This window comes from Salvia miltiorrhiza, chromosome 8, assembly GCF_028751815.1.
Source record: "Salvia miltiorrhiza cultivar Shanhuang (shh) chromosome 8, IMPLAD_Smil_shh, whole genome shotgun sequence".
Classification (NCBI taxonomy): Eukaryota; Viridiplantae; Streptophyta; class Magnoliopsida; order Lamiales; family Lamiaceae; genus Salvia; species Salvia miltiorrhiza.
The window spans coordinates 28,899,702-28,971,790 of record NC_080394.1 but is presented as its reverse complement, the minus strand read 5'-3'; the positions used below and the strand labels follow the sequence as shown (position 1 = coordinate 28,971,790).

Here is a 72,089-nt window from a genome sequence, read left to right as displayed (position 1 = left end):
ATGTTGGGCCCAAAATCAATAGATGAACTATTTTGTTACTATACATAAGATCTATAATTAATAGGATATATTAAAAATTTTGGGCCCTCAAATTTTTGGGGCCCTGGGCCGTCGCCCATGCCCGCCCACCCTCAGGACCGGCCCTGGTGATTCGTGTATGGGATCTTTTCCTGAAAATTAGGAAACAAAAATATTGAAAACTAGATTATGCCGCCATTTTTTTTTTCCTTTTTCTTTTTCTCTCATATGCCGCCAATTCTGAATTATGATTAAGTTTTGTATGTCATCCTTCTCAAATCTTTTTTTATGTTTATATAATATTTTTAGAAAAAAAAACAAGGGTTAATTATTTATAAATATATAAATTATATTCAAATTTTAGTTTTTAATCAAATTTATTGTTTTAGTCAAAATATTCATCATTTTTTATTTTTGGAATCTAATATGCATCCAAAAGTTCCCTAATCAATAACTTAATTGTCTGAAATTCGATGGACAATTCGAAGTTATCATCAAAAATCTCTTGATGATAGCTCACTAATGATACTGATATTGTCGGGTTTTTATAATAGATATATTTATCGACAATTAAACCCCTCCCCCCCCCCCAAAAAAAAAAAAAAAACTATACTTTAAGATTTGTTAAGTCATAAGTGTGTGTTTGATGAAGTGGTGTGGCTTTTGTTGTTTTTTTAGATTAACATGGGTTCAAAGCTCATTGCCATTAGAGCCGTCAAAACTTGGCTTGATCGAATGAGCTAGCTCGACCCGCTCGAATTTAGGGTTGGTTGGGCTCGATAAAATTGAGGCTCGAAAAAAATTGGGCCTAAAACACTCACCCAGATGGTCCATCGGGCTGACCAGGCTTCGAGGCTAGAAAATCCGAGGTTTTTGGGCGTTTTGGACCGTCCATTTTTTTAATTTATAATATTTACTTATATAATTATATATTTTGAAATTTTAAAAAGAATAAGTATTTTCATTTATATTGAAATTTATATTTAATTCCACACCAATTTTCTCCCTTCTTTTTTCCTATTTCTATCCTAATTCTTTTAAAAAACATCGTTAACTCAATTCATAAAAAAAATATTCAATGTGTATGTTAAATTAAAAATTACCAAAAAACCCTCCAAAAAAAAGATTACCAAAAAAATCTTTAATTCGATATAAAAAATGAATTTGAAATTAATAAGTTATGATCATTTAAAGTGTCAAAAATAATTTTTGTTCCTCTCATTTATCTTTGATGTTAAATAACATTCTCGTTTTTCATTTGTTGGAGCTAGATGTCATTTTTTCATTAAAAACATTTACATAATTATTTAATTATAATTGTTAGTTTTTAATGTATTTAAGGAAAAGGAAATTTGTATTACATTTAATATGAATTTTTAAATAAAAAATTAGTTATGCATCTTAAAATTTGAATTTAAAGTATTATATAAATTTATTTAATTATTTATGTGGATTACTTATTTATTTATTGATATAATTAAACACATTTGATTTTATATTTCCCATTTTATATTATTCGTAATTTTTTTAATTTTTTAAATTAATTTTGGGTTATGAAATATGAACTTTGAATAAATAATTTAGTTTGAAATCTTAAGAGCCCAAAATTGCTGTTAATTTTTTTTCATATTGACGGTTTTAGTGTTATTTTCTCATAATGAGATTGACTTCAATGATTTGTTGTAACAACCCGCTCTTTTATTATATTTAAATCCAGTAATACGATAATTATTATTTCATCTTTCAGTAAATCAAGCCCAGTAATTATTTATTATTTAAATTCAGCTTATGACACTGGATTATATTCTAATTGAAGCAGAGTTATTATTTTATTACTAAGCCAGTTAGCTTCGCGTGAGTAAAACCGCGATGAGAATTATTGAGTAAGCCAACAATTATTCATTTCAGATTCAAAACTGATTTAGCTAAGTCATGTTATTTATTAATCACAATAGAATTATTTTTCTATTTTTATTATTATTTCTTGAGTCGTGAATTTATTCCGGTTTATGAAGAATTAAATCTACGGATTTAATTTAGAATTTATTCTAGCTAAGAAAGGAAGCAGATATCGAGTAGTTTCATAAACACGCGATATTAACAAAACCCGGTAGTTGGATTTTATTTAAAAAAAAAATGCAATACAATATTACAGATATAGAAATTCCAAGACAAGAATTATTGCTTCTGTTTATACTTCACTTTACAAACCCCTATTTTTTCTATCTATCTACCAACACTTAAAAAAAAGAATAGTGTATGTGTGTGCAAAAATCTACAGCTATTCCTTAAGCATGCTCAGCCATCTATTCTGGACATTTTTTTGACTCCAGCTCCACGCCTATGTAATACTCTTTTTGACTCCAGCTCCAGCAGCATATTTGCACAATTTTTGACTAGCACAAGTGTGCGTTTCACACCCGAACACCTTCATTTGGTTTCAGATTTCAAGCATATAACCTCCTCATTTCATTCCCATTCCACACTTGTACTACTCTTCATCCATCTCTGCCAAAGTATTCACAAGTTTCAGTTTAATTCAACTGCAATCCAACCAAGCACCATTCAAGGTATTTCATGCTATCTCAGTTCACTCTCTTCATATACATATATCACATCCCAGTAGAGCATGCTTCATATATTAGAAATGCAGTAGATAATGAGCATGATTAATTAGTTACATGGCACTCTGTAACATCTTTAAACTTCACAAGCGAATAGAGAAAGGAACACCAGAACTTATAGAACAAACACAGCCATCTACTTAGCACGCACAACACCTTTGATTCGAACAAATAGAAGAAATAAAAAAGTAGGACTTAGCTTCTGAAAAGGGAGGAAGCAGCTGACTGCTCTGCTCAACGTGGCTTCGAGTCAGCGGCAGCGAGCGAACGAGGCCAGTCGCCGGACAAACGGGCAGAATCCGGCTTCGATAACAGCCTACGGCCGCGGTGGGCGATGTCGGAACCAAGAGAGAGAGAGGTCGGGGGGCTGGGGTGACGAACAACGACTGTAAGTCGCCGGATTTACAGAACCACGGCGGCAGCAGTTTCAGGCGAGAAGCTCGCCTTGGTGCTCCACGATCTGTTAAGTCGAGAGTGAGAGAGACGACTAGAGATGGAGGAGAACGAACGGCGACCCACCGGAGTAGAGACAGCGGCGGATCGAGACCCAAATCGAGAGAGAAGAATTTGGGCTCCTCTTCGTTTCCGTCAGCAAATTCAGAACGAGGAAGAACTCTAGTGGACGACGGCTAGGCTCCTACCGAATTGCAGAACTACGCCGGCGTCAGAGGGACGCGAGGATGATGGTGCTGCTCGCCGGTCTCGCTGCGACGACGGCAGAATTGTGACAGCAGAAGGCCGCGACTCTGGCGAATAGCAGCAGTCGGCGACGATTCCAGGAGAAGCAGCAGCCGCTCCAGACGGCGGCGATGGCTCCCAGTCGACGGTGCTCGCCGAAATCCAGTTGCAGCGGCGGCGGACTCCTCGGCGACGGCTGGATCGAGTGAGAAGAGGGAGAGAGCACCGATTTTGTGATTGAAGGGAGGATGAGACATGTGGGGGGCTCCAGCGGCTCCCGTCGACCCAAGCGGCGGCGGCGATGTTGGACTTCGCCGGAGTCAGAGATAAGGGGGAGAAAACCGAGTTGTGTGAGACAGAGTTGTGAATGTAGAGAGAGAGAGAGAGAGATAGAGAGGCGTGAGAGATAATAGTGGAAGAGAGGAGTGGGCCTTCCTCAATTGGGCCGGGTTTGGGCCGATTTTTTGGGCTTGTTTTTATTTTAATCAGGCCTTGCTTATTTATTTGAGATGGGCTAAGTGTTAATAAATTAAAAAGCCCAGCTGCATTGATTAATTGGGTCCTTATTATCTTCTATTGGGCTAAGGATTATTAACGGATTGGGCCTTACTCATTCTAATTAATTGGACTATTGTATTATATTAGCTGGGCCTCGTTTGATTTATTTATTTGAGCCCAAACCAATCAATTATATATTCGTGGGGTCAAGATTTATTTAATTACTTAAGCCAATAAATTATTTTAATTGGGCCTTCCATATAAATTATTCAAGCCCACTTCTACTTAATTTATTTATTAGGCGGCCTTATGTCGAGCCTTTTTAATTATTTAAACTTACAACAGTGCTTTCTCCTATTTTTTTTAAGCCCAATTGAGAACTAGTGCTAGATTTATTAAGTGACCTATTGGACTTGATTATTCTAATTATGGATTAATTTTAATTAATTCAATTATTGATTAATTGGAGTTAGCTTTTCCCTTAAATAGATTAAACAAAGATGATTAATTTAACTAGCAAGCGGGCTAGTAAACGCTAAGATAAGAGGATTAATTAAGATTAATAATCTTGTTTCATAAGACGAGTTTTAATCCAATAGTTGGATTAATAATTAAAGGAATATGAGCCATGCATTTCCTTGAATTAAAATCTTATTTTATTTTCTCGTATTAAAGGTCAAGCACAAGAGTTTAAGGCTTAGTCGTGAGTCTCTACTACCAGGTGGGCTTTCTACGTATAAACTAAAATTATATATTAGAATTGTTAAGACTTTATGCTTATGAATTTAAATGATATTGTCAATGCCTAAATGCTTTATGTTTTATTATTAATTGCCTATCTGATGTTAATCGAATTCGGATTCTGGATGGGACCGCAAATCCCTTCGGAATTAGTGTACACCTTGTGATCGTGAGTCATCTAGCGGGTTGGCCGATCATAGTGTCCGTAGAGGGAGGCCTCCCTCTCGGCACGAGTTACTGATATGGTAATTAATGATATAAAATACCTGCGCGGGTTATTGATGAAAGAAATGATATTATGTTTGGTAAATACGAGTCTTTAAAGAAAAACCCTCGTATATTACTACTGTTGAAAGGCTTGATAATAAAATATTATGCATGTATGTAAATTTCGGCAAGTGTCCACTAAGTACTTTTGTACTTAGCCCTGCATGTATTTTTAAATGTGCAGGTTGAGCTGTGATCGAGGATGTAGTGTGCAAGCGGAGCTTTTGTCAATTTAGGATGAGAACCTCAGAGTGGAGTATATGTCTTCATACATATACTCAAGTTATTGTTATTCCGCTGCGAACACTGATTATGTGAAGATATTATGTCATTTGTCAAACAATATGTATTATTTAATAATGTACTAAAACCATTGAGTACCCCGTTTTGGGATAATATTATGTACGGTCCCCTTGTGGCCTTCATTGATATCTAGATATTTCGATTGATTTCTTTATACAAGTCGAGTCATCAAGAAACGAATATGCCCTTTCTAAATCCCGCTCCTAATTCCCTCCCTTAGTCGCGATTTTCCCGAATTTGCTATCCTTAGCAAGTGCGGTCGTGACAGAATGGTATCAGAGCATTTCTTTTGCTCTGAGTACTACTCATTCCTTCTAAGTTGAGTCTAGATTAAGTAAGTAAATACACTTTGAACTAGTTGACAAAAGCTTGGCACTACATCTCGTCACGCTCAACGGAGGTTATGGTAAGTACTTTCAAGTTTTAATTAAGTTAATTTCTTGAAATGTATGAAGCATGAATAAGTATGACTATGGTATGAATCACAAGAACTTAGAACTGTTAAGTTATATATGCTCACTCTCACGACGGAACATAGAAGAGAACTTAGGGAGATGCCTTAATTTTTTCTTCATGTTACGATGACATCGACAATGATGGTCGAAATAGAGAAAGAAGAATTACACGAAGGGTCGCATGATGAAACCACGAGCATGAAGATTGAGCAGCGTAACGAACGCCAATAGTACGTTGATGGCATGGGCATAACTTAAATATTCGAGTGTTTTTCTACGATGAGATCTCGAATTAGCTTGGCCTTTTGAACTTATTTTGTTGAAACTTTTAGTGCTCGTTGCTAGATTTAAGAAAATATCATCATCACATAACAAGCCCTAAGTTCGGAAAACAACGACACTAGAACTATATGATAGTCGAATTGGTAATCTGTGATTAAGTATTAAGAACCTGTATGGCTTGTGTAAATGCTAGATTTAGATGATGAGGTGTTTTTGCACGTTATGGTTATTGAACCGAACTTGTTTTCCGATTTTAGATATTTAGAACCTTATCGCCTTAAGTTACTTGTCGTGTGCTACTTTTGACGATAGAATTTCCTTTGTTAGATGGCGAGGACTGTTTTCACCCGACGACGACCACTGCCCCCATGGGCTAGTCCAGAGGAGGTCGAGCGGTCCTACCGCACCTATGCTCCATGTCACGGGGATAACCTAAGACAGTTCCTCGCAGGTTTTCACAGACACTGGGTCGAGGCGAGTGCACATGGAGTATCAGGGTATGACGGTATCCAGAGGTTGATCTTACTGTTACCTTCCGAGTGGCAGGGATGGGCTAGGCAGATCTCTGCCCACTACATCTTTCGCCGAGAAGATTACCACGACCTCATGGGAGACTTCCCTAGCTTTATTGCGGAGCTTCAGATCTGTTTCACTTTGTGGGGCCGCGCCCCTCTAGGGCCCTACATCCTTCCGGGAGACTACGTACAAGTGGGGACGCCTTTGCCAGCGGAGACACCCGCTACTGCCCCTGAGTCTCCGATGGCCTTGCCACGAGATTCTCCACCACGTGCCTCAGTTCTAGGGCGCCGTGGTAGGCACGATGACGAGACAGGCCCTTCTCGTCCACGGGCTCGTAGGGATTTCCCATCGCCTCCTGACTCAGCGATCCGAGCTACTGCTACTCCACCACCACTGATACCTACGATAGACGCAAGGTTTGAGGCTGCCATGGCAGATGTCGACAGGGTCATGGCCAACATGAGGGAGTTTCTAGATAGGGGCAAATACCCTATGCAGGAGGATGACGATACAGCACAGTATGGTACGATGAGAATTACTCGTCCCGAGCCCGTGCCAACTCCAGCTCCGATCAAGCCTCGTGCCACGGCCAGGATCAGCACCAGAGACGATCCGATCCGTGAGATTGTGGACGATATCTTCCGCTCAGCCCAGATCATGCAGGAGACAGGCGAGGGCCAGGGAGAGACTCCGTTGCCCAGCTGGGAGCCGGGCGAGGATGAGGAGAGGACCCGAGGATGAGGAGGACCCCGAGGAGGATCCAGAAGAGGACCCCCTGGCGTCACCGAGGAACAGTCGTACCGCGACTCAGAGTTCACAGATTTGATAGTTTTAGCTTGTGGATGTACTCCGGAAACGATGATTCGTTCCAATGACTATGATTTTATTTATGTTGTTTCTAGCTAGCATTAGTACGGAAATGTTGGTCTCTAGGACGTTCCGTGAATAAAAACCCTTTTGTGATTGCTTAACTAGTAAGCCGGTACATCATAGGGAGTACTGGATAGACTTTACTTACATTTTGGGTTGACAATGTAAAAGCCCTCGATGAGACAATTTTCCATGAGATATAAATGACCCTAGCATGGGTTTTCTACGACGATCTCGTGTATGTTTTATGTTTCTCTACGGGTTTTATTCTTCACGAGTCAGTTAAGAATGTAGTAACTTTGAATAATGTGACTTGTGCATGCAACGGTTCCTGTTATATTTTAGTTTTGGAGTTATGATAAGTTAAATTTGACAAACAGTTCTTTATTAATTGCCTTAGAGACTCCTGTATAGAATGCGTTAAAATGGGTGTTTGTATTGTACAGAATGCCGCCTAAACGAGGTCGCCCCGCTAGGAGGAACATTAACAACAATGGAAATCGTGATGAAATACCTGAGGGACGGCGAAACGACAGGGAACCTACCCCACCCCCTCCACCCCCTGCTAGAAGGACTGAAGAACTGTTTCTTCGACAGAATCCGCCCACATTCACTGGGACAGGCGACCCAGCCGAGGCCGAAGCTTGGATACGCGCCTTGGAGCGTATCTTCACCTTCCTACACTGCACAGAAGAGGAGCGACTCTCGTGTATGTCTTTCCAACTAGCCGGATCGGCTGACTTTTGGTGGGAAGCCCGCCGAAAGACTCTGACTCCCGAACAATGGGCAGCATACACTTGGGAAGACTTTAAGACGGGATTATATGATAAGTATATTCCCAAAAGCTACAGAAAGAAGAAGGAGGCTGAGTTCTATAGCCTGAAACAAGGGAAGAAGACGGTGACAGAATATGACAGAGAGTTCTGCGATCTATCGCGTTATGCTCCGCAACAGGTGGATACTGATGAGAAAATGGCGGAGAAATTTTGTGCTGGTCTGAGGCACGAGATTCGGATGACTCTAGCTAGTCATGGTGGACTCTCATACACTGAGTCTTTGAACAGGGCACTGGACATCGAAGCTGCGATGCCAGTAGAAAGGTTGGCTCCATCACAGACCTCAGCGCCAGCCAACCCACCTGCACGCCCTCAGAACTTTAAAGGGAAGCGCAACTGGAACGACCATAGAGGAAATGAAAACCAGACTAACAAGAGGCCATGGCAAGGAAATGCGCCGTTGGGACAATATCAGCAACAAGGACAAGGGAAGCAACAGGGTCCTGCCCCGGCTGGAGGCAGCCAAAGACAAAATGAAGTTCCCCTTTGTCCAAAATGCCACAAACCACATCGTGGTGTCTGTAAGGCTGGAACTGACAGTTGCTACACGTGTGGCCAGAAGGGCCACTACTCCTCACAATGCCCCAACAAACAGCAGGGCGCGGCAATCAGGGCCACTTATGCCCAGCCCCTGCAAGCAGTTCAAGGGCAACACCAGCCCCGCCAACAACAGCCATACCAGCAGCAATACCAATACCAGCCCCGCCAACAACAGCCATACCAGCAGCAATACCAACACAAGCACCAACAGCGCCAACAGCAACAGAGGCGGCAGCAACCATTGCCGCAGCAGGCGAGAGCCTTTGCTCTCACCCAAAACCAGCCCGAGAAAAACCAGGGAAACCTGGCAGGTATGGGCAAGCTTAAAGGTTTTTCCATAATGATTCTGTTCGATACTGGTGCCTCGCATTCTTTTATATCTGCCCCTTGCGTAGATACCTTAGAAATCGAATCAGAACGAGCTAAGTGTGCCTTAAGAATCACTACACCCTCAGGAGGAAGATCTACCACCACACATGTTTGCTCGAACGTAGAATTTGAAATAGGAGAACTTAAGATGGTAGCGAACAATCTTAATATTCTGCTCATGTGGGACGTAGATATGATCTTAGGAATGGACTGGCTAGCTGAGAATCACGCCACCATCCTTTGTAGTGAACGAAAAATTTCTCTTCGACCACCTGGAAAGGAACCGACGGAATTTCACGGCATAGGTATGAAGAAAAGAGTACCAGTGATATCCGCATTACAAGCCAGAAAAGAGATGATGAAGGAAGGAAGCACAGCTTATCTCGTCTACCTAAACGGGGAAGCTAGTGAAGACAAGAAGGTGGAAGATGTGGCAATAGTACGAGACTTTCCAGAAGTTTTTCCTGAAATATTGCCAGGACTACCTCCAGACAGGCAACTAGATTTCACCATTGATCTAGAACCTGGATCTGCCCCAGTATCAAAGGCACCGTACAGGATGGCCCCAAAGGAACTACAAGAATTAAAGGTGCAACTACAGGAACTCTTGGACTTGGGTTTCATCAGACCCAGTGTCTCGCCTTGGGGAGCGCCTGTACTCTTTGTCAAGAAGAAAGATGGAACCATGAGAATGTGCATTGATTATCGAGAGTTGAACAAACTGACGCTTAAAAACAAATACCCTCTTCCAAGGATAGATGATTTGTTCGATCAACTCAAAGGAGCCAGTGTATTCTCAAAAATAGATTTAAGGTCTGGTTATCATCAACTGAAGATCAGACCAGAGGATATATCTAAGACCGCTTTCCGCACAAGATATGGTCACTATGAATTCATTGTCATGCCATTTGGTCTAACCAATGCACCGGCAGTATTCATGGATCCTCATGAATCGAGTTTTCCATCCATACTTAGACAAATTTGTCTTAGTGTTTATAGATGATATCCTCATCTATTCTAAGAATGACCAAGAGCATGAAAATCATTTAAGAATCATCCTGGAGACATTAAAGACGGAGAAGTTGTTCGCCAAATTCAGCAAGTGCGAATTTTGGTTGAAAGAAGTAATGTTTCTAGGGCACATCGTATCAGCAGATGGAATCAAGGTGGACCCCGCCAAGGTGCAAGCCGTGCGCGAGTGGAAATCACCAACCACACCTAATGAAATCCGGAGTTTCTTAGGTTTGGCAGGATACTACCGGAGATTCATCGAAGGATTCTCTAAAATAGCGAGACCAATGACGCAATTACTTCGCAAAGGAATCAAGTATAAGTGGAACGAAGAGTGTGAAGCCAGCTTCCAAGAGCTGAAGAAGAAATTGACAACTGCACCAGTGCTAGCAGTTCCAGCAGCCGATAAAGAATACGTGATCTTCACGGACGCGTCCAAAAATGGGCTAGGTTGTGTGTTGATGCAAGAAGGAAAGGTCATTGCCTACGCCTCGCGACAACTAAGGCCACATGAATTGAACTACCCCACTCATGATCTGGAACTGGCAGCAATTGTGCATGCTTTGAAAATTTGGAGACACCATCTATACGGAGTTAGATGTGAAATCTTCACTGATCACAAAAGCCTTAAGTATTTTTTCGAAGCAGAAAGACTTGAATATGAGACAGAGGAGATGGCTCGAGCTCGTGAAGGATTACGACTGCGGTATCAACTACCACCCGGGAAAAGCTAATGTAGTAGCTGATGCTTTAAGTCGTAAAACTCAATCCGAGTTAGGACTTCTTCTCACTCAAGAAGACACGCTTGTAAGGGATTTTGACAAATTGAAGATAGAAGTGGTTCAGCCACCGGCAACGACAAGAAGCAATTATTGCAACTCTGGTAGCCGTCCCAGACCTCAGAGAAAGGATCGTCAGTGCCCAGAGAGCGGATGAGAGCTTGGAAAAAGTTCGTCTCAAGATCCGAACAGGCACGCCAGGAGGCTACCAAGAGGCAACGGATAACGCAGTTCTTTTTGAAGGAAGATTGTGTGTTCCCCATAACGAGGAACTCAGAAACGAGATCATGAGTGAAGCTCATGACACGCCCTATACCGCTCATCCCGGAAGTACCAAAATGTACCAAGATCTAAAACAGAAGTTTTGGTGGGACGGGATGAAACGAGATATAGCCTCGTTTGTAGAGCGTTGCCTTGCATGCCAGCAAGTGAAAGCTTTACATCAACGACCATATGGGAAATTACAGCCATTGGAAATCCCAGAATGGAAGTGGGAGCACATAGCGATGGATTTCGTGACGGGTTTACCCAAGACAAATAGGGGCAACACAGCTATTTGGGTAATAGTAGACCGTCTCACGAAAGAGCGCTCATTTTATACCGATTCCAATTACCCATGGATCAGGAGAAACTAGCCCAACTGTACATTCGTGAGATTGTACGGCTACATGGAATACCAATATCCATTACTTCAGATAGAGATTCAAAATTTACTTCTAGATTTTGGATCAGTTTACAGAAAGAGTTGGGAACGAGATTAAACTTTAGCACCGCCTTTCACCCTCAAACAGATGGACAATCAGAAAGGACAATTCAGACCCTTGAAGATATGTTGAGGACAGTGGTGCTAGACCGAGGAGGAAGTTGGGAATCAGTGCTGCCGTTAATCGAATTCGCCTACAACAATAGTTACCAGGCAACCATTGATATGGCACCTTATGAGGCGCTGTATGGAAGGAAGTGTAGATCACCACTTTACTGGGATGAAGTGGGTGAAAGAAAAATCCTTGGGCCAGATGCAGTAAGCGAGATGATTGAGACCATCCGCCAGATTAGAGCAAGAATTAAAGAGGCCCAGGACAGACAGAAGTCTTATGCTGATACCCGACGAACTGAACTACAATTTCAGATTGGAGACAAGGTTTTCCTTAAAATATCACCCTCGAAAGGGATCGTTAGATTCGGTGTTAAGGGTAAGTTGAGACCCCGTTTTGTAGGACCTTATGAGATCCTTGAAAGAATAGGTCCCGTAGCGTATAGGTTGGCACTGCCACCTAGCTTTGGAAACATCCACAATGTGTTCCACGTGTCACAGCTGAGACGGTACGTGTTTGACCCCAAACACGTGATTCACCAAGATGAAATGATTCTTAACCCAGACTTGACGTACGAGGAAAAACCTGAAGCCATTTTGGACCGAAAGGTGCAAGAGTTGAGGAATAAATCAATCGCGTCAGTCAAAATACTGTGGAGACACCATGGACCGGAAGAAGCAACGTGGGAACTTGAGGACCAGATGAAAGAAAAATACCCAGAACTTTTCACATAGGTATGCAAATTTCGGGACGAAATTTTTGTTAAGAGGGATAGTATGTAACAACCCGCTCTTTTATTATATTTAAATCCAGTAATATGATAATTATTATTTCATATTTCAGTAAATCAAGCCTAGTAATTATTTATGATTTAAATTCAGCTTATGACACTGGATTATATTCTAATTGAAGCAGAGTTATTATTTTATTACCTAAGTCAGTAGCTTCGCGTGAAGTAAAATCGCGATGAGAATTATTGAGTAAGCCAACAATTATTCATTTCAGATTCAAAACTGATTTAGCTAAGTCATGTTATTTATTAATCACAATAGAATTATTTTTCTATTTTTATTATTATTTCTTGAGTCGTGAATTTATTCCGGTTTATGAAGAATTAAATCTACGGATTTAATTTAGAATTTATTCTAGCTAAGAAAGGAAGCAGATATCGAGTAGTTTCATAAACACGCGATATTAACAAAACCCGGTAGTTGGATTTTATTTAAAAAAAAATGCAATACAATATTACAGATATAGAAATTCCAAGATAAGAATTATTGCTTCTGTTTATACTTCACTTTACAAACCCCTATTTTTCTATCTATCTACCAACACTTAAAAAAAAAGGAATAGTGTATGTGTGTGCAAAAATCTGCAGCTATTCCTTAAGCATGCTCAGCCATCTATTCTGGACATTTTTTTGACTCCAGCTCCACGCCTATGTAATACTCTTTTTGACTCCAGCTCCAGCAGCATATTTGCACAATTTTTTACTAGCACAAGTGTGCATTTCACACCCGAACACCTTCATTTGGTTTCAGATTTCAAGCATATAACCTCCTCATTTCATTCTCATTCCACACTTGTACTGCTCTTCATCCATCTCTGCCAAAGTATTCACAAGTTTCAGTTTAATTCAACTGCAATCCAACCAAGCACCATTCAAGGTATTTCATGCTATCTCAGTTCACTCTCTTCATATACATATATCACATCCCAGTAGAGCATGCTTCATATATTAGAAATGCAGTAGATAATGAGCATGATTAATTAGTTACATGGCACTCTGTAACATCTTTAAATTTCACAAGCGAATAGAGAAAGGAACACCAGAACTTATAGAACAAACACAGCCATCTACTTAGCACGCACAACACCTTTGATTCGAACAAATAGAAGAAATAAAAAAGTAGGACTTAGCTTCTGAAAAGGGAGGAAGCAGCTGACTGCTCTGCTCAACGTGGCTTCGAGTCAGCGGCAGCGAGCGAACGAGGCCAGTCGCCGGACAAACGGGCAGAATCCGGCTTCGATAACAGCCTACAGCCGCGGTGGGCGATGTCGGAACCAAAGAGAACCGCGACTCGAACCAAGAGAGAGAGAGAGGTCGGGGGGCTGGGGTGACGAACAACGACTGTAAGTCGCCGGATTTACAGAACCACGGCGGCAGCAGTTTCAGACGAGAAGCTCGCCTTGGTGCTCCACGATCTGTTAAGTCGAGAGTGAGAGAGACGACTAGAGATGGAGGAGAACGAACGGCGACCCACCGGAGTAGAGACAGCGGCGGATCGAGACCCAAATCGAGAGAGAAGAATTTGGGCTCCTCTTCGTTTCCGTCAGCAAATTCAGAACGAGGAAGAACTCTAGTGGACGACGGCTAGGCTCCTACCGAATTGCAGAACTACGCCGGCGTCAGAGGGACGCGAGGATGATGGTGCTGCTCGCCGGTCTCGCTGCGACGACGGCAGAATTGTGACAGCAGAAGGCCGCGACTCTGGCGAATAGCAGCAGTCGGCGGCGACTCCAGGAGAAGCAGCAGCCGCTCCAGACGGCGGCGATGGCTCCCAGTCGACGGTGCTCGCTGGAATCCAGTTGCAGCGGCGGCGGACTCCTCGGCGACGGCTGGATCGAGTGAGAAGAGGGAGAGAGCACCGATTTTGTGATTGAAGGGAGGAGGAGACATGTGGGGGCTCCAGCGGCTCCCGTCGACCCAAGCGGCGGCGGCGATGTTGGACTTCGCCGGAGTCGGAGATAAGGGGGAGAAAACCGAGCTGTGTGAGACAGAGTTGTGAATGTAGAGAGAGAGAGAGAGAGAGAGATAGAGAGGCGTGAGAGATAATAGTGGAAGAGAGGAGTGGGCCTTCCTCAATTGGGCCGGGTTTGGGCCGATTTTTTTTGGGCTTGTTTTTATTTTAATCGGGCCTTGCTTATTTATTTGAGATGGGCTAAGTGTTAATAAATTAAAAAGCCCAGCTGCATTGATTAATTGGGTCCTTATTATCTTCTATTGGGCTAAGGATTATTAACGGATTGGGCCTTACTCATTCTAATTAATTGGACTATTGTATTATATTAGCTGGGCCTCGTTTGATTTATTTATTTGAGCCCAAACCAATCAATTATATATTCGTGGGGTCAAGATTTATTTAATTACTTACGCCAATAAATTATTTTAATTGGGCCTTCCATATAAATTATTCAAGCCCACTTCTACTTAATTTATTTATTAGGCGGCTTTATGTCGAGCCTTTTTAATTATTTAAACTTACAACAGTGCTTTCTCCTATTTTTTTTTAAGCCCAATTGAGAACTAGTGCTAGATTTATTAAGTGACCTATTGGACTTGATTATTCTAATTATGGATTAATTTTAATTAATTCAATTATTGATTAATTGGAGTTAGCTTTTCCCTTAAATAGATTAAACAAAGATGATTAATTTAACTAGCAAGCGGGCTAGTAAACGCTAAGATAAGAGGATTAATTAAGATTAATAATCTTGTTTCATAAGACGAGTTTTAATCCAATAGTTGGATTAATAATTAAAGGAATATGAGCCATGCATAATTACATTACGCATCCTCATTTATTTGAGAATTTCCTTGAATTAAAATCTTATTTTATTTTCTCGTATTAAAGGTCAAGCACAAGAGTTTAAGGCTTAGTCGTGAGTCTCTACTACCAGGTGGGCTTTCTACGTATAAACTAAAATTATATATTAGAATTGTTAAGACTTTATGCTTATGAATTTAAATGATATTGTCAATGCCTAAATGCTTTATGTTTTATTATTAATTGTCTATCTGATGTTAATCGAATTCGGATTCTGGATGGGACCGCAAATCCCTTCGGAATTAGTGTACACCTTGTGATCGTGAGTCATCTAGCGGGTTGGCCGATCATAGTGTCCGTAGAGGGAGGCCTCCCTCTCGGCACGAGTTACTGATATGGTAATTAATTATATAAAATACCTGCGCGGGTTATTGATGAAAGAAATGATATTATGTTTGGTAAATACGAGTCTTTAAAGGAAAACCCTCGTATCTTACTACTGTTGAAAGGCTTGACAATAAAATATTATGCATGTATGTAAATTTCGGCAAGTGTCCACTAAGTACTTTTGTACTTAGCCCTGCATGTATTTTTAAATGTGCAGGTTGAGCTGTGATCGAGGATGTAGTGTGCAAGCGGAGCTTTTGTCGATCTAGGATGATTACCTCAGAGTAGAGTATATGTCTTCATACATATACTCAAATTGTTATTCCGCTGCGAACACTGATTATGTTAAGATATTATGTCATTTGTCAAACAATATGTATTATTTAATAATGTACTAAAACCATTGAGTACCCCGTTTTGGGATAATATTATGTACGGTCCCCTTGTGGCCTTCGTTGATATCTAGATATTTCGATTGATTTCTTTATACAAGTCGAGTCATCAAGAAGCTAAACATGCCCCTTTTCTAATCCCGCTCCTAATTCCCCTCCCCTAGTCGCGGTTTTCCCGAATTTGCTATCCTTAGCAAGTGCGGTCGTGACATATGCCCTAGGAAAGAATCGTGTCTTTCCTGCAAGGTACTATTGTAGATTTACGAAATTTACTTTTGATATTTGCAATCAAAATTATTAGAAAATAATGTTCCGATTGCTTCAATTTCTTATCAAATTTATGACATATTACATTGCTATTCGATTGATTCCAGTTTTTGTGCAAACACTTCAAATACGTTAATAAATGACGCCGTATATATATATATATATATATATATATATATATATATATATATATATATATAAATGGTAATGCAATGCATTTAATCAAAGTATTCAATTGAATTCTCTGTTTTTAATTAATCTATTGATGGCCACTGTATATGTTTAATTGCTTTCTCCCCAATTAAAGTTGTATTCTTGAATTGTGTTAAATATTAAAATCTCAGACCGTTGATTTATTGGATAAAATTTTCGATCAAATTAACTTGTTAAATGTTTATCTTAAAGCACCAATAATCTTTTATTTCGATAAGGCTCGGTGCAACCAATATTTTTTTTACTTATTTAAGATAATCACTTGTAGAAACATATATGCATTTTGTCTTTAGTTTGGTCACAGATGACATGCCTTAGCAGTCGGCACATATGTATATTGAGTGTACGGTGTTTAAACAAATCCCTAGTGCCTGAATGTTTTAAGAACTACGCCGTAATAATTCAAGTGCGTGTTTGTATGTGTGATTTCAGGTTAACAAGAGGTCGTGTTTGTGTGTGTCTATTTTGATTATGGCTTTTATAGAATATCACGTTTTATTAATTTTTGCGACTCGAATATACTCCTTTGTTACTCATGAGTAATTACTAGTGATGCTATATTTGAGGTATGCGTATTAGCAATGATTAAAGATCATAAATTGTGTTGTAATACTAGTTACGCATAATCTGATTATTTTTTTGTGGAATTTGCAAGGTTTTGCTGAATTTAATTGGTCACTTTGCTAATAAAATTACGATTTTAGATTGTTTTCCATAAAATTACTAAGAAATATCCATTTCGACCAATTGAAGAGGGTGAAACAATACTTGGTCCAGAAGTACCATATCTAAGTGCAATTGAAGCGTTGACTTGTTTGACTAATAATACTAGACCAGATATAGCTTTTTCTATCAATCTTCTAGCAAGATTTAGCGCTGCACCCACTTTGAGACATTGGAATGGTGTTAAGCACATTCTACGTTATCTAAAGGGTACCATTGACCTTGAATTATATTATCAAGAAAAATCTGATAATACTCTAGTGGGGTACTCGGATGCAGGATTTTTATTCGATCCACATGAAGTTAAGTCACAAACTAGATACGTTTTCACATGTGGTGAAACTGCTATATCATGGAAGTCTGTGAAGCAAACCTTGACTGCAACATCCTCAAATCATTCTGAAATCATTGCAATCCAAGAAACAAGTCGAGAATGTGTATGATTGAGAAATGTGACGAATCATATCCAAGAGTCGTGCGGGTTAGCTTCATCAAAGGCCAAACATACTATTTTATATGAAGACAATGCTGCTTGCATCACGCAACTCAAGGAAGGATACATCAAAGGCGATAAGACGAAACATATTTATCTCAAGCTCTTCTACACACACGACCTTCAAAAGGGATGGCGATATCGACATTCAACAAATTCGCTCAAGTGATAATCTGGCGGACTTATTCACCAAGGCATTACCAACATCGATATTCAGAAAGTTGGTACACGAGATCGGCATGCGTCGACTCAAAGATATTCAATGATTTCAAGTTCAGGGGAAGCAGTTGTACTCTTTTTCCTTCGACTAGGTTTTGTCCCATTGGGTTTTCCTAGCAAGGTTTTAATGAGGCAACATTTTTGTTTTAAGGATTGGTCAATCAAGGGGAAGTGTTGTAAATATATCTTCTAGATATATCTTATGTGTGCTGACCAAGAAATCTCCCTAAAACCCTAGCTTCCTACTTGTATAAATAGAGGCCTTTGGCCCTCATATTGAATACGCTCAATACATATTCTCTTCTCTATTCTCTCGTTTCACTTTAGTTTATAACAGATTTGAAAATTTTAGTACATTCCTATAATAATAACACGAGGGCGCTTTTGAGATAGCAATTTTGGAGAAGAAAACACAATACTTGGCCATTAATTGAAAAAACACAAAATCTGGTCATTTATTACATGTAAAGACTACTTTGCCCTTAATTAGGGCGGATCGAATTTGGGTTTGCGCGCGGATTAGGCACATATGACAATATTAGTGCCATATGTGCCAACCGGGAAAAAAAATATAAGTATATGACAATAATATGACCATAAGTATCATTCGTGCAACACTACATAATAGAGTATATGAGACTAATGACACTAAGAGCATCCACCGTGGGAGTGACCTGATAGCTGACCTGATAGAGGGGGGACCACATTGGGTCAAGGAGGCTGCACTGGGATGACATGATAACTGACATGATATTTTTAGTTTTGATTCTTGTATTTTTCATTCAATTTTAATTGCACACATTTAAATAACACAATTTACCTAAAATTAAACTTCATTAATGTTAAAATTCCTAAAAATTACATTTTAAAAAAACCTAAAGACATAATTTAAAATTACTTAATTAAGACCTAAAAACATAATTTTTTTTGATAAAAAATTGTTACAACCAAAGAAAGAAAAAAACCCACTCACACTCTAGCTCCTAGGGTGACTCGAACCCCCGACCTAAAAACATAATTAAAAATTGAGTTAAGTACCAAATTCTCCCATATCGATGGCGTCCCTATCGCGTATAGGACGCTATAGTCAGGATAAGCGTTGTTTATTACCTCAACGTGGCAAAATCGAACCAATTCCCCCACCGCGTTTTAACACCGTTAGAAAAATTATTTTAAAATTTTTTAATTAAGATGGGCCCCATATCTTCTTCTCTCTCTCAATTTCGGCAGGGGGGCATTTGCTACCGGTCATTCTCTTTTCCTCGATGTAGCTCGACACAGCTCAGTCATTGCCGCTGCTCCATCGCCCCTGTGAGAAGCACCGCCACAGATCACTTTCTTCTCCCCGACGCTGCGTGAACCCTGCAGTGGCCGTCGCCTCCCTCTCTCATTCCGGCGACTGCAGTGGCCAGCGGAGTCAGCCACCGCCCAAAACCCCATCTCTCTCTCTCTCTCTCTCTCTATTCGAAGCAATGGTTTAGTATACGGCGACGACGGCTCCTAGCTGCTGATGTGAGATAGGGAGGCAGGGGCTAGGACACGGCGGTCGGCGGTAGCTCGGAGCTACTGTCCGACCGAACGAAGGGAGAGGGAGACCAGTGCGAGAGGCGGCGACAGTCTTTGTTGCTGCTCGTCGGAATTGACAGATGAGGCGACGACTGGTTGCGCGGCGGCCTTCTCCGCCGCAGAATGTGAATCGTTGCCGGAAAACACAACGGTAGAGGCCTTGACTATAGGGTCATTTACGATTAAAAATTTAAAAAATAATTTTTCTAACGGCGTTAAAATGCGGGGGGGAAATTGGTTCGATTTTGCCACGTTGAGGTAGTAAACAACGCTTATCATGACTATAGAATCCTGTACGCGATAGGGGGAATTTGGTACTTAACCCTTAAAAATTACATAATTAAAAGGAGATAGGAGTATTTAAAGAAGAGAAAAAGGAAAAAATTAAACGGTCGAATGACCGTTTTTTTTAGAAAAAAAGGGTGTTGGTCAAATGGGCAACGACCCAATTTTTAAAATCTAATTTTTAAAAAAAAAAGAAAAAGAAAAATAGGCGCGTGTTTACATTTTCACTATCGGGGCACACCCGATCTATCGGGATCCCATCGAGTCATCATCTGCTGCAGTGGGCGACCCGATTTCGGGGTGACTCGAGTCCCCCCTATCGGGTCCCCACTGAATATGCTCTAATATGACCACAAGTACCTTTCGTATGACACTAATATGGCCATAAATACCATTCGTGCAACACTGAGTATATGACACTAATGACACTAATAGTGTCATGTGTGCCTAACCCGCGCACAAACTCGAATCCGACCCGAATTTGGTCCGTCCTAATTAAGGGTAAAACGGTTCTAAATAGTAAAAAATGGCTAGTTTTGTGTTTTTTTAATTAGTGGTCAAATTTTCTTCCTTAAAATGATCATATGAGTATATTGTTTCATAATAACATTATGTATAGAAAAACAGGAAAAAAAATATGATAATAATAGCATTATCTATAAAATAGAAAGGCAGGAAAAATATGACAATGATAAATAATAGATTATCTAAAAAAAGGAAGGAAAATTATAAAGGTAACACACTACGATAACGTTCTCAAGTGTCTATCGCCATAAACCAACAAATCAATCTTCCATTGCTGAAAACAAAGCACTCCCTCTTTCCATGGCCTTGAGACCAATACCGACTCCTTTTTCAGTGTGCAGCTCAAGAACCCACTTCAGGAATCTGTCTTTCTTCAACACCAAATCAAGATTTCTCGAAAATCAGTGGCCTACGAAGGATAAATCGTCGAATTTACATGGGAAGAGAACGCCTGGAAGAATGGTGAAGGCGTGCGTGAGCTTGGAAGAGAGAAACCCGCCGGAAACCGGCAGTGAATGGGGGAAGGTGTCGGCGGTGCTGTTTGACATGGACGGGGTGCTGTGTAACAGCGAGGAGCTCTCGAGGTTGGCTGCGGTCGATGTTTTTGCGGAGATGGGAGTTGAAGTGACGGTTGAAGACTTTGTGCCTTTCATGGGCACAGGTATTTGATGTATTTATTATTCTCCTTTTTGTTTCGATTAATTCATAACTCTGCTTCTCTTGTTTTATTATCAATGAGCAATCTGCTCGAAACTGTTAATCAATTTTTCATCTTGTTTCGGGCTATGCTTCCATTACTCGTGCATTGTGTGCTGTGGAATGCCTTGTTGTATGATATTGTGGAGTGATTAATAGTAATTAGTTAGGGCTTAGGTGACAGTGCCGGGAAACAGTTGCCATTCGTCTCGTTTTTAAAATTCTTCCGTTGTTAAGAACAATGCTATGGACTAGAATGCATCAAATTTAAGTGTTTTTGGGTGATCATTCCTTTACTAATCAGCACCTTCTTAACTGCACCTACTTAACTGATGGTCATAGTTGTGGATCCAGAAGGAGCACCTTTCGCGTATGCCCCCATTCATATTCTCCTTTACTCTAGATCATCAAAATGTAGACAATATACATTATTGAAGACAAAGATCATCAAAGTGTAGTCAATATACATTATTGTAGACAAGTTGAAAAGGAGAATGTCTCAGACTGGTGGATTATTTTAGGTTTCGAAAACCCCAAAATAAGTGGAGGAAGTCATGAATAAATTTTACGGTCTGGCTAGAAGAGATTATAGAAATAAAAGGTACTAGATAATAGTGACTTCATGATTGCTATTAACATGAATGGATTATACATCTATGTGAGGTATCATATATTTGAACACTTGTAAAACAAATATCTTATTGATGTATGATCTAGGAAATACTTATCTAGTCAAATATATCAAGTCTAGCAAAGAGCATCAAATGTAAAATACAGTCATAGCAAGTTGAATTGGTTTTTTGGAGAGTTGCCACTCAAGTCCTGAATATTCCAGTTTGACTGGCAGCCAAAGCTTGATGCTATCACAAAGCACATGTTTCCTGGTTTAAGTTGCATTATTTACATTGTAAATAATTTGTTGGATGTACTGATCTGATTTCTGAGTCTGTTAGTATTTCTGGGTCTGAATATGCTCCATCAATTTGAATCAGGCGAAGCTAACTTTTTAGGAGGTGTTGCTTCTGTAAAGGGTGTGAAGGGATTTAATCCCGAGTCAGCAAAGAAGAGATTCTTTGAGATATATCTGGATAAGGTGCTTGAACATTTTTTTCATGCGATTCATTTATTTATAATATTGAAAACCATTAAACCAGTGTGATTCCATTAACATATTCCACTTTTTTGTAGTATGCAAAGCCGAATTCTGGCATAGGCTTTCCTGGTGCCTATGAACTTATAGTGCAGGTATCTTGCAACAAAAGCATTTTATTGCTCATTTTCACGACTTTATTTGCTGTTGAATTTACTGCTAGTGAATGACAGTGTAAAAACAAAGGCCTTAAAGTTGCCGTTGCATCTAGTGCTGACCGTATCAAGGTTGATGCCAATTTAGCAGCTGCTGGTTTGCAATTATCAATGTGAGTTTAGTTGCAACACATTGATAACATTGATTACTTGGTGAAAAGCAATCTTAAACTAACAATATGAGAAAGGTTGTACTAACAATGGGAAAGAATGTTAAGTTTATCAGAAGACTCATTTGAGCTTGAACCTTTTTTAATGGCAGGAATGCTGATTTGATCCTAAGCAGTTTAATCAATAACATCATCCATCTAAAACTTCACTGTGATTATATTGCTCTAGCTCCACATTGTATCATAATGACAATATACAAATAATGATTATTCAGTAGAATATCCATCCCAGAATAGTACATTCAAACAATGCATTAACTCGAGGTGCATGTGATGGCTACTGGCATGTTCATCATGTAATTGAACTGTTTAAAAATTTTAAAATTATTATATCTTTTTCCAGATTATGAATTTGTTTCTGTTCTGTTTGCTGTTACATTAACAGGTTTGATGCTATTGTGTCTGCGGATGCATTTGAAAACTTGAAACCTGCTCCTGATATTTTCTTAGCTGCATCAAAGATACTGGATGTGCCAACAAATGAGGTGTGCGTCTATAACTGCCTTTCTTGGTGGCTATTGTCCTTTGGTTCTTATTCTTAGTTATTTATTTGGGCATTAGTGCTGTCCTATGGTTCTTATGCTTAGTCTTTATGAAGGCACATTGAAGACATTGTTTAGTGATCTAAGCTAATGAGTTTCCTGTTACTAGATAATATCATCCAATAACTATTGGAACATTTCAGATATTTTTTATGCTGTAAAATATCTAGTTACTGCATTTAGTTGCAAAGTCTCATCCGAGCCTAATGAAAAGAGTGCCAGAACTTAGACTGATGACCGAAATCTTTGTTCAGTGCCTTGTTATTGAAGATGCATTAGCTGGAGTTCAAGCTGCCAAATCTGCTCGCATGAGGTAAAGATTTGTGGCTTCTTTATCACTTGGATTGTTCAGCATTGCTCCTGACTCTTCTTGCAGGGTTTGTCTGTGTTGCATTTGAGTACGTAGATGTAAGTCTATAATCTCGCTTCATATGCCAAATTTTCGTCTTGTTCTAGTTACAAAATTATCTACATGGAATGAGAATTTTATTAATCTTGAAGTGCAGCATGTTACAAAAGGGGAGCTATCCCAATTAAAGTATGGACAATATGACCAAAGGGCCTGCTCCACATTATAAGAGTGAAAAAAGCACGGAGAAATTTGAAATCTTTTTGGTTTGACACCCAACAATAAGTGACCTTACTTTTAATTTGAGGAACTTTATTTGGGAATTCCTCTAAGTTTTCAAATGCTCTCTAATTCCTTTATAACCAAAGGGACCAAGATACTCTGGGTACAGTCACTTTCCGTATGATTCTCCTTCTTCTTCTTCAAAGTTTCTCTTTTTAGAATTGCTATCTTATTATGACTATCCAATAATTGCTTTCTATTTAGGATCTATGCCTTTCTCTTTATGTTTGTTCGCTTTTGATTTATTGCTTAATCACACCATTTTTCAACTTCTTTTTTCTCTTTCTTTTTTTCTTTTTTCTTTATCTAGTTTTTTTTCCCTTTTGTTTTCCTTTTTTGTTATGAATTTTTTATATATGTTCTTGTTTTTTGTGTGATTAACAGCTTGACCTCTTTGATAATTAGAAAGTAAGGGTGGGGAAGGGTTTCAACCCTAACTCCTTTGTCTAGAGGTTATGAACCATTCTCATATTATTCGAACAAATCATTTTAATGTAGAGTGTTGCTCTTCTTCTTTTATTACTGATCATCAATTGAATGTCACCCCCTTTCTTCTTCTCTGGTGTCCATTTTGATAAATTTATGGGTTTTTAGAGAATTTGGTATGCTTGCAGATGCATTGCTGTAACAACAACATTAGCTGAAGATACTTTGAGGTCTGCCGGTCCATCACTTATCAGGAAGGAGATAGGAGATATTTCCCTTGATGATATTCTTAATGGTGGCTCTGATTCTCCTAGTATGTAGTTGTGGAAGTACACATTAATTCTTTTTTGCATCATAAATGATGTACTAGGTTGAGACTCCTCTTGTAAAAGATTTGAAACAGAATCTAAGGTTTATTTCTTATAAAATTCTATGTACTTGAAAATTTGATGAATAAAAATTTTGTTTTCACTTAGTTATGTTTTTTTGTTGCTATAAACTTTGTTATTTCTTTCAGGTGAGCAAGGGTAAATTCTCTTAGCTATGCATTTTCCTGCAGTAGCATTGGTGCTTGTTGTTGAAGATTTCTGATGCAAAACAATATCTAATGACAAGAAATATTGCAGATCCAGAGAGGCAACCTTCTCAAAACTCTAGTACTACCACACAAAGTCTGTCCTATTTGTACAGTAAAGAAACCGAAGCATTTGAGGGTAAAGACTCTATGGCGGATCCAGTCTTCTCATTTGGAGGGTAAGGTTCTGTTTATCAGTTTTGGTTTTGCGTAGATGACCTCATAAACTAGTTAGAAGCCTATTCTTGGGAAATGGATTTTTGTTCGTTCTCATAGAGTTTGCTAGAGTATGATCATCTAGGCTTGGTCATTAGCAATTTGTTCAATTTGTTGTGGCCAGAGGGCTTCAGTAGATATCTGAATCTGCTCAGTCATGATTGCCTATAGTAACATGATTTTCAGTCATTGAATTGAATGGCTGGACATTTTTTCTTTTGCATATAAGAAGCACCTAACTTAAAATTTACATAGTGTTATGAGCCTTCTTCGTATTCGTCACATGTTTTTCACTTAACCACTTCTTCATGTTGAACTCTTAAAGCTCCAGTTTTACGTATTCTTCTTCTAAATTCTATCAGTAGTGTAAAAAGGACATTCAGGCTGTACTACTTGAATTGCAGAATGATTCATTGACAGGTTTCAGGGTTCTCGGCGTAATATTTTGAGATATGGAAGTTTGGGAATCGCTCTTTCTTGCCTTTACTTTACTTTCACAAACCGGAAGGTATGCTGCTTTCATAAAAATGCAACTTAGGAATTGATGACCTATGCTTCATTAGTTTAATTATGGATGTATCTTTGCAAGCTTTCATGTCTATGCAGGCCATGCAGTATGCATCTCCAAAAGCCATCTGGAATTTGTTATTTGGGGCTGGCAATCCTTCTTTTGGACCCAAAAAAGGTCTATCATCAACAGTGGACTTATTGTTAATTGACCTGTATACTGTGAGAAAAAAGATTGTGTCATCCTTCTGACCTTATGTTTCTTGCTGTTGGTTATGTGAGATAAAATAAAATGATAATCTAGTCCCTTTTGTTTGGTTGCAGAAGAATCTCGTAATGATAGAGTGCAACAGTTTGTGAACTACATATCTGATCTGGAGAAAAGGTGTGTAGAACTTTGACTTTGTTAATAGTTTTTTTAAGATACTTTCTAACTTGTTAGATGTGTGCTACTTTTTGTTATATAAGGGGAACTGCGACAACTGTGCCGGAGTTTCCATCTAAACTAGACTGGCTAAACACCGCTCCTCTTCAGCTACAAAGGGTATATCTGTGTACTATTTAGTTGCTTTATATTGGTTGAATAGTTTCACTTGAACAGGAAATCTGTTATGATCTGTAATTCAAATGTATTAATATGTCCTCTTAAATAGTAGAAGCATGTTGAGATCAACTATACAATGCTATTTCTGATGAAATCCTTTAACTGGACAGGATTTGAAAGGAAAAGTGGTTATTCTAGATTTTTGGACCTATTGCTGTATAAACTGCATGCATGTCTTACCAGATCTTGAGTTTCTTGAAAGAAAGTATAAAGATGCGCCAGTAAGATCCTTTTCTTCATCTTTTCTTATTTCTGATTGTTTTCTGTAAGCACTTTATTATCGTTGTAGTTGCTCTGGGTAAAAGTTGTCTAGCTGAAGATTTGCTTTTATGTTGATTTCTTTTATGTTCTATCTCAATTCTGTTCCTATTTCTTGAATATATATTTTAACCTGATGAGGACCTCTTTCCAGTTTAGTTGTTCTGCTGCAATCAAGATGCATCTGGTAGTTGCTGAAAATTTTATCCTGCAACTGACTGGGCTTAGCTTCTAGGAGGTTTCAATAGTATAAAAAACCACATAATTTATTAAGATTGAGGTTAGGGATGATAAAGACCAGAAGAATGGTGTCACTAATTAGAAAATTTACAAGAATCTCTGTTCACTGAAGGTAATAATGTCTGACATGTGTAGGATCGTCCAATATATTCAACATCATCTGATTCTAGGTTTGTATGTTTGAAGCTGTAGCATCCTTCTAAACAATTAAGGAACATATTCTGTTAAATTGAATGATATGGTTTAATCACTTGGTCTAAGGGAAAAATGGTGTCACCAACAGAGAAATTTTCTAGAACTCTATTCAGCAAAAGATAGTTCTGTTCATCAGTTTTAGTTACGTAGAAGATACTATCTATAGAATTATTCCTTGATAATGAATTCGCATGTTGCTTATAGCTTTAATAGATCATTGTTTGTAAACGTTGCAATAACATATGGTTATTGCAGTTTGTTGTAGTAGGAGTTCACTCTGCTAAGTTTGATAATGAAAAAGACTTGGAGGCCATTCGAAATGCAGTTTTACGCTATGGAATCACTCACCCGGTATGTTTGCATCCACCTGACCACTTATTGGCTATTAAATTTTGCCCGTGTGACTTAGGCATGTGCATCTGACTCAACAAAGTGAGGATCATGAAGAATTTGGAAGATTATTACTAATAAGATAGATGTACTAATACTTTGTCGGTTTGTCCATTCCAAATGTGTAAAGGTACTGAATAAGACATTTGGATCAACATTAGACAAGACTATAAAGTGGAACTCTAAATGTTACTTTCTATATCTGATTCTTAATTAAGCATAAATAAGCTATAGTCTATGAAACTGATTGGTGATTCTCCACTCACTTCAGACTTAAATTGCACCACCCAGAAACTCCTAATGGGAAAAAGGAATGTAAATAAAAATTAAAAATAGCTCAAAAAAGGATAATAAAGAAGGGATATGAAAAGAAGAAGAATTAATTGAAAGAAAGTGGTGTGTTGCATTGTTGGTGTAAGCGGTAACAGCAACTATGCTAGCCAAGAATAGAGATGCAAATAGGTAAGAAAAGGGGTGCAACAACATATGAAAGAAAAATAAGATCTGGATGGATATCATAAACCGATAAAGTCTTATCGCCACAACCAATCCAACACCACTCACTCTCTGTATTTATATTCATGCCTATGCATGTAGACTTTTTCAAACAGCCAATCATATTTTGACTTGTCATTACTGTGAAACTTTTTGGAACTCAGGTAGTGAATGATGGTGATATGTATTTGTGGCGAGAGTTGGGTATAAACTCATGGCCTACATTTGCCCTTGTTGGGCCAAATGGCAAGCTTTTAGCACAAGTATCTGGTGAAGGTCGGCGGAAGGTAATCAATCATGCTGTCATGCATGTGGCATATTCACCTCTGAACCTTCTAGTAATGAAGTGAATAGAATTCTTTGTAGGAAAGAGATAATTGAACTTGCTTCACTTCTGTGTAATTGTTGACATCATGTAATTTTTTAATAGTTGGTTCAATTCAAAGTCCAACCCATACCTGATTTTTGTTTGATTATCTGATTCACTTGCATAACATAGGCTTGAAGTGCCTCAGTAGTGTGCTAATGATTTGGTCTATTTCTCTTTTCTTATTGAGCTTATGTAGACTTGTAGAGCAGATATTCTGTTCATGGTGTGTCACTGCAATTATTTCAATCTGTCTTTTAGTTTATCCGTCTAGTGTCTCTACCCATCAGAAATCAGCACTTGTCTACTTTTGATTGCATATTACCGTTGCTCCAATATGAATACCTTTTCTTCGGTTTCTCAGAATTTAGGCCTGATTGTATCTTCTGAACTAGCTTCTTTTGCAAATCAAATATATTACTCGTACTGAACAATAAATACAGAATTAACTCTATATAATTTCCTTCCCAAGGATCTCGATGATTTGGTTGAAGCAGCATTACTGTATTATGGTAGTAAGAAAATATTGGACAACAGACCTCTTCTTTTGAATTTGGAGAAGGACAACGATCCTCGATTGTTGACATCCCCGTTGAAATTTCCTGGTAAACTGGAGGTTGATGTTCTGAACAACCGGCTCTTCATTTCTGATAGCAACCACAACCGCGTAGTAAGTGTCTCTTCTCTATCTTAATCTCCTTGTCCCGTATGGAAAGTGAAGGGTTCTTCCTCTCTTTGTGATTCCACTTTTGCAATCATGTCTCACTCTGAAAGACTAGCAGTTGCACTCTATTTGTGCATTTGATTGCTTATTCCAAGAGTAAGATGCATGATTTAATTGGTTTCTGTAATAAACATCGCATCAATCTTCATATTGCTTTTTTTTACTTGTTTCTCTGTTATGTACTGTTGATTCTATTTGGATAAAATATAGCAGGAAAAGATATAAGGTTTTGCCATTCTCTAAATATGCTAGCTCTTACAACCCTTCTTAACCTGCATTGCTTGTCTTCATTTTCCCAAGGTGCCATTGCCACAACATATATTCTCAGTGTACATTATCTTATTCTCTTCAACGGAAGCCAAATCTTGTGGAGACGTGATTAGACCAAGTATAACTATTTGAGTCATGATTGGTTTCAGGTAGTCACTGACATTGATGGGAACTTCAAAATGCAAATCGGAAGCACTGGAGAAGAGGGCTTTCGTGATGGTAACTTTGATGATGCCATGTTCAACCGCCCACAGGTAATAGTTACTTTTGTTCTTTTAGGGTGCGTTTACTTTGATGTATAAATTTATCCATGGAAAAGGATGGATAACAAAAATTTATGCCTTTAAATGTCTCCTTTCTTTTCCCACATTTTACACAAAAGAGAAGTTCACCATTTTTCCTTCCTTTGAAAATAAGGAAGGAAAAATGGTGAACTTCTCTTTTGTGTAAAATGTGGAAAAAGAAAGGAGACATTTAAAGGCATAAATTTTTGTTATCCATCATTTTCCATGGATAAATTTATCTATCAAAGTAAATGCACCCTTACTATTACATCTACCTTTTTCAGTTGCTCGTACCTTTTGCATTTGGCGATGCTGAAATAGTGATCACATATTGTATGTTTTGTAGGGACTTGCTTATAATGCAAAGAAAAACCTCCTATATGTAGCTGACACTGAAAATCATGCTCTAAGGTAGCACTCTGACTGCATTTCCCTTTCTTTTCTTTCTTTTTCTTTTGGGTACAAATAACTGCAAATTAAGCCGAAGACAATGCATTTTTGATTTTATCTTTTGAGATATTACCACTGATCGGCTGCTTACATTTTATCAGCTCACTACGAGTTGGTCATTTCTATTTGGAATTGTTCATACACAATTTTTGCTTGATTGGTCCATAAAGGTGGAAGGGAAGTTGAAGTAAATAGTGCATTCACCTTGTCACAATGAAAAGTTTAACCAAAAATGGAATGGCCAATCCTGTGAGAACCTGGATCTTTATGCCTCCTTATACTTGTACTTGGGGGAAAGAGCAAATATAGGAAACACTAAACTAGTCCCAGTCAAATATGTGAAACAGGTGAGGAACCTTATAGTTCTTTAAATTTGATGAGGCATGTAAAAGATTATTCTTCTCCAGTGTGAAGAGTACCTTGACCATACCCATTCCTTGCTCCCCTAAACATATGCATGACTATTGGTCATTGTAATATTTCTGAGGAAGAATTCATAATAATGAAAAAGAATATTAAGGTGGTTTTATTCTTTTTCTGTTACCTTTAGAAAGTCAAGACAGCAGCCCTCATATCTCTAGTGAGGATTTAGATCCTGGCTTTGCCTCTAAATGATGAGACTAAGTTCCAATTCTTCACTTGAGTATTGGGCTTGTCATGATTTCTTAACATTACTTCACACTAGTTAATCTGGAGTTTTTCGCAAACTACTCTAATTTATTGACTGCTCCTACTGTAGGGTGATTGATTTTGTCAATGAGACTGTGCAAACACTTGCTGGAAATGGAACAAAGGGTTCTGACTACCAAGGAGGAGGGTCGGGAACATCTCAGGCAAGATTTTGTATAGAGTTATTTACAAACAGTATTAGGTGATATGGAGCTAATTATAATGGACAATGTTATTATATGCAGCTTGTAGTATACTACTCCCTCTGTCCCATTTGAAATGTCTCAAAAAAAAAATGGGCACGGAGATTAAGAATTGTGTGATAAAGGTGTAAAGTGGGACAATCCAAAATTAAGGGCAAATTTCTTTCTATTTATGGGTTGGGCCATTTCAAATGGGAAACCCATAATAGAAAATGAGACATTTCTAATGGACAGAGGGAGCAATATGTATTGAAGTGATGCGAACTCCATTAGCAGATGAGATTGCAATGATAAGCTTCACCACTTCGCTTGACATTCTCTCATTTTCAGCTTCTTAATTCACCCTGGGATGTCTGCTTTGATCCTGTAAAAGAAATAGTTTACATTGCAATGGCTGGCCAGCATCAGATTTGGACACATACACCAGATGGAACTACTAAAGCTTTTAGTGGTGATGGCTATGAAAGAAATTTGAATGGTTCCAGGTAAAAGATGTGTTGCAGTTATGACTGTATATTTTCAGCCTGCCTATTGATATCGAAGGGACTATATTTTAGGTTAAGATGGCTACACTTCTGGATTATAACAAAGCTCATGATCTTTGTTGCATTTACGCATTTGTCTTTCGTAAGCGGTATACCAGTTGAATGCTGAAGTTAGGCTTCTGAACTGAAAAGTGAGATGAATCCACCATTAGGTGTCATGAACTGGGTTGTCATGACAATTCATACAGTTCACAAACAAATGTGGATCTTTTCTGGTGTTTGACAATAGGTTCCTAGACTAGTCTAAGTGTTCATCTTGTGGTCACTTGAGTGGATTACACATCATCCTCTTAGTGCATTGCCCATAGAAAAAGTACTCCATTCAAAGGTAATTCTATTCCAAATATTTTAAGATATTCAGGAGAAGAAGAGGTAGATGCAGGGCTTCCATTGTATTGTTATGTAATGAACTTGGATAGAACAGCCTTTCATTTTTTCAACAATACATTGATACATTTTGTCTTTCTTATTCTTTTTTTTGGTTTTTCATTTTTTGTGAATGTGTGTGTGTTGGGGGGGGGGGGGGGTTATATTTTCATATAAGCAACTAACTTGTGATGTGCTAACTTGCTTTTAGGCTACAAAATCACTGCTGAACCACAGAAAGTATCTTACATTTTCATCCTGGCACGATTCAACTCTTGCACAATATGTGTGCTTTCTACAATTAGAAATTGATTCCAACACTTTCCTGATTGTGAGTTCGTTAATGCACTAATACAGTTCTGGAAGCACTTCATTTGCTCAACCTTCCGGAATTTCATTGTCACCTGGTATGTGTATAAAGTCATAATTAGCTGTATATAGTGTTAGGTGAATTGCTATGGTTATTTGATTGTAGATTTATGAATATTTTTACTCATTGCTTTGGCAGATTTAAAGGAGGCATACATTGCTGATAGCGAGAGTAGCTCAATTAGAGCACTTGATCTAAGTACAGGAGGGTCAAGGTTACTAGTTGGTGGCGATCCAGTCTTCTCGGACAATTTGTTTAAGGCACTTCTGCTGCCATCTGAAAGTTTATAGTCTAGCACTTGTTATACACATTAAAATTTTTTGTTAACTTTGCCTTGTTATTTGTTGCAGTTTGGAGACCATGATGGAGTAGGTTCTGAAGTACTTCTTCAGCATCCTTTGGGAGTATTTTGTGGCAGTGATGGTCATATTTATCTAGCAGACTCTTATAACCACAAGGTACTTACATAAGAAGATGAAAGGAGCAACAGTTTTTCAGGTCTAAGAGTGCTTATATTAATATTTCTATAGTTCCATGACAATACTGTAGTTGCTGGAAATGAAACTCCTTCATTATTAGATGAGAGGATATACATCCTTCTCCTAATTGCGTGCTGCATGCAACGTGTTTTGGATGCAATATGTGCTTAATGTTTACAGGGTCTTAGACATCATCCCGACTACTACTATTAGTAAAAAAGTCCAGCTATGAGCACATCACCTGAGCCTATGGGGACCCTTTTAGGAAAATGGCTTTGCAGTCCAATTTCATTTTGTAGTTGATGGATTTGGAGGTTACTTTTTCACTAATGGGCTCTTGGTTCTGTGTAAGATAGTATCATAGTTATATGGAACCCCCTTTTTGAACCCCTGGGACTAAGTAGGCTCAAGAGCCACCTCCATAATCATTACTATTCTAAATGTTTTAATTTTTGAATTATTACTTTCTCTCTTGATTACAAATATTTTATTTTTGAATCAAATGCATCATCTGCTTCCTAATTTACATTTCAGATTAAGAAGCTGGATTTGGCTAGTAAAACAGTCACTACATTGGCTGGCACCGGGAAGGCTGGATTCAAGGACGGACCAGTTCTGGAAGCCCAGGTTGAAAAGAAGCTTCAGATTTTCCTCTTGAATATTTTTCTACTTTACCTTATTGGAATCCACATAACTGATCAATTTGGTTTCTAGCACATTCTTTTGTATCACATAAATGCAAATGTCATTTGCATCATGACCCCTATACTGTGCAGGGGCTAGTATGATCTAAAGTAACACTAAGATGACGTAACTACCCAAGAGAACTCCAAATTTGAATGAATTACAAGCTCTCAGAGTACGAACATACAAATCCTATGAGTTAAGTAGATTAGAAAATGAGTAAATTGTAACTCTATGAGTGATATATGTTGATTTAAACATAAAAAGTAAGTTAAACAGATACTGATCTAAGAATTGTTTAACCTTGTGGGTTAAACTTTTAGAGTAAATGTATGAGGTGAATTTGAAGAATTATGAACATTATGCTTTGACCTTGTGTTATCTGCACATGTAGGTAATAGCAATCGCCAAACTATTAAATACCGACTTATGTCCTAACATTACAATTATCCCAGTTCAAAATGGAAGTCTTTAAATTATTATCTGCTTGAATAGACATGTCTGTTATTAGTGACTTTTAAGGTGAAAACTAGTTCATTATTTTGAAGCCTTCCGTGTCTCCAAGTATTAAAGAGTCTATAGGCGATCAAAAAATGACATTCATCCTTGTTATTGCCTTATTGGCATTATCCTGGCGGTTTTCTTTGTTCCTTGAAATATAACCGCTGATGCCCTTTAAATCTGCAGCTCTCAGAGCCTTCTGGACTTGTCGAAGCTGGAAATGGTAATTTTTCTACTGCAAGACTTAATCACAGTGTCTACTTATTCTCAATTAGAAAAGGGTTCTTACCAGTTTCAATATGCATAATTTGTGGTTTGTACTAGTTTTTTAGATTTTCTTTTTATTGAAATACGTATTAAAAGATTATCTTTCAAAATAGATTGGACGAATATGTCCTTCTTCCATAGCTATTGTAATCAATTGAACTTGTTTTTTCTCCTCATAGTCAAGTCAGGGGACTTATAACGTTATATTTGACATTGTTTGCAGGTAGATTATTAATTGCTGATACGAATAATAGCGTAATAAGGTTCTTGGATCTGAACAAGAAAGAACCAGCACTTCTTACTCTGGAGCTTAAAGGTGTCCAACCTCCTACTCCAAAATCAAAATCACCACGGCGTCTAAGAAGGAGATCCACAACTGATACGAAGACCATAGTCATTGATGGTGGTTCCATCAATGAGGGCCAACTACGTCTGGAAATACGGGTACTGGAAGGCTACCATTTCTCAAAGGTTCGCTCTCTCTCTCTCTCTCTCTCTCTCTCTCGTTTAAACATGCAGATACTCTGATGTTCTGATTATTCTTTGCTAATGCCGTGCATTTTTTATCATACTCGTATTTCCATCCCACATGTGATACTTATACATATGACTCTAAAACATCCCCATATACAGGAAGCACAAAGTAAATTCAGCGTAGAAGTTGAACCAGAAGATGCAGCAGTAGTCGATCCTATGGATGGTAATATCAGCCCTGAAGGATCAGCCATTCTACACTTTAAAAGATCATCCCCTTCACCTTCTAAAAGTAGAATTTTCTGCAAGGTATTTCCTAGCTTTAATCTCTTTGCTTAAGACAGTTATTTCTTTTGTTTAGTTCCTTCTATTTCTTTTTTCATCGAAATTCCTTTTTTATGTCCTAAATGTTCTGTCCTACATTTATGTTTGACAACAGCCATGCCTTTGTTCTCCAAAGCATTGTTCAATATGTAGATAGACACCTAATTATCTTGGCTTTCGATTTCTGTATGCTTTAGAAGCGACACAGGGTATCCGATTAGTTATCATGGATAGTCACCTAATTATCTTGCACTTCGTTTAGTTATCATGGATATATAGTCAGTGTGGTCAGCATTGGCACTACGCGTTGAGAGTAAAGAAATGTGAATAAAGGAATCTGTTAGTAACATTATAGCTATGATCTGCAGGTATACTACTGTAAGGAAGATGAAGTTTGTCTATACCAGCCTTTGATGTTTGAAGTGTCTTTTCAAGAAGCTGCTCCCAGCGCAGCCACGGCGGAGATACCGCTGCAGTACGTCGTGAAACCTAAATCGGATACATACAATTTGCAAGCTACACTCGCTCGCTGAGATTCTTGGCAGTTAACGGTAAAAAAACATACTAATATTGTACTATTATACAAAGATTTGTATTAAGAAGAATGTTAATGTGTTCATATATTTGACATTGAGTATCAATCCTTACGTAGCATTTTATGTTTAATGCCAGTGTAATTTCTCGAATTCGGAAGTTGTATTGTTTGAACATATGAGAAATAAATAAGAAAGAAAAATCAGTTTATAACATCTATACTAATAGAAAAAGAGTCTAAGGCAGTCTAAGGACAATTTGTGGATTGTCTATTTTACTCTTACTATATATTTTATTTTAAAATTATTTTATATATTATATGTATTTATAAGAATATATTAATTCATTAGATATTACATTAAATCTATGTGATATATATCTATAGCTATTGATTATGCTTATAAATAAATATATCCATCCAATAAATTATCTAACAAAAGTAATGAATTAATAGATTTTTTAAGATAATAAATTAGTATCATATAAAATAACATTAATTAAACGTACAACGTACGTTCTTTCTGTTAGTTAGATAAAAAACTCCTTTTGGTGTATACATTGGCGGATATGGTGGGGCTTAAACTCCCATCAACTCAATTTGTTTATTTATTTTGTAATTTTCGTAGGATCTTCGAAGTGTCAAAACTGTGTGCAAATAAAGTACTTCAATTTGTCCATTTTATGTGTAAAAAAGACCCCAACAATGAATCGAATTGTCTAAAAATATATTTTCTCAAAGGAAATTTAAAATATATAGCTGAGATAATTTTTTATCCCTCTCTTGTATCATATTCCCTCCGTCCACGGAAATATTCGATTTTGTTATTTTCGTCGGTTCACGAAAACGTGTCTTAATTTAAAAAAAAAAAAAAAATCATTGATTGTTACTCCATTCATCCCATTAGTAATGTCCTGATTATTATATTGAAATGTTCCACTAGTAATGCCTCATACCATTTTTAGTAAAAAAATTAATCATTTAAAATGTTAATACTATTAATAGTTGGGCTAACTCATTTTATACACAGATTCACTTAAAATAATCTTTAAATATTTTTCACCAACTCACTTTATATACTAATAACACTTTTCTAATCTCCATGTCTAAAAAATGTGATTCATTACTAATGAGATAGGGGGAATATTATTTTTTGTGGAGCTCTTTGTCCACTCATTAATTACACAATTGTTTTTTATTAAACCACACCCATGGGCCCTTTGGACTGCCTTCCCATGTATTTTACCACCATTTTATAGTTTGTAGCTGTTGACGACTTTTTTAATGGGACTTACTTAAGCTTGGACCATATTCCTCTCTCCCCATAGATCATCTAGTACTCTTTTTTCTATATGGAGTTTTTTCAACGAGTTTTTGTTCATATGGATTTTAACGAGGTCCAGTTCACCACTTCCTCTTGGTTGGGTTGATATGGGAACTGGATATAGACATTGACACAGTCAGTGGCGGATTCAAGATTTTAAATTTGGGGTGCGATAAATAAATATATAATTATAAAAAAGTGAGATTTAAGTTGGCATTTTTCATCGACAATATGTTCTTTGCCTGTGTTTGTAATGAGAAGAAAAAAAAGTGAAAAAGAGCATAAAATTAAAGGAAGATTTAAATTTTTTTAAGGTTACAAAATATCAAAAATATTACTATCAATTATAAAATTTACTATATATAATACTTACTAATATTTTTTTCTTTTATTAGGGTATAATTGTACCCCCAATGTTTCATGCTGGATCCGCCAATGGACACAGCTTTGAGGCCCCTTACGTATCTCTTCTTACCGCTTAGTCTGTTTGCATTATTCTTCATTTCTTTGTTAGTTAGTATAATCCCCTCTCCCACTTGATTTACTTTGCACATGTATCAAGTTGTATGCTCTTGGGAATGCCCAAGTACTATGTAACTTGTTTATTTTTATATTATTAATTTATTTATTTTTTTAAAAAGATTTTTTCTTTTTTAATTCGTGCTAACCTCCCCTAAGACTTATTTTCGTGAACGGATGAATAGATTATTTTGCTAAAGATGTCACGAGCTACGAACATATGTGACGAAGTTGTATACTCTTAATTCTCAATTTTGTCCTAAAATTTAATTTTCGAATGTCACTTTAACTCAATTTTCAGCAGGCCACATTTGATATATAAAAATTTTAATTTCCCGACAAATTCGTTAATATGATAAACATGATTGTTTATGCCTTTTTTCTATAATGCACTATTTGTTTGGGGCATAATATACAATTTAGACTTCATTGTATATAAATAAAATAAATAATTCATTATTCAAATTAATAACAAAATGATGTAAAATCTTGCTTGTTCAAGAATTAAGATAAATTTTAAATATTCATTTTTCTTTTCGTGCTCAACTTATCTTGACACACTTTTTTTAATTTGTCCTATTTATAATATTAATTTTCAAAAGTAGTATATGGTTTTTACCTTTTTTATACACATTAAATAATTGGTCTCTACCCAATTTACACTCTTAATTTCTTAGAGTACTGTTAAACGCACATAATATGTGCGCACATAATACCCTTAAAAATTAAATCGGACCGATTTATTTTTTATAACCTTCTTCAAATTATGCCATTGACTAAATTACCCTTATTCTATATTGAGAAGTTATTGATTTGTTTTGTTTTGTTTTTGTTTTTGTTTTTTTTTGAAACGGGAAGAATGTAATTTATTGATCACTTGGAATCATCAACAATTACATTGTGAAGCCACTCCAGGTAGCTATGCTTCCAGTACACATAATGCCCCGTGCGCCCAGCATGTTGGGCAAGCAGATGTGCTGCCCTATTGGCGGATCAATGGGCGTGAAACACTCCAAGAAGCATACATTCCCTCGCTCTAGAGATGATCTCGAAGATGTCTTCCGGAAGAAAATCGCGATCAGCATCAGGAGAAGCCATGATTCGAGCGGCCAGGAGTGAGTTAGTAAAGATTTCAATCGGGTAAAGCTCGCACTCAATACACTCCATCAACCCATCGACGACCGCCATGACTTCAGAAATCATAGCGTTGGAAGAAGGCCCCCTCGCCTTTGCCACAACTCTAATCACTCTGCCCCCGTCGTCACGAATGATGATGTCAGCGCCGAAGGTGTTATGATTGGGATTGAAACACGAATCCACATCCACCCGGTACTGACCCCGCTTCGGTGCTCTCCACTTCCGATCGCCCCCTTTAATGCCCATGGCATGCTCCGCCGAGAACAACGGCTTCGCCGTCAGGTAAGTGGTTCAGAAAGCTTCGCACTCACTCTCCGAAGGAGGCAATAAGGGGCTGCTGTCTCCATGCACCTGCTGGTAGTGGTGAGACCAAATTTTCCAAGCCATGATAGCCCACACCTCAGCGTCTCCAGTCGTGAACTGATCCACCACAGCAGAACCAATGTCCCACAAAGTCATACCCTTCAACTTCTCAAGTAATCCCCAAAATCTCATCTTCTTCCACACTTCTCTTGCCACGGGGCAAAAAATGAGGCTATGGTCGGTAGTATCCCATTTTTCCTTGCACCTATCACAGATACCATCCACCGAAACGTGGTGTTCACGCAAGTTACAAGCGGTGGGAATGAGATTATTATAGGCTCTCCACAAAAAAACCTTAACCTTGGGTGGGACCGAGAGATTCCACATCAGTCGACCCCAAGCCTTCTTATCAACCTCGCTGCGATGGGGGTGCCGCTCGTAGTATCCGTGCTCAAGTGAGTATGCCGTCTTGACAGTAAACCTTCCTATCGGCTCAAACTTCCACCCCACCTCGTCAACATCCCCGACATCACCAATGGGCGTCCACCGGACATCATCGCACTCATGCGGCCACAGCAGCGCCTCGAGTTTGGCCTCATCCCACTCTTCGGAATCATTAATAAGATCAGCCACTTAGTATTCTCATCCACCATCTCCACTTTACCTCAAATACAGCCCGTCTGCCAATCCAAAATCCATGGATCAGCAAAAGCCCTTATCTTAGCACCATTCCCCACTTTCCACACTGAGCCAGCCTTAACAATGGATCTGCTCCACGCCAGAGAACGCCACACAAATGAAGCATTGGATCGCACCGGGGCTGACATAATGTCCCCTTCCTTAAAGTACTTGGCCCGGAACACCTTAGCAAGCAAATAATCGGATTTTTTTATTATTCTCCACAACTGTTTCGCCACCAGAGCTTTGTTAAAATATTTGAGGTTCCTAAAGCCCATTCCGCCCTCATCTTTGGGCCTGCATAGGACCTCCCATCGCCTCCAATGCATTCGTCGTCTCTTCTTCTTATCCCCCCACCAAAAGCTCGCACAAATGCGGTGAATGTCGTCGCATATGGAATCCAGCAGCCTAAAGCACTGCATGACATATGTCGGGACCGCTTGGAGAACCGCTTTGATAAGGGTCTCCCCCCCTTCAGAGATGTCCCTTTGATTCCATGTGGCGACTTTCTTTTGAATCTTCTCAATAAGATAGCTAAATTGAAGTCGTTTATGTCGAATAGAGAATGCCGACACCCCCAGGTATTTCTGAATTCTATCACCGCACCAGACTCCTAAGCAATTCATAATGCCACGTTCTTCTCTCTCCTTTGTGTTTGGGCTAAATGTGACCGAGGATTTGTCGAAATTGGTAGACTGCCCCGAAGCATTTTCATACGTCGAAATGATCTCTCTAACAGCCTTTGCTTCAGCTACCTTAGCCTGGAAGAAGATCAGGCTATCATCGAGTTATTGATTTGTTTCTAATGATACTTTTTCCTTTTTTTGAACTTCCATAATTTTGGAAAGTAATTGATTTGTTTCTTAAAATATATATGCCCAATTTATTAATATAAATTTATATTGTTAAACAAAAAGAATGAAATATGAAAATTATTTATATAATAAAATTGAATTAATCTTATTTAATTTGGTACTTCATTACCACAATCTCATACATATAATGAATTAAATCAACTAATCAAAAATAAAAGAATTTAATCAAAATAAATTCAAAAACCAAAGAATGAAACTAAGCACCGCCTCAAAATAAATCAATACCCCCAGCTCTAAAATCAATCCCCTCCCTCACTCTTTGAAACAATCCACCGCCACCACCTTAAAATTCATCGCGGCTCTCTTCTTGAAACGTGCCTCTCCCTCCAATCATCTAATAGCAGTGAAGCTCGCGCTTCTTCCTTCGTGGCGAAGTGTATCCGCCTCTCTCCAGATTTGGAAATCGCGACGTCCCTTCCCACATTTATTCCTTCTCCCCACTTGGTCTTTTCTTTCATCTCAAATATCGAAAGCTCTGGTTATAGAGTTTGGGTAATTAGGTGTCTTATTTCATTTTGATGGTACAATTTGGGTAATATGGACTTACTCATTTTGAAGTAAGTAATGGATTCGTGAATGCCCTCGAGGCTATATATTTCTTTGCTGTTGTTCATGGCTTGTTTCACTTCCCTCACTATATATTTCCCGTTCTCAATGGGTTTCTTGAAGTTAGAAGCTCCAAGAGCAGCACTCCGAAGATGTATACATCGCTCTTTTATGTCGGCTGTGTCATGTAGTATTCAGGATCCAGATATCCCTGAGTTTAGCAATGAAAAGAAACATAAATTTGCAAATGCATAATGTATGATATCAAGAATTTCAACTCAATGTCTCATGAAAATGTACTTACCATTGTGCCTTTAACTTAAGTTGTAACATGACCTCTTTCAGATTCATTCAAAGGCTTAGAAAGGCCGAAATCTGCCACCTTAGCATTCAGTCTCTCGTCCAACAAGATATTGTCCGATTTTATATCTCTGTATATCGTTAAAGCATGCAGATACTGAAATTTATGCATATTACTAAACCATCTTTGTAGGTCACTCTTTACCGGATGTATTAGCATAAGCTCCGAAAATTTGTAATATTGCCAGTCAAATCATTCTCACAGACTCTGGATTCATATTTTCCAAGAGTCTGTAAAATTAAACATGCATACACAAGTCAGAGTAATTTCGTAAATTTTCAAAAATTTAAGTCTCCAACAAAAAAAACCTAAAAGTACTAGAACCCCAGCTCATTTTTATTTTGTGAATCGAAATGTAAACTAAATACAATTGCCCTAATAATGATAAACAATTTGAATAATCTTGTATCCGAAAATTATGGAAAAGACAATGCAAGAACTAATGACCCTTAATTTTCAAAAGGATCTGCTCAAAAAATAAAATTCACCACTAACAAATAAATAAAAATAAAAAAAAAAACTCTTCTCACTCAACAACAATAGTGATATCAACAACTAAGTAAACATCTGAAATTTGTGTGCGCGGAAACACATAAAAAAACACGCACTTTGAAATGAACTATGAATACTTAAAATGCAAGTAAAAAAGCTAAAGAGTAGCCTTCCAATGGCTGGTGATTCGGTCATAGACAATGAAGAATGGACCTCTTGCAAAGTGGAGGTTGGGATGCATTAGTGACATGACTAGGAGAGGTAGACTCAATTCCTAGTATCTTCATTAGGAAATATTTTTCCTGCAAATTCAAATGCTAAAATGGTTAGTCTAAAAATACTTCCCACCTAAAAAATAATAGGACTATTTTTATATATTTTACATAGAATTCTGTTGATTAACTCCGGAGCAAAATTTGAACTTAGAGAACATCGACGTACAACTCAAGTCTGAAGATAAGAGCACATCAACTGATGACACTTTGATTAAGAAAAACTCATCAGCTGCTGTGATGTGTAATAGCTAGACACATTCATTCAATTACCACCCACTCTTAACTTATGAACATTTAAGTTTAGCCTTACTCCTCTATATTTGCTCAACTCAAGAGGTAATAATACCAACATCTTTTAACTCTGCCAAATTATTTGAGCTAAGTGACATTGTGTAAATCGTTTAAGGCATCAACCACTTTGTTTATTGCACAATACATATGCCTGTCATAAGGAGTTTCAACACAAATATACAAAAATAAGATATTGTACAAAAGTTACATTCTTATGAAGTGCTCTTTTTTCTAAGTTCTCATAGGTTCAGATACAACAATCAATCAAGAAACTATGACACTAAAGCTGCTAGCGAAAACAAAACATATCTTTGGATGATAGATCATCACAACATCAAGCAGAGAGCACGATTGCGACTGTGATTCTTTCAGGATTCTGATACAATTCCTAAGTGATGTGCATATGAAAGAATTTGACATAAACAAAATTTCAACTTTTGAAATTCTCAAATAGCAAGCACCTCAATTTCATATGTAAATGGTAACACTAAAACACAACTTTATATATATATATAATCCACTTTTAAAAAAATCAACTTTAAAATAAACGTTAAAATTCAAATTTTGACTACTATATCAAAAAGAAAACAAGCTATACTCTACTAGCTTGAGTTCTCGCACCACCTCCTCCACAAGTCCTTTCAACAGCACCTCCTCCAAGAGTCCTTTCGGCAGGATTTTCAAGTCGATTTTTCCTTGGTCTTCCTCTCCTAGGAGTGATAGGAGGATCACACAATAAAGTTCCAGTATTGGTCCCTTCTTCTGTACCGCCCAAGGCAACGAGACTAGATGTAGGTGGAAATGTCCAATTCATGAGCACATTCTTTAGTTCTCAACACTTCTCCTTGATTAAGTTCTCTTTTTTCACGGAACCATAAGCCAAGTCTGTACAATGTTGAAATTCCCGCTTCATTTCTTGAAACATCTTGTACTCATTTGTCATGTGAGGATATCCTCCAGCAAAGATAATACTATAATGCGGCCTAAATACATCCTTTCGCCACCTTCTCAGTATGTACCTTTCGTTCACATGTCGAATGTCTTTGTAAACTAAGACTTTCAACACATGCACACATAAAATACATTTAAAATCGATCGATACGCCACACTAAAAGTGTATTGTTTATGATATTGATTATGCATCATGAATAATTCCAGAGCATCATATCTCTCAACACCACTTACATCGTCTTCCCCAATAGTAGCAACCTCTTGGACATTGCAGTTGTCAATTAAACTCAATTCTTCTTTGAAAAGCTTATACACGTTCAATGTATAAACACGTGTCTTCCCATACATACTCTGAAGTAGCCTTCAATGTCATGTTTTTACTCTTAAAGTCAGCCTTCATCTCCTTTCGAATTTTGTCAGAAACAACAATCTCATATTGCTCAACAAATGTCTTCAAAGTACTCCTTGAATGGACATAACCATCAAAAAATGCATGCATCGACTCGCTTCTTTGAGTCGACACCATACCTATCCAAAATAAATGTACCTTAAGCCATGAATTTTGACTCGCTTATATTAAGGTAAATTGGGACCCAATTTTCATTTTCCGCATAGAGATCCCTAAGCCATCTGTTACTTTGTAGACCATGCTCTAAGAGGAATTCGGTCCACCTCCTTTCAAATTCTACAATGCTAAGGCTGTCATATATCACCGAGTAAAAATCAACTTTACATTTTTTGTAATTGGCAACACCATTGAACTTTTGAAGGACCTTCTAACAAATATGCCATAAGCAATAACGATGCATAGTGTTGAGCATAACTTCCCCAATAGCAAGTCGAGAATTATCGCATTGATCGATCAATATTGTTGTAGGATGAACGTCTCTCATTGCCTCCAACCAATTTTTGAAAAATCACTTAAGTGAATCTGCATGCTCATGCGTCAACAACATGCATCCTAATAGCATTGACTGATAATGATGATTAACTCCCACGACAATCGCCAAAGGCATCTCATATTAATTAACCAAGTAGGTTATGTCAAAGCTAACCACGTCATCGAAATCCTCATATGCAACTCTGCAACGAGGATGTATCCACATCAAATTTTGAAGCCTACATTGGTCGTCAATAGCTATCAAGTGAAAAAACCTTGCATCGCTAATTTGCAACCTCTGAAAAAACTTTTGAATAGCTTCTGCATCCCCTCACCAAGTCTCAATCTTCTACTCTGATCGATTAAGTTTCTACAATCCTTTTCAGTTGCTCCTACATTATCTTGACCACCCGACATAACTTGTAATAACTTAATATTTTTAGAAGATCTAACGCCTGCAATGTCTGTAGCTTCTAATTGCCTCTTCATGTTCAATGACAAATTTCTATGACCCGGCATGAAATCAGTCATACTCGGTACCAAATCGTGATTGTGCTCTAAGTGTACGGTAGACACCATATATTGACCAGTAGGCTGTCTGATAACATTAATAGGAGCGTGACAATCATTTTTCTTAGTTGATTTGTTTCTTAAACTCTCTCATGGAGGCCTTGTCGCATGCTATCACAGTATACTTCCCTATCCCCTTATTTCTACATAATACAGAAAAGCTTTGTACCTTTGCGCATGCTGTGTAGGCTTTGCAGAGGTTGTCTATGGTATTGAACAACATGCCAGATTTAAGCTCGTCTTGAACCATCTCATCAAATGCATCTTCAGTGGTTGCATCGCTACCATCATGCATGTGCTTATCAGATTCATTCAAATTTGGTACATCTGAATTCACATTTGTTGTGCTACCTGAACCAAAATCCACATATGACGTATCATCATCTGGTGAAGGTCCGAATATCTGACGCATAACTTCACTCGTGTTTGCCATCGGCGTTGAAGAGAAGTGGCTGAGTAACAGAGTAGGGAACGAATGGAAAAAGGTAAAGGACGCCTTTTTTTTTTTGCTATAGTTGTTATTCATGCAAGGAAGATGACTATGATTGAGTGAAAGTGGATGAAATTTGTTTCCTTCAAAATGTATATTTTATTTGTGGCATATATTCTTATTTTCTATAGACTTGATTTCTAAGAATTTTTTGCTATTATTATGAGTGAATAATATTTTCCATTCAAATATTTGTATAAAAAGTCTAAAATTCAAACATAAAAATAAAAACTGTAAGTGAATGACTATAATTATTTTAATTGGAAAAATGTAAAAATCGATGAAATAACTAAAAAAATCCACTATAGGACAATATATTATTTATAAATTAGAGAACTTGAAACAAAAATTACAAATAAAAGAAATTACATATAACTATAAGTTATCGAAAAAATCATAACAAATTAGTGAGATCGAAATAAAAATTCGAAAATATAAAGGAATGACTTCAATTGTTTTGAACAACGTCATACGTTGAGTTAGGGATCACTGACTCAATAAAAATATATTATAGGACAATATATGATAATAAATTAGTGAACTGATAATAATAATAATAATAATAATAATAATAATAATAATAATAATTATTATTATTATTATTATTATTATTATTATTATTATTATTATTATTATTATTAGGGCTGGGAATCGGGTCGGGATCGGGTACCCTACTCGAAAAAATCGGGTACCCGACCCCGAATAAGGTCGGAAACTGATACCCGACCCCGAACCCGATTTCGTAATCGGGTACCCTAATACCCGACTCGGGTACCCGAGTCGGGTATTCGGGTACCCTAAATTACCCGAATACATTGACATAGTGAAATTCAAGGACCAAATTCAATTATTCAAAGCAGCAAATTCAATGAGCAAATTCAGCCGAAATTCAACATTGACATAGTGAAATTCATGAAGGACCAAATTCAATTATTCAAAGCAGCAAATTCAATTATTCAACATTGACATAGGAAATTTGTATTAAAGAAGAAGAAGAAGAAGAAGAAGAAGAAGAAGAAGAAGAAGAACTGGTGTGACGGTTGTTGGAGCTCGGAGGCGGCACGGCTGTTGCAGGGCGACAAACTCGGCGGCGGCGGAACGACGGGAACGACATGGCGACTGGGCGAGGGTCGCGGTGGAACTGCGGGGGCTGGGAGCGAGTGGGCGATTGCGGGCGGACGAGGCGAGGAGAACGGCGATGGCGGGCGGGCGAGGCGAGGAGAACGACGACGACGGGCGGGCGAGGGGCGCCGCTGGGTCGCCGGATTTCTGGATTGAGAGGGGCGGCTCGGCGGAGTCCTAGGGCTGGAAGTCCAATTCAATTTAAACAGACTAATAGTACATCACAGTAAAAGTGTTACTTTTACACTTACACTTTTAGTTTCATATTTTTATTTAATTATATTTAACTAAATAATTTAAATATATTAAATAAAAAATCGGGTATTTCGGGTATACCCGATACCCGATTTTTTTGCACCCTAAATACCCGAACCCGATCCCGACCCCTAATTTTTCTGGTATAGGGTACCCGATACCCGATTTTTCGGGTCGGGTAATAGGGTACCCGATTACCCGAACCCTATCTTCCCAGCCCTAATAATAATAATAATAAATTACTATAGTTATGAAAATAATGGCATGCGTTGATCACATCGATCGATTGCTCGATGAAATTATGCTACAAGATATTAAATATAATAAATTAGTGAGCTTGAAAATAAAATGGAATGAACTATTATAATGGTTAATTATAATAATATCACGTGCTAGCTTCGTTCGTTGATTATTTCATATAAGTATAGGTTATCGAAAAAATCATAATAAATTAATGAGATCGAAATAAAATTCAACAATATAAAGGAATGACTTCAATTGTTTTGAACAACTTCATACGTTGATACAGGGATCGCTGACTCAGTAAAAATATATTATAGGACAATATATGATAATAAATTAGCAAACTCGAAATAATAATAATAATAATAATAATAATAATAATAATAATAATAATAATAATAATAATAATAATAATAAAATAAATAAATAAATAAAATCACTATAGTTCTAAAAATAATGGCATACGTTGAGCATATCGATCGATTGCTTAGTGAAATTATGCTATAGAATATTAGTATATTGCAATGCTAGTTACATTCTTTAATTATTTCATAAAAGGTTAACGAAAAATTCATATTCTTTATTAACGACATATAATTTAAGAAATATTAAAAAAATTCTAATCATTACATATAACAGCGCGGTGTGTAGGTAATACGTTGTGACGCTCGAAAAATCAACTTCGAAATTCTTCGTATTGTTAAATTTCGTAGTGAATTACATGTATGTCAGGGGCGGGGCTACGTCATCGTAGGTCTTGTGCGAATTCTAAAAATTTGTCGTCAATGTTCGACGATGGATTATAATCTGTCGTTAATGACTGACATATCTATGATTCTTTTCTCCCAAATGAAGTAACATGCATCGGTCTATAGTAGTATAGCTTGTTTATTTATTTTTAGATAGTAGTCCAAGTTTGAATTTTAATGCTTAATTCAAAGGTCAGTTTCTTAAAGTGAATTTTATATATAATGTTGTGTTTTAATGCCACCATTAACGAGCAAAATTGAGGTGCTTGCTGTTTGAGAATTTCATAATTTAATGTTTTGTTTATATTAAATTTTTTCTTAAGCACTTCACTTAGGAATTTCATTGAGCAGGTTGTGGGCATTGTATTTGACTGTGATTTGGTTAAGATTTCACCTTGTTGTTTGAAAGTGAAGACATGTGATGCAATCGAGATTTCGGTTATATAACCCTTGTAGATTATATGTTTTTGGATCTTATTCATAAACAAATGAAATATTGTAGAGAAAAACGTGAGAATATGTGTTCTTAAGATTCAGTTCGTGTAATTGAAGAAAGGCAGTAAGATTTTGAATTATTAAGGAAATATTATGAGAAATCATTTCCTTAATAATTACTATGGGTAATTGGGTAAATTGTAAATTCAATTAAAATAAAATTAATTTCTTAATTAATAAAAATATGTAAATTGACAAAAAGTCCAATTATGTGTCAAAATAAATGGGACGAATAGAAATATCTATTTATAGAGATATTATCTTATTTATTGTATAATTAAATTTCACAAATTAAAAAAATGAAAACCTGTTCAAATCTGAGTTCATAGCATGATATAAGCCCAAATAGCTATATTTATGTTTAGAAATTAAAATTAGAAAGCATAACATAACTAACGCAAATATTACCAAATTAACATCATATATTATCCACAAAAAAGCAAATTCTCTTAACGACTCTCTTTCAGAAAAAGAAAAAGCAAAGGATTTTCCACAGCTTGCAATTTTCTCACAACAGTTAAGCACGAAACCACAATCAGAAGTGACGGCGTAATCACAGGTTTCCTGGTTTCAATCTGTCAGCTGCATGAGTATTAATCGAGGAGAAGAAGTAGAATTAACTGTAGGAATCAAGGAAAATTTGGATTCAAGAGAAATATGGTTATCGGCGTGGTTGCCACTGCTCAGTCCGCCGTTGCGTTTGGCCGTCGACGGCTGCAAGCTATTGCTACGCCGTTTTCTCCTTGTATCAGGTTACGCTCTCGACGACGGCTGAATACATGTCTCATCCCTCATAGGTACATCCGCTTCGCTGCTATTGGAAAAACGTTTATTTTTTTCCCGTTGCAATTAGTTGATTGAATCTATGATGTTAGTTCTTTCTAATTCAGTTCATGTTTTACCTGAAGTAGTGAGACTCCGCCGTACAAAACTTGGAGGAAGAAAGTGTAAATTAGGCTGTTTCGTTGCTTCAAATTGGAAAAAAAAAAGTTGTTTACTGTTTCGTTTATTGTTATTTATTTATTATTTGCTTGCAGGCTTGACTCTTTTAGTTTAAGGTGTTCATTCACTGACACTGATGTCTGCAATTCTGTTGCTAATGATGAAGTCGATGAGGATCATACCACATCTCGTTGTTCAGTTCCAGTTGTTCATCTGAAATCTGATTGCATGGACGCAGAAGGACTTCATTTACTTGGTGTCAGTTTTGTAGATACTATATTGACAGCATTGCCTGTGAGTTTATAGTTTTGTATCATCTCACGTATCCCCATTTGTGAGATTCCTTCGTCTTCGGAAATAATGAAGTCTGCACTCTTATTTTGGTCTCTTATGTTGGTTGCGTTTCTCCTTGAGGGTCATATAGGTCTTGTCGGAAGAGGAGCAGAACACCCTTGCTTCAACTCCTGCTCATCCAGCTGGACTCTATGGTTAGTTTTCTCCTAAAGGAAATTAAAGTAACATGTGTTTGATGTGATGGTGACACATGTATTTATTAAGTTTAACATGTATTTCCATGTAAACATATTTTCCTATAGAAAGCTTTTGTGATCATAATTAGAATATATAATATTCTCTGGTCTATAAGATATTTGAGTAAATTGTTACAATTCAGTATTATAAAGATTAAAGGGACTGAAAACTTCCCTAGTGGCTAGGTTTCAGTAAGTGTTACCTGATCATGTCAATATTGTTGGACATGACATCACTGAACTGGCATGCCTTTCTAATCTGAAACTAGTAATTATTTCCAGAGCTTAGGAAGAAGCACAATCACAAATACCATTTCTCATTGATCCATGTAATAATTTTTACAATTCTTCAAAGTCTGGAGCTGACGTCTCATCATGTTCCTATTGATGAAAGCATCTAGCATATTATATTACTTATTTGTGTAATCCAATTTTCTAATGAAAGTTAAATTTGTAACTAGCTTTATACACTAGCTGCTTGGTCGGGAATTTGGTTGAACAGCTGTGGAATTTTGCTTGGCCTGCTACCATTGCATTGATTCATCCTAGTCTTCTTCCAGTGGCTGTCATGGGCTTCTTTGCGAAGGTATCTGTCCCTACAATCACTAGGTCTTTAAGATTAGGAGCCATGGAATTACCTATTGATCTGCAAGAATTTATGTTCTTTTCTAAGAATATTGGAAGGAGTTTTACTCATAGAGGATCATGATGATGTTAGTAGGTGGGTCTTGGATCCATCTAGAAGTTCTCTTGCAACTCCTTTATAATACCTATCTTTCCTATGAATTCCCTTACCCATTTCCCTTCCTTTCAAGCTATCTGGAAGTTCACCTGTGCCTAGAAAAGTTCTGGTCTTTTCATGGTTATTGGCATTGGTTAAGTTACTCACATTCGATGTGTTACAAAGACGCTTCACACACGTTTTTCTTTCCCCAATGGTGTTGTGTACATAGGAATCAGTATGAAGACCTAAAACTTGTCATTTTATGCTGCTCTCTCACACTTAGATTATGACATAGTGTTGAAAAATTGGGCGTAAAGTAGATTCTGCCACATTATTCAATGTTTTGTTGCAAAAAGGTTAAAGTGTTCTGGGAGGTTATCGTTCTGGCCTCTCCCTTTATAATATTTAACTCACCCTTTTCCTCGTAAATTCCATGTTTCTGTATATTACAAAAAGGAAAGAAAAGAAAAGGGAAAAAAATCTATTGAACCTTCTTTATCTTAACAGCTTGCTGTAATAGTTGGAGGGCCTTTGGTAGGGAAGCTGATGGACTACTTTCCAAGAGTGCCTGCATATAATTGTTTGACTGTTATCCAGGTATTTTCACTGGGAGTGCAAGAATGTTCAATTTCAATATTCAACCAAAAGTTATATTCTCATACTTATTCACTCCAGGTTGCTTCTCAATTGTTATCCGTTGGAATGATAATTAATGCCCATATTATACACCCCAATTCTGTGTCTCCTGTACTTCTCCAACCTTGGTTTGTTATGCTTGTAATAGCTCTGGCCATAGAGAGGCTCTCTGGACTAGCTCTAGGGGTTGCTATGGAGCGTGATTGGGTTGTTTTGGTATTTCCTTTTTCTTCTTTCCTAATTTAGAACCTCCTTTTAGTATTTTTCTCTCATTTTGTACTATTATATGATATTCAGTTAGCAGGAACAAATAGACCAGTTGCTCTCGCTCAAGCAAATGCAATGCTTAGTAGAATTGATCTACTCTGTGAGGTGATCATTAATGTCATAAAGCCCATTTTTAATTCTTTCACGAATTTATATTTTATTAGCGCTGGTACTTATAGCTTTCATATTCTTGTAATCACAGATTGCAGGAGCAGCATTATTTGGCATTTTATTATCTAAATATGAACCAGTGATGTGCTTGAAACTGGCAGCTAGCTTGATGATGTGTTCACTGCCCATTTTGGTAGTATGCAGCCTTTTTATCTCAGAGTGCTCGTTCCATCTAAAAGTTTATCAATTTCTGATGTTCTTGCTCTGTGACAGATTTTCCTCACATGGCTAACCAACAGGCTTTCAGCTGGAGTCCTCGCCCATGCCAAATGTCCACAAACTGGTTCTGGATGCTCACCTCCAGGATCTTCCCAGAAGACTGAAAATTTATGTAATCTCAGATTCTCAATGATCTTTAATCTCAATTTCTCAATTATGTTCTATTGTATTCTCTGATTCACCTTTCTTCTGCACAGTGACAGTAGGTATAGATGCTATAAAGCATGGATGGTTTGAATACATTCAGCAGCCTGTTCTGCCGGCAAGCCTGGCCTATGTTTCACTCTTCTTCAACGTCGCTCTTGCTCCTGGCAGCCTAATGACTGCTTTCTTAACACATCATGGTATTGTCCAGACTCTTTGGATTTTGCAAATAGCTGGATGAGTAGCATCTGTTGGGACTGATTTAGAAGCAACTTATTAATGCATGGCCATGTCAGTATAGTATGATTTAATTTTTATCTTTAATCCCTGAATAGTTATTTGACTGAATAATTCTGCCCTTCTTGTAATTTTTATCTAATTCATATCCCCCATTTTGAGTCCAATTCAGATACATTATTTTTTATTTTATTTTTTATGTGAATTCAGATACATTATTGATTCCTTTTCTTCCACCAACTAATTTGTGTCTTGTCTGATGCTCGTTTGGTTACCCGGCTTCTTGTTGATGTGAACATTTAGTTTGCAAAAATCCTAGACACTTATAAATTCCTGTTGTAAAAGGGCGAAACATAACCTGGTGATCCACTGCTTCCACTAGCAGATACAAGAGACTCTGAACAAACATGCAATACTATTTGGTTCTATTAGAGTTACATACCTATACTGTGAAAAAAGAAAAAGAAGCAAAATTGATGTTTATCCTCATGTCTTAAGTCAGCTTCCTCTTGAATGTTACGGAGCCTAAAATCTATCTGCCTTTGTTCTTCAAATTTTTCTGTGGAAGACTAACTACATGTAAATTTTATCTTAGAATCTATTCCAGAAGTGGTTGGGATGAGGGATTTGCTCATTAAATACATAAATTGGAGAATTGAGGTTAAGTAGGGACCTAACAGATCAAATTGAATTCTTTGTTTTATTCTGTGACTTGTGATGATATGAATAGATTTGATAGAAAATGATTGCTATGAATCTACTTGGCCTTTTTTCTTTGAACTGGAACTCGAAAATTTCTTTATTATGTTGCAAGATGGAATTACTAAATGAGCATACTTCTTGCTTTCTAGAATCAATACAAATCTTGTTGAGTCTGAATGCTGGAAGTTTTTTATGGAATATGACAATATATTGTACTTTTATGTCATAGAGTATAAGAGATGAAATGACAGAATGGGTTGGGCATTTAGAGGCCTTTAATGTACATATTTAAGTGATATAATCTTTCTTTTATGTTCTCATCATGGTTAAGGAACCAAGTAGGTGATATATTCAATCAATGACAAATGATTTTGTATGCTATTTCTATTAGATTAACAATGTGTTTGTTGTCAAAGAAATGGATCGATGTTATGACATAGAAATCTCTACTGATGTTCTCCGCATTGTTTTTATAAATCGAGAAAGATATGACGCATTTTTAGATCACCTAATTTGCATGCATGTGCTCTGATCTCTCCAGTTCTTTGTACTAATTCTTTTCTCTCTGAAAAATATGAAATTTAATGTTTACGACAACATTTTTCCCTTTCTAGTGGAACTCTATCTTTGTATTCATGTGGTTGTTAACTCTACAGGTCTGAATCCGTCAATTATTGGAGCCTTCAGTGGATTATGTGCTTTCATGGGTGTCACAGCAACCTTTGTGTCTGCGAAAATGGTCAACCAACTTGGCATTCTGAAGGTTTCTTTCTTTAAGTGTTTTTTGTTGATAGATCTTCTGTTCTTGTTGCTAATCTTTGGTCCTAATGTTAATCTTTTATGCCAGGCTGGAGCAGCCGGTCTTATCTTTCAGGCTTCACTTCTTACCATAGCAGTTGGAGTATATTGGAGTGGTTCTTTTTCTCACAAGATTCCGCTCATGTTGTTTTTGTGTTTAGTTGTAAGTTTCTTCCCTGTTTTCATCTAAAACTTGAAAAGATATTCACAAGAAATGGATGCATTTAAAGTTGTGTTCACCAAATCACTAAGTGCCAGCCAATTAAAACGCCACATTGCCAAAAAAAAATGCAGACTTCTTAGTAGATTTTATTTCAGATATTTGCATAGAATACAATAGCACTAGTGTTTGACATATTAATCATAACGCATGTGTTTTTGTGACTCAGAGTCATGCAATATGGGGGTGCATATTTGTATAGGATTGTGTTGTCTTAAATGCTTGTAAAACCACTACCTTATAGATACTTGTAAAATAAAACATGGTTATCTATTTATCATGTTTTGCTTGTCTTAATCTTAAATACTTTAAAAGCCCATGTGTACTTGAGTCAGTATGATGTGTGGTGTGCATGAACATTCTCTAATCTGTCAAATATGTTTGACCTGTCTCTGTTACATGTTCTATATGTAATTATTTATTCTTTATGATAAGAATAAGCTTGAGATTTTATCAATGTCTTGTGTATGCATATTATAGTTATGTTGTAACTATAATGCAAGCTATCTTAGAGCTTCATTTGCAACTCGCTGTAAGTACTCATATACTAAAATATTTTGTATCGACAGGTATTGTCTAGATTGGGGCACATGTTGTATGATGTTATAGGGGCGCAGATTTTACAAACTGGGATCCCTGCCTCTAAAGCAAATCTTATTGGAACAACTGAAATTTCATTTGCTAGTCTGGCAGAGTCGATTATGCTAGGTGTTGCCATAATTGCAAATGATGTTTCACAATTTGGATTTCTGGTGATGCTGTCTCTTCTGTCAGTAGTTGGAGCAGCTTGTTTATACTGTAGATGGCTGAAGAAACCAACTGACATTCAACGAGATCTTTTTTCTTTTGAGATGCTGCAGTCTTCATAATGTAAGTAGAGAAGTTTATGTTCCTAGTGCTTTATTTTGATTGGTTGTTTTTGTGCTGATAACTTGCCAAGAAGTTCTATCGTACCGAAAATGTCAACTTGGGATGATGATTGTCTAACAAAGCAATAGGAGGAACAAATATACATAAAATATGGTTCATATGCGCCAGATAGTTAATGAGTGTTGGATTGGAATGGTGTTTTCAAAGCAAAAAAATGATGGAGTGTTTGGAAAAACTTTGTTTGCAGAAAATCTGGTTTTATATGCTCCAGGTATTCATTTTAACGACATGGGTTATAACTGTCACCTACTATCGGTGATCATCTTATCTTCTTGAGTAAAAATTCTCACAGTTGAACTTTAATAGTTGGTATTAAAGAAATTCGCCTTTGAAGACAAGGCATAGTTTGTTTCAAATTCCAGAAATCAGAATCCAGAATGAAGACTTGGTTAAGAAAATGACTTTATGACGAGATTCTTGTTTCTGTTAGTTTCTTGAATTCATTTAAGAGGTTCCATTTTAAATAAAGTCCGTTTGATTAAATAAAAGGATGTCTGTTGGTTTGATGATCGAGTTAAGGACCAAAAGTGAGTAAAAAAAGATTGTTTAGTTGATTTAAAAGAGTTGAACAAGAGCTAGGAGTGAAATTTCCTATAATAATAATTATTATTCTACTAATGAGAGATCCAGAAATCATGCTAATGAGACCTCATAATCGTTCTCTCCTAATCAAAGGATTTCCCTTAAGATCATTCGTCCTGCATGAGTAGACTTGCTGGACCTAGTGCCATGTGTATCTAAATTATTACTTTTTCTGCCTCTCCGATCCATTTTACATGTTTTTGAAGTTGGATATTCTTTCCTATGATTGTTTGGGGTTATGATATTTCATGTTGCGGACTGGATAATGATATCAAGGATAAAGATTGCAGTTTTGTCTGTTTCTGGATCCAGGAAACCAGTAAAACCATCACAAATTTCTAAGCTTAGCATCCCTTATCATTTTGGACTGTGGTACTCGATCTAGGAGGCATTGGAGGAACAAAGCAAGTAAATAATGATGATGAAATCTCGCCTGATCCACTAGCTGCTTGAAAAACCAATCAAATAATTTAGCATTGTAGTTGAAAATTTGACTTTTATAAGTTGCAGTTTATACTTTATATTCTCTAGAACTAAATTACTAATTTTTTTGTTGAGTAAATAGTTTTGCATATTTCCTAGAGATTGTATACTGATTCTTTTTTTCACTATTGTACCTCAGCTGCAGAGCTAACTTCAGCAACTGAAATGAAAACGTGACTTAATATATGTGGGGCCATGATCTCTAACTTGCTAGAAGCCAAGTATAATTTTCCTTTCTCATGGTGTACGTACATGATAGCGCATCAGACGGCAATGAAGTATGATACCGATCAGAATAGTCTTTTTTCTATAGACAGGCTGTAAATACATGCACATACTTTCTAATCAATTGTTCATGAAGTGTAATATCCTTTTGCTAAGCATCTCCTCTTCTGCATCTGGAGACCACTACATGAGTGAGTGGCTGCTTGAGGCCTTTCCGTATTAACTGCTCCCCCTGAGAAGAGCTATGGTGCAATAATTTAGAAGCTTAACAATGGCCTGTTGCTGAAGGACATGTATCAGCAATCACGAAAATACACTGTACCATATATATCACATTCATTTATTTTGGTACGTTTTTGATGGTCTGCTTGCCTGATGGATGGTCCCTTTTATTGTTGCTCTTGTCTTTTCATCTGTTTGGTAGACCTATATTCAGGGCATGCCGAATAATTCGCTGTTGTTAAATGCGAGTGAGCGAGATGGATACAAAATGATGGAAACTTATTGAATGTCAGTACTGAATATAGATATTTGATGATTGCTTCTTGAAGTGACACTGCAGCTTTGTTAAAGAAAGCCGAACCACAGGGCACCGATGAATTAAAAGTTAATCGAGTGGCGGAACAGTGCTTCCGGGAGGTTCAGCTTGTGTTCACTGGCCATGGACCACCAATTTGCTGTCAAACAATAACTGTAATAATCTTTTCTCTCCCTTGTATATGCATGAGCTGTAACATCTGCTTTGATGATCTTTATCTGTGGAGATTTGAAAGGTGCTTCAACGAGTACGTTTTGTGGATGGGGTCCTCTTATGCAATGCTGTTAAAATCTTTATTAGGGGCAACTGAATTTACTTCCTCGTGTGGAAAGAAGAAAAAATGAAATTTGTCAGTGCTGTTAGTTAGGACACAGGTCCATAATTCTGTGGTGTAGTGAAATGCGTTAGGCTGATAACTATTAGTCGTAGAATTTATGATTGTGTGGTAAAGTTGAAAGCTACAGAAGAGAGTGTCAGTTATAACTTTCTTTATATGTGTGTATTTTGGACTCTGTAAAATTATTTCGCATTTGCTAAGTATTGACATCTTGTTACTTTTGTGACTTGTCGAATGCGTGGAGTTAAAGGATATTATTCAGCTATGGATATTTGAAATATATATCCAAGTAATTCATTGAGATTGTGGGAAACTGGGAATGTTATTTTTATGCAATAGAATTTGATATCAAGAAAATTGAGTTTCAAATTTTTTCCCAATATTTTCACATGAATCTTAATGGCCAAATGTGGTAAAACATCTATACGTTATTATTTATTTTTTTTCTCATAATAAATTGACAATCAAAGAATATATACCTCTCTGATTGATAAATTTATCATGAAAAAATGAAGGATAATAAAATATTCTTCCTTTAAATGTTTTATTTATTTTTCCTCATTTTTCATAAAAGAAAATTTCATCATTTCTCCTTCATTCTTTCGCTCTAACCAGTGATAATATTGTCACTCCAAGCACACTAAACGTTTTAAATTTTTGAACGTACTTCTATATATCCGAGTCTATCATATTGAATTTTTTAAATGTGATTTATCTATTATAGTTTACTCGTTGTGTGGTAAAATATAGTTATCGGAACTAATTATATAGTCATTCCGCGCACGTGCGATTGCAAAATTCACATACGAGGAGTATTTGTTAGCAATAGTTTATTTGTAAAAAATTATCTGGTCGACACAAAATTGGAACAACAAAGATTTACTATATTACATAAATTATAAACTTAAATGTCTCTTATTGCACTTTGTACTGTCTAGACATAAAAAAGAGTTAATTGCATATAATATCACGAACTTTGTTTGAAATTCATTTTCTCCACGATCTTTAAAAAATTCATTTTTTATCAAATACTTTGACATTTGTTCAATTTTCCAACGATTTTTTTTCCCGATGACCGAAAAAATGACATAGCAGTGACGTGGATTTAATTTTACACGTGACACTGACGTGGAATATATATAAATTTTAAATTACACATATAATATTAAATCATACTTCCTTCGTCCCACGAAGCATGACACAGTTTCCTTTTTGGTCTGTCCCACGAAGCATGACACGTTTCTAAAAATGGCAAAAAATTTACCCTTCATTCACATTTTCACATTTTCATCTACCACACTTAACACACAAAATACCAATTTCTTAATTTCCGTGCCAAAAAGAAGTGTGTCATGCTTTATGGGACGGAGGGTGTAATAAAAAAGTCCTAATTTCTTTTAATTTCTCATTTTTATCGAGTAAAAGAAAATCAAAGATTGCTTTTGACGCTAGAAAAAAACGATTGTTTTCCTTTCCACCACCTCTGTCGAAGGGTTCCTCTTCAGACCAGTGTGGAAGTCTTCGTGTCGAGGTCTTCCAAACCACGATTGCTTCATGTTTCCAGTCTTCCAAATGAATGTGCCGATTGCTGGCGCCGAGTGTTGGCGTTGGTGCTTCGCCCATTGGTGGCGTTGATTGCTGAAACGAGGGTTTTAATTTTTAAACTGAAACGCATTGTTTAATTTATTGAAATGGCGTGTGCCGGCGAGTCAACATCAGCGCCACGTCGATACCGATTTGAGGGTAAAAAAATTCATGGAGAAATTGAACAAATGTTAAAGTATTTGATAAAAAATGAATTTTTAAAAATCGTGGGGAAAATAATTTCAAGCAAAGTTCATGATATTATATGCAATTAACCCCATAAAAAATATACACATGGGATTATGGCGTTGTACCACCACTTCCGCAATTGGGCTAAAGTTCTGTACGGTTATTTGTAATTTATACCTCTGTTTCCGAAAAGAGCTCTGGGAGGAAGAAACACAAATTTTAATAAAAGTAATTGAGGATAAGTTTTATTTTAGGAGAGTGGTTTAGTGAATAATGAGAATACAAATAGTAAATGAAATTATTCCAAAAAAAAATTAGCAAGCTATATGTAGTAAAATTAATTGGTAAATAAGCTTCTAAATAAGTAAATATATTAAACATAATATATTGTGAGACACTTCATTCGTCCATAAAAATAGTCTATTTTTGTTATTTTGAAACGTCAACAAACATTAAATCTTTTTTATTTTTTTAAACTTTTTATTACATGGTGGATCCCTTTCTCTACTTACAGTACAATTATTTATCATTATTGATACTACTTCTTAGCTGAGATCCATGCTTGACTCACAATAAATTCAACTATTTTTATTAAAACTCATGTTGTTCTCTTTTAGGACTATTTTTTGTGGACGGATGAAGTATTATCTATAAATAGATGTTCTACAATGACAAATTGAGATTATTTTTTGAGTGAAAATCTAAAATGACATACTCTTTAAGTTATATGAAAAATGCTTTTTTTTTTAATAAAAAAAAGTATCATATGCCCAAAACTTAAATACTCTTTATGTTGATGGCTTTGTTTCATTTTTGGTAAAAAAAAAATACATATTTGATCGATTAGACAGCTATCAGTCATAAGTGCATAAAAAAAATATAAAAAAAATATTAATTTGACAACTATTAGTCAAAAGTTCATTTAGCTGATGGGTGGCTAGTAGGGGTGTAAGTGAGTCGAGCTAGCTCGCGAGCTACTCGGGATCGACTCGAAAATTACTCGAAATCGACTCGGTATAAGTCGAGTCGAGCTCGAGCTCGAGCTACTCGACTAGGTATCGAGCCCGAGTTCGAGTTTCATTATACTCGACTCGTTAGGCTCGCGAGCCTAATCGAGCTTTCAAACAAATTACGATTTTATCCCTATATTATAGCTTAATTACTAATATAGCTCATAATATATATAATTTGTTGAAGCATGTATGAGACGAGCTTAAACGAGCTCGAGCTCACCGAGCCTAAACGAGCTCGAGTTCGATTAAGATTCAATAATCGAGCCGGACCGAGTCGAGCTCGAGCTCATCGAATATGCAATCGAGTCGAGCTCGAGCTCAAAAATCTCAAACTCGAGCGAGTCGAGCTCGAGCTCGAGCTTGATACATATAGACCGAGCTCGAGCTCGAGTATGTCAATACTCGACTCGACTCGGCTCATTTACACCCCTAGTGGCTAGATCATTTGGTTGCTTGGGCAACCAAATCATTTGAGTGGGTGGCCAGATTATCTAGCCATCCAGTAAAATGATTCGGTCGCCCAGTGAAACTCTGGCCCCCGACGACTAGATGATCTAGCCTCCAGCTAAATGAATTATTGACTGATAGCAGTCAAATTCGTTCTTTTTTTTTTAAATTTCACATTTATAACTGATAGTTGTCAAATCGATCAAATGTTTAATATTTTTTCACAAAAAAACAAACAAAGCCACCAACATAAAAGGGTAAAATAGGTTTTTCACTCAAATGTGCATAAAATGCTTAAGTTTATAAAGTATGACATTTTCATATACAACTCAAAGAATAGAGCATTTTTGCTTATTAATAACACTTAGTCCCTCCGTCAATGAATAAACATCCTTTTTTTTTGGACATTTACAAAAAATTTATACTTATTTTTTGATTATACTCCACCACATATAATATATTATTTACTTCTACTTTTTATTTTCTCATCATTCTCAATACTAATTACAAACATATTTTCACCATTCTCTATAGACTTAATAACATTTTTTTTATTTTCAATACACTAAATAACTTTTTTTTAAAATTCGTGTCACTCCCTTTTAAAAAATTCTTTCATGTATAAACGGCTGACGTCACGAATGGAATAGATATTATTTGTAATGAAATAAGAATACGATAATTCTTCACGTGCACGTACAAATGTGTGCGTGTGAAATAAACATATTTTAACATTTACAATGTAAATTATTCACGACATTAATACTACGTAAGGAATACACACATTTCATTAAGTGTGTGCATGAATAATTAACATGCCAACATTGTTGAGTTTTTTTTAGATATACGATACATATCATGAAATCGAATATAGTGAATTAACCGATTTACTCATAAATTAATAATCGGTATAAATTAGATTAAATAATTAAGTAAATAAAAATATAACTCAATCCGATTTAGGCTTGCTATGGGCTAACCGGAACCGCCGGTTCGGCCCGGGAGTCAACGGTTTCAATCCGGATCGTTGACCGGGGATCGGTTCTGAACCGAAACCGGTTATAGCCTAGGGCCGATTTCGGGCCGATATTTTTTGAACCGCGGCCCGGTGGGCCAGCCCGCCGGTTCGCCCCGGAACCGGCAATTTCAAGATATAATTTAATTTTAATATTTTTTTAAGATTGTATATTTGTATCCTTGTAATATTTTTTTTGTACATAGATAGAATTTAATAAAGATATCAATTTTTATGCATTATTTTGATTGTCAATGTGTTAGAATTATTTTTTCTTTATTGTATTTCAATATTTAAACACAAGTCATTTAATTTCAAAAAAAGAAATAAAAAATATTACAACTTATTATAAATTTCAACACATGTAAAGTAAAAAAAAAAATCAATATTTCAATTCAACACAAGTCATTTAGTTTCATAAATTATTTAACACTTGTAAGTTATTATATTTTAAACACTTGTAAGTTATTATATTATTTAAGATTTTAAGTTGATTAATTTCAAAATTATTTAAGTTGAGTAATCTCAAAATTTCAATAACACAACATATATTTATAAGTTATTATACTCCATCCGTCCCAACCAAGATGATACATTTCTTTTCGACACGGGATTTAAGGAGTTGTAGATTAGTGTTTTAAGTGTGTGGTATAAAAGTGATAAAGTATGAGAGAGAAGGTAATAAGGTGATAAAGTATGAGAGAAAATATAATAAGAGAGTGATTAATTAGGAGATGAGTTAGTTGTAATTCTGCAATTAAAATCTCTTATTTTTTTTCCATAATTAGAAATGTAGCATCTTCTTTGGGACGGAGAGAATATTATTTAAGTTGAGTAATTTCAAAAAAATTCAACACATGTAAAATAAAAAATTTCAAAATTTCAACACAAACGCCGATTTCGGTCCGACCTTGAACCGACGGTTTTGGGCCCGAAAACCGACCCTTCAACATAACAGCCGAGCCGGTTACGATTCATAATTTTTTCGGTCCGAAACCGGCAGTTCCTGGCCCGGTGACAACGCTAATCGGATTGTTGAGTTGAAAGTGGTTTCAAAAACAAAAAATTAAAGGCACTGTATCAGCTGTATGTATACGTCAGTTCTGTATGGTCTCGAAAGATTCCAAGAAAGCATTTCACAAACAACGAAGCTTTTTTCAAATTATGCATTGTTGTATTGTATAATTTGTATTTGTATTGCAACCTTAATTTGCACTGCTGTTTGGATTGATGAGAAGAAAAAAAAAAAGGTGAGTAATTAAATGTTCTACCAACAACAAACATTATTATGTTATCTGGCCTCTCTCTCTCTGTGCGTCAACCGTTTTTTCCTCTTTGACACGATGCCATCTCATCTTTGATTGATTGATGTCTTCAATTTTGCCATTGCCCCTCTTTTTCTTTCTCAAAAACACTAACTCAAGCCATCTTTATTTGGATCTGTCTTCCTCTTTATTTCATTTTAATGTAAAAAATTATGCTGCTACTACTTTAAAACAATCGAGAATATATAAACATAATTATTTTATGACTATGATAGTTTGCATGTGATCAGTAGAAAAGAGTAATCCTGCAATGGGTTAGTACGTCACTTTTTTAAATATGTTAATTAGTGTGTAAAATTACAAAAGGTGTGTGTTGTTTAATTCGTTGTAAAATAAAGGAGTAAGAAAAGTATTTTCTGAACGTATCACTTAAAAATTGGTAACACACAGACTTCGAGATTAAGGAATTTCATAGTACTATATAAATGCAGGAACACTATTGCATTCATCTGTTTTTAGGTGGTAAATGTACACATATTAGCTGAACCACGATTTTGGAACATACCTTCGTGGACCAAATCATATTTTATTTTTTACCCTCAAGAAAAGTCAAATTTAATTTTCTTTATATAGTAAAAATTAGATTTCTTTTGAAATACAATACACATACGTAAGAAGCAGGGGCGGAGCCAGACTTTCGACTCAGGGGGGTCCAATTTTTTTTTTTCCAAAAAAATAATAATTAAATAAAAAATTTAAAAAATAAATAATAATAATTAATATAATTATAATGTTATTTAAATTATATAACAAGTTAAAAAATAAACATAATTATTTTTGGTCCAATATAACAATTAGCAAGCATATTAATAACCAAGCACAAGTTATATTGTAAAGTCAATACCCAAAATCATCATTTGCAAGCTCTACAGAAGCGGGGCAGAAAACTAGAAAAATCTCAAATTATAGCATATGTTTTCTTTAGAAAAGACATACCTTACCATTTAGCAACATTACCTTTATTCTGTCACAATATACATAATACATCATACCAGAAATATTGTCTGTAAATGCATTTGAATTATTATTATAGCAGATGAGATAACCACCACATTAGTCGTCTAGCATCACTAAACTAGTACGATAATTTATTGTTTTATTTTTTGGAAGAACACTGGAATAAATTTATGTGAACATGAACTTCCCCCACACCCCTTAAATAAAACTAGAGTAACAATGGGTAAGGAGCAAGGACTAAGGAACATGAACTTCCCCACACCCCCTTAACTAAATTTATGTGAGCATTGAGCTATTATTGACCAAGAATAGGAAACACAACATTTACTTGCGGAGCAACGAAAGGCAAATGAACTGAGGGAGACGAATGGAGGCAGCTCAGCGGTAGACGAACGGTAGAGTCAAACTGGGATATGGCGATTGCGAGTGAGAACGAACGGAGAGCAACGAAGAAATAGATGATGTGCAACGAAGTTAAGGATTGAAATTCGCAGAAGTTAGGGATTGGAATTCCAATTAGAAAAATTAGATAAAATTAATATTTTTTTTATTTTTTTTAAATATATTTGTAAAATTACTAAAATACCCCTGGGATTTTTGGAAATTCCAGAGGGGTCCAGTGACCCCACTGCCCCCCCTGGCTCCGCCCCTGGTAAGAAGGGTTATGATCTCACTGTTTTTACGGAAGTGATCAAATATTTTTCTTACTTATATTTATTTCATACAAGAAAATTACACGTAGGATGGATTGAATCCAAAACCTCTCACGAAGGAGAATTTTTGAGTACCTCTTGCCGTTTAGAAAATGCCTCATTGGCTAATTATATCTAAGTTAACATAAATATGAAAGACGACTGCCCTCCAACGAAATCATTGCTATTGCAATTCTTTATTTCACTATTTCAATTTTGTTAGATGTCATGTCAATAATAAATACTAACAACATTATGAATATACAAATTATTTGTATTAACAATAAGGTACAATCAATATTATATGAGATAGTAATAAATAAAGAAACCAAGTCGCCGTCTTATATTTAACGTATGATACTAGTCACGTCGAAATCGAAAATGACCAGTTTTTGAGCAAACAATTTAATTTTGTCACGAGATAAAACTGCAGCAGTCACTTGCACGTTCATTGCTGGGTAAATCCCAACAAAAATAAAAAAATTAAATAAAAATTTAAAAATTCAAAACCACAAATTTACACTAATATTTTCTCATAATTTCACTCTATATGTCCGATCGCCACAAGATGGAACAATATTGCTAGTGAGTAACTCTTTAGGTTATGATAAAATTGAGGCATTCAAATACTCTCATTTGTAAGAGATTTTAGGTTCAATCTCATCTACATGCTGATAGGTTTTCTATTTTTGTGTGGGTAATAGTCCCGCCTGCATGCGGATAATTTTTCCATCTTTGTGTGATATATATAAAGGTCTCATTTGCGTGCAAATTGCTTATTTGATAATATAATAGATACTTTTTGTAATTCTAAAAAAAAATCTTAGGTAATGGCAGTACGTTGGAATGAATTTAGATGAAAATGAAATGAATTCAAAAATGAAATAATTATGAAAATAGATATTTTTATAACTAGTATCTATAAAAATTGAATGAAGTAGAAATGAAACGAAATAAATACTATTATTATTATTATTGTTATTATTATTATTATTATTAAATAAAGATAGTTTTATTTAAGAAATAACTATTATTTTTTATGAGAACAAAAATATGCATCCCTTGAAAATCGAAAGATTAAAGCCAATCCACAATAACGATGTTGACCCGAGAATAGTCCTGATTTTGCAGGATTTGGAATTATCTTGAAAACTATCAAAAAACCGATAGAGAATATCAGCAAATAGCGTTGTTGAAGCCGAAACAGCGCTGTTTCCAGCAGAACGGACCTGATTTCACAGAACTAACCTTATCTGGAAGAATCCTCAATGCCTAGTCAACTCAAATCCAAGATCAAGATAACGAAACTACAATATAATCATGAAGAATCATAGTCTGATTATAACTCAAATAGGAGTCCTTTTCCTACTAAAATTCCAAGTATTTTTCCTATAAATACATGTAAAATCATAGTGTAAAAGCATCTACGATCATTGTTCAAATACTTTCAAAGCATTACGTTAAATACAAATTTCTACGTTTTCTGCGCCTTTCTCGGATTCTTATTACACTACAAGAAAATGCGTCTCTAACGACCGAATTTTCGATCGTTAAAACCCCGAAAACGATCATTAATCGCGATAACGGTTGTTTTCGGTGGTCGTTGTTTGCTTCGTCGTTCCGAGTCCCACGATCGTTTTTTTCGGTCGTTAAAAAGGAAAAAAATAATAATTTTTTTTATAACGACCAAATTTTTTATTTTTTTTACGAAAAGAATTTTTTTTTCTCCGTATTTGACAAGTATTTTGGTATTTCTAATGTATTTTGACCTTAATTGCCTACGATTTGACGAATTTCTCAGTGGGTCACCCATCTTAGTAGTGCTCTAGTTCAAGCACAATTAACTTGGAAGTTCCTTTCGAGTAGTCACCAGTACAGAACACGCATATTATAGATATAACTAACATCTATTAATTCATTTAAACTCTATTTCAATATACAATATCATTCATTCATGACCTTAGAATATATCGAGGTGTTATCTAAGACTTGTCGTGCCGGCGAAAGAGTGACGGTAAATATACGATCGAATTTAAAAGAATAAAAAATAAATATTATCGTAATTTAAAAAAAAAAACAGAAAATATGAGTATGAAAAATAACAATCAATCTCTAAAATAATTCGGAGTACATTGTTTAAAATAATTTATTTTTTTAGATATAATATAAAATAATAAATTAGTTAATAAATTATTAGATTTATTATTTTAAAATAATAAAATATTTGAAAATAAATCAAATAAATGTAATTTGAAACATAAATCAAATAATTTAATATTTTGAAAATGATGAATCTAATAATTTATTATTTTAAAATAATAAATCTAATAATTATTTGCCTTAAATTAAGATTTATTATTTTAAATATTATTTGCAAATAATATCATATTTTTAGTAGACAATAATATTTTCTAATTTTTTAAAATAATATTATGAAAATAAATATCATTTTTTAAAATATTCTCAATAATTTAAAAATAATAATTAAATGGAAAATTAATTAAAATAATTAAATATTTTATATATATATATATACAAGTAAATAAAAACAAAAAAATGAAATTAAAAAATTAAAAAATAATATTAACTACCGAATATTCGGTCTTTAACAAATAAAATAAAGAAATAAATAAATAAAAATAATAAAATAAAAAATAATGTTAACGACCGAAAAATTTAAGTCTTTAAAAAAATAAAAATAAAATTATTAAGAAAATAAAAAAATTATTATAATGACCAAAAGAATCGGTCTTTAAAAAAATATAAAAATATATAAAAAATTTAAAAAAAATTTACAATCAAATTTTCGGCCATTAAAAAAATAAAATAATAAAATATTGAAAATATAATTAACGACCGAAGTTTCGGTCGTTATGAAATTTTAAAAAAAAATCGGTTGTGAAACGGTTGTAAATTGATCGTTAAGGCCGCTAAATTAACGACCGAAATTTTCGGTCGTTAAACGCGTGTTTTCTTGTAGTGTTACTTTTGGTTATAGGCGATATATTTAGCACAACAATTTTATTTTTGGCTAATTAAATATTCATGAGAATAAGCAATAGCATGAGAAAGGAGAGGAATAATTTTTTTTTTTAAACAAACGAGATAATATTAAGACGGATCAGAAAGAACAATATTTAGAAGCTAATTAGGAAAATCAGCCTTCCAAATAAAAACATCAGAAACAGAACAAGCAAATTGAGCTAACTCATGAGCCGCTCTGTTAGCCTCACGCCGCATGTGCATGAAGTCCACCACAATGAAATTTCTCGCATGAGCAAACGTTTCCCATAGATCGTCACAGAGAGAGTCTGAGCCATGAGAGGAGTCCTGGAGAACGTGAACAGCCAACAACGAATCAGTGAAAACCACCACCGGGCCCGTGTCATTCTCCATACAAAAACCAATTGTGATAAGGAGAGCGTGTAATTCCCCAAGCAAAACTGTTTCAATGTGCCCAATAGTTTGAGATCCAGCAGCCACCAGAATCCCTGCCGAATCCCTCACCACAAAACCCACGCCATGCCTGGATCCATCATCTTTGTAGGCGACATCAACATCAACCCTCAACACGCCATTTGGCGGGGGGTACCAGTTCGCCGTTCCTTCCCGAGGAAGAAGGCGTTCATCGATACCCACCTGGCAGCGTGCACTCTGGAATGCTAACAGCTGCCGCGCCCCCCCCGCAAACATCAACCAAATCAGATTTTGGTCTTGAACCATGCTTTACCTCACAAAGGTGCCTCCACACCAACCAGAGGGAGAAAAACCGTCTCTCAAGACCCTCCTCACCTAAATCAAACACCATAGCTCGACAAATATCTTCCAAAGCCAACCTTTTAGAGCACTTAAGAACACCCCAAAACTCCGATTCTTTCCAAGCTTTTCTCACAGCATCACACCAAATAAGCCCATGTGTTGTCGTACCCCAATCCTTATTACACCAGAAACAGATCGTAGAGGTAGGGACATGATGATTCCTTAAGTTGGCATTCATAGCAATCAAGTTGTGGAGCAAACGCCAGACGAAGTGAAGAACCTTTGGTGGAAGATGAAGTGCCCAAAAAAAATTCCACCATTTCGTCGTTTCATTGGAAGCCGACTCAGGGTGCGCAGCAAAGAAGTTAATAGCACTCAAATATCCCGACTTAACCGAGAATCTCCCTTTCTCATCGAAGGCCCCAAAACGCCTATCTTCATTTTCTTCTCTTGGGACTTCTATCGAACAAATGGCATCCAACACAAACGAAGGGAAAAAAGGTTGGAGCTTAGAGCGATTCCAACACTTATCTTCCCCAATGAAAGTTGAAACACTAAACTCCTCCACAGTTGTTTGAGCTGCCGGCCAAGCCCAGACCCCACTTCCCGGAATCCAACGATCCCTAAAGGGTGAGATAGATTTACCGTTCCCCACATTCCAGCGGATCCCTCGGTCAAGAATCTCCCTTCTCCAACAGATGGACCTCCAAATAAAAGAACAATTGGAAGAAATCGGAGCCTGCAAGATGTCACAGTCCTTGAAGTAACGCTTCTTTAACACTCGAGCTAATAAGGAATCCGAATGCTTAATAACCCTCCAAACCTACTTAGCCAAAAGCGCCTGATTAAACGGGCCGAAAGCCCAAGCCACCTCGGGATTTAGGATTGCACAAAACTTTCCACTTTGCCCAGTGGATTTTCTTCCCCGTCGCATCATCTCCCCACCAAAAACTACTGCACGCTCTTTCAATATCCAAACAAATCCCTGTAGGAATACGAAAACAGGACATCGCGTAAGTCGGAATGGATTGCACCACCGACTTGATGAGAGTTTCTTTTCCACCCGCTGAGAAAAGTTTGTTATCCCACCCATTCAGCTTCTTGACCACTCTATCCCGGAGGTATTCAAAATGCATCTTCTTCTGTCTAGTAAAAAACGTAGGCAAACCCAAGTACAGAGCATGGCCTGCTGTTTCAGTAATGCCAAGAGACCCCGTCACAGCTGCGATAGTACCAGGCTCGGCATTAGGACTAAAAGAGATAGCCGATTTCTCGACATTGATAATCTGCCCAGATGCCATCTCGTATTTTTTAAGCACTTCATTCACTTACTTGGCTGACTCCTCAGAAGCTTTAAAGAAAATCAAATTGCCATCGGCGAAAAAAAGATTTGTAATAGACGGACAGTGGCGAGCCATCACAATCCCACAAAGGAGACCCTGATTCTCATAACTCCTAAGAAGCGAAGACAACCTCTGTGCACAAATCACAAAGAGAAACGGAGACAACGGGCAGCCTTGCCGCAGTCCGCGAGAGGGAGTGAGACAGCCGTAAACCTTTGAATTTATCACAAAAGAGAATTCAACCGTAGACACACATTGGATAATCAAGTCAATCAAAGGCAGAGGAAACCTTAGGACCACCATCATAGCACGAAGGAAAAGCCACTCCACCCTGTCGTAAGCTTTACTCATGTTGAGTTTAGCCGCTGCTTAAACATCCTTCCCATGCTTTTTATTCCGTAACCAGTGCATGCATTCGTACCCCAGAATAATGTTGTCCGAGATAAGCCTCCCAGGAATAAAGGCACTATGTGAATCATCGATGACCAGCGCGAGAGTTGAGCGCAACCTGTTTGTCAAAACTTTAGCAACGATCTTATACATGGTGTTACATAAACTGATGGGTCTGAAATCCTTCACATCTGCCGGCTTCTTGATCTTAAGAATAAGAACAATGAGAGTTCTATTCCAATGACGTAAACTTGATGCTCCATTAAGAACTGCAAGCACTTCATTAGAAACAACTCCACCGATTTCCCCCCAGAACTTCTGGAAGAAGAACGAGGGATACCCATAAGGACCCGGGGCCTTGTGGGGGTTCATTTGGAACAAAGCCTTAATCTCATGTTTTTCAGAATGGACATTGCTTCGAAAATCATATAAACCATATGATTGAGAACTGAAGCATGAATAGTATTCATTCTATTTATATATACCAGTCATGCCTTTACTTCCTTCTATTCATAATGTATTTTTTAAAAAAACTTACGAACATAATAATAATAATAATAATAATAATAATAATAATAATAATAATAATAATAATAATAATAATAATAATAATAATAATTTATCTTTAATGAAACAATCATTATATCTAGCGTGAAATGTTAGAAGATACCATATAAATGATAAGACTAACAAGGACAATTTTAGTATGAAACTCTAAAATATCATTTAAAAAGTAAATAATTAAAAGTTTACATTATGAATAGAAGTAAATAATTTATTAATGGCTGCGGTTCATATTTTTTAGAAAATATTTAAGTTTCTACTAATAAGTGGAGTAATATCTAATCTATCTAATGATTGACGACCGCACCCGAAGTTTTTGCCAACAAATAAAGGTGTATTGTCAATTTGTCATGACATTTTTTAGATGGTATGAAATTAGTGGAGAAGAATGCATGCAAATGCAATGTATCCTTAATCACATCATATGATTTTAACCTAATATCAGTATGGGACTGGATTATTAACCCCATAGCTGATTTGATACTTCAATTCTCAAACGTTAATTATGCAAGTAACATCTAATTAGTTGGGAAACATTGAGTGTAATCAAATTTACCTCAATAAAATTACTTCATCCGTCCACCAATTCATGTCTTAAGGGCAGGAAGGAGCACATTTTAAAAAAAAAAATATTTGTTTATTTGTTGAATGGAGAAGGAGGCATGACTTTTAAGAAAAAAAGTGATTTATTTGTTAAAAAAAATAGTTACTAAAAATAGATACGTACGACACGAATTGGTCAACAGACAAAAATGATAAATTAGAACATGAATTGGTGAACAGAGAAAATACAAATTTGTCTTAATTAATTATTAGTTTGACGATATCCTTTCAAACTATGATCTTGTAAACCATTTCAACCATTTTCGAATTAATCATTTAAAATCTTCTATTGTCAATTTGTGTGACATTTCATATTGCATTCATGAATGAAGCATATATGATAATTCTAAGGATTTGAGATTGCTCAATATTAAGGCATATTTTTTAGGGGTTATTGTTGAAAAATACATGTAGTTTGTCTATTTTTTGGTTTAAAACATGACTTTATAATTTGACCAGAAAATACATCAATTTTCAATTTAATCGCAATTATAACACGACTTTATAGTCTGACAAGAAAATACACCAAATTTCAATTTATTCTCAATTATAACATAACCTTGTAATTAATTTAGTATAATAATATCAAAGTTTAATACATTAAATATTTTTAATTTTCTTTTCATCTCACAATATACTATATATATATATATATATACATATATATATTTGATAAATATACATCTATATGTAAATAATATATAATATTATTTACTTTTTAACATGGTTTAGCAAGTGATGGTTTTAATCCTTTCTCGAACATGAACTTGTCCCATAGCACGTGGCCTGCTATACTTCTGCCATACAACATTCCTCCTTGGAAGTGCTTGAAAGCTCCATTCTTCATTCTTTCAATGCTTATTCGAGGACCTAAATCTCCTGGAAATGATATTGATGTGTTTCTAGAACCATTAATTGATGAATTAAAGGAGTTATGGGATCATGGCATTGAAACGTATGATGCCTCGACCGATTCTATGTTCAACTTGCATGCCGCGGTGTTATGGACTATAAATGACTTCCCAGCATATGGAAACCTATCAGGGTGGAGCACAAAAGGGTATCTAGCATGTTCGGTATGTAATAAAGAAACCTGCAGTAGGTGGTTGCCAAATGGGAAAAAGGTGTGCTATATGGATCATCGACGTTTTTTGCCTCGTGGTCATAAGTGGCGCAGGAACAGAGCTGCTTTTGATGGAAAAAGTGAACTAAGAGATAAGCCAATCCCGTTAACTGGAGATGATGTTGTTCAACAGTTAAGTAATGTGAACCCAGTTAAATTTGGAAAGGTACAATTACATCAGAAGAAGAGGAAGCGTGATGTGGAGTTGAACTGGACAAAACATAGTATTTTCTTTGAGTTGCCATATTAGAAAGTCTACGATTACGACACAACCTAGATGTTATGCATATTGAGAAGAATGTATGCGATAATATTCTAGGCACATTGTTAAACATCAGTGGGAAGACGAATGATACTATTAATGCTAGACTTGATTTGCAAGAAATGGGTATACGGCCTCAGCTACATCCAAAGTTACGGGGAAATTCTTATTTGGTGCCTTCAACATGTTATACGTTAACAATTCTTGAAAAAAGAAAATTATGTTCATTTTTGGCATCAGTGAAGTATCCAGATGCATATGCTTCGAGCTTGTCAAAACGTGTTAACGCTACGTCATGTCACATTACAGGATTGAAGACCCATGATTGTCATATTATCTTACAACAGTTACTGCCGATCTCAATCCGTGGTTGTTAGATAATAATGTTCATGAAGCGATACATGAAATAAGTAATTTTTCCAGACAGTTAAGTTCGAGAACATTGAAAATAATGGACTTGGATCTTCTTGAAAATCAAATTGCATTTACATTATGCAAGTTGGAGAGAATTTTTCCTCCACAATTTTTTGATATCATGATGCATCTACCAGTGCATCTTGTTAGAGAAACAATTTTGGAAGGACCAGTACAATACCGATGG

General features: G+C 36.4%; 2 protein-coding genes across 8 annotated transcripts; both read left to right on the top strand.

The window, feature by feature from the left end:
* Positions 1 to 20,419: 20,419 nt before the first annotated feature.
* On the top strand, positions 20,420 to 35,194 carry LOC130997505 (protein SUPPRESSOR OF QUENCHING 1, chloroplastic). Of its 2 annotated transcripts, none has more exons than XM_057922841.1 (28): positions 20,420 to 20,884; positions 21,912 to 22,012; positions 22,108 to 22,164; positions 22,243 to 22,337; positions 22,780 to 22,879; positions 23,191 to 23,249; positions 24,182 to 24,306; positions 24,620 to 24,746; positions 25,204 to 25,291; positions 25,390 to 25,468; positions 25,615 to 25,675; positions 25,759 to 25,834; positions 26,005 to 26,115; positions 26,843 to 26,938; positions 27,637 to 27,759; positions 28,312 to 28,509; positions 28,983 to 29,087; positions 29,464 to 29,528; positions 30,307 to 30,400; positions 30,770 to 30,924; positions 31,708 to 31,757; positions 31,859 to 31,980; positions 32,071 to 32,178; positions 32,734 to 32,826; positions 33,571 to 33,607; positions 33,875 to 34,122; positions 34,285 to 34,434; positions 34,818 to 35,194. In XM_057922841.1, exons 1-28 carry the CDS (start codon positions 20,524 to 20,526, stop codon positions 34,980 to 34,982), a joined length of 3,249 nt encoding a protein of 1,082 aa, XP_057778824.1. In that variant the 5' UTR covers positions 20,420 to 20,523; the 3' UTR covers positions 34,983 to 35,194. The 2 variants fall into 2 exon arrangements, with proteins under 2 accessions (XP_057778824.1, XP_057778823.1); XM_057922840.1 differs by having other exon boundaries at positions 25,373 to 25,467; positions 25,613 to 25,675.
* A 12,726-nt stretch (positions 35,195 to 47,920) lies between these two features.
* Positions 47,921 to 56,146, top strand: LOC130997504 (solute carrier family 40 member 3, chloroplastic). Of its 6 annotated transcripts, none has more exons than XM_057922835.1 (15): positions 47,976 to 48,334; positions 48,449 to 48,484; positions 48,575 to 48,773; positions 48,904 to 48,967; positions 49,471 to 49,595; positions 50,241 to 50,330; positions 50,409 to 50,585; positions 50,667 to 50,741; positions 50,839 to 50,940; positions 51,021 to 51,138; positions 51,224 to 51,370; positions 52,766 to 52,872; positions 52,957 to 53,070; positions 53,697 to 53,997; positions 55,262 to 56,146. In XM_057922835.1, the coding sequence occupies exons 1-14, from the start codon at positions 48,195 to 48,197 to the stop codon at positions 53,994 to 53,996; spliced, it is 1,794 nt and encodes a 597-aa protein (XP_057778818.1). In that variant the 5' UTR covers positions 47,976 to 48,194; the 3' UTR covers position 53,997; positions 55,262 to 56,146. The 6 variants fall into 6 exon arrangements, with proteins under 6 accessions (XP_057778821.1, XP_057778819.1, XP_057778818.1 ...); XM_057922833.1 differs by having other exon boundaries at positions 48,446 to 48,484; XM_057922834.1 differs by having other exon boundaries at positions 48,446 to 48,484; positions 54,952 to 56,146.
* Positions 56,147 to 72,089: the final 15,943 nt, after the last annotated feature.

Bases quoted from the DNA above. Each gene is read 5' to 3' on its own strand.
- LOC130997505 (XM_057922840.1), top strand. From the start codon at position 20,524: ATGGCCTTGAGACCAATACCGACTCCTTTTTCAGTGTGCAGCTCAAGA. The intron at 22,013-22,107 runs GTGCTTGAACAT...ACTTTTTTGTAG, and splicing joins TTGAGATATATCTGGATAAG to TATGCAAAGCCGAATTCTGG. The intron at 31,758-31,858 runs GTATGTGTATAA...TTGCTTTGGCAG, and splicing joins CGGAATTTCATTGTCACCTG to ATTTAAAGGAGGCATACATT.
- LOC130997504 (XM_057922833.1), top strand. From the start codon at position 48,195: ATGGTTATCGGCGTGGTTGCCACTGCTCAGTCCGCCGTTGCGTTTGGC. The intron at 50,331-50,408 runs GTATTTTCACTG...TATTCACTCCAG, and splicing joins ATTGTTTGACTGTTATCCAG to GTTGCTTCTCAATTGTTATC. The intron at 50,742-50,838 runs GTGATCATTAAT...TTGTAATCACAG, and splicing joins GAATTGATCTACTCTGTGAG to ATTGCAGGAGCAGCATTATT.